At 43.2% G+C, this 72,089-nt stretch overlaps 1 protein-coding gene across 1 annotated transcript; it reads right to left on the bottom strand.

The window, feature by feature from the left end:
* Positions 1 to 30,133: 30,133 nt before the first annotated feature.
* On the bottom strand, positions 30,134 to 71,273 carry LOC125924938 (peptidyl-prolyl cis-trans isomerase A-like). Its single transcript, XM_049633748.1, is given in 3 exon segments — positions 30,134 to 30,498; positions 30,501 to 30,746; positions 71,165 to 71,273. Coding segments are annotated over 3 exon segments (636 nt in total). The 3' UTR covers positions 30,134 to 30,217.
* Between the last annotated feature and the right edge of the window lie 816 nt (positions 71,274 to 72,089).

The following is a 72,089-nucleotide window of genomic DNA, read 5'->3' as shown; positions in this document are numbered from 1 at the left end:
CGATCTTGTCTTCTGCTGTTTACCTCTTCTTTCTGCAAAATTTCCATGAAAGTAATCTCTAGAAAATTCTGTACACCAGGCACATGCAACTGTTTGCACATCAAAGTGTCTTGCTTGTGTAAAGTAAGACTAGCCAAGTATTTCCCAAATTAGTATACCACAGAACATGAGTCCAACAAGGGGTCCCATGACACATGGTCCCATGGATAACGTCAGATCTTACATCCAATTTTTCCCTGTGTAGAGTCCCAGTGGACCTTAGAGACCCTAGAAGACCTTCCCTAAGAAACTTGTCTAACTTCGTGAGACGTAGCATTCTCTCTGTTTAAAAAAATGTCCCTAGCCCCCCTTTCTTTCCTAGAACATCTCAAGGTTCCAGTGCTTAGTAAAACACACGTTGGGAGATGCCGGGTTGGAGATTTCTGATCTACTGATCTCTTTTAAGAGAGCAGCCAGTGGCCTCTCGGGAGGAGCCTAAGTAAACACTGTGGGTTCCTAACCCGTATCTGGGGGATTTGTATTACTTTTGACATCTGTGCTTAGGGTGCTGGCATAGATTACTTAGAAAAGGTGAAGCAAAGTGTCTCTAAGAAGCTGTCTGAGTCCTGTGTCTGCCCACCCTGAGGAAAATGTTTATAAAGGGCAATTATATATCACGGCGGTCTTGAGATGCAGGAACTTTCCTACTTACAACATTTCAGTGGCGGGTTTCAGGCTGCGGAAAAGGTTACGTTTGTGGTCTTGCCTTGCAGAGATCCTCGGAGAGTAAGAATCGGTACCTTTTAGGAAAGAGACTTTGGGTAACTCAGAGCAGGCAGTCTGTGTGTCTTCTCTCTTTATTTTTTCACTTTGTTAGGTCATCCGGATCGGCCTTCTTCTTAGTTTTTTAAGACCTCTCTCAGCTTCTCCAGGCCATTGCAGTGGGGGTGGCAGTGGTGACACAGGCCAGGTCTGAGGAGGAAAAAGGCAAGTCCAGCTGTGGCTCTTCCCCGAGGCAGTACGCTCACGGTCGCCAAACCCGCTGTTCATCCCACGGGGTGTCAGGGACAAAGATCCCTTTTGGGCATGTGTAGTAGCCTCTAGTCTTCCCCCAAACCGGGCCTCTGTTGAGATGACCCTCTGAGATTGGATTCGAAACTGTTTTGTGGCAAGAAGATGGGAGGGAGAAGCTGAGCACAGTGAAGGCACAGGGCACAGAGGATCTGCTTCCGAGAGGGGCCCCGGAAACTACCAACTCGGACTTTGAGACGAGCTCCGGGCCTCCGGAGGTTCCCATAAGACCTTGCCTTCGTGGAACTTCTATTGTGGTGGTGAGGAGGCGGTCAATGGACACACAAAAAGCAAATCGATGAGTAAGAGAATTTCCAGTGGTTACAAGTGTTGGTAACACGGTACTTCACAACGCTGTGAAGAAGCAAAATACAAAGAAAAGCAAGAAAAGGAAAGGAGGAGTGGGAGGGGGGTGGCTGATAGGTGATGGCGGACAGTCCCCTGAAGCTGAATGACAAGGTGGGGCTCCCATGGAAAGATCCAGGGGCAGCGCCCTCCATGCAGAAGGCGCATTAACAGCTGCCCTAACTTGGAGATGAGCGCAGCTGGTTCAAGAACAAAAAGATGTCCAGCGTGGACATTCATGGAATTTTTGGAATGGCTGAGCGGTAGGACATTTCCCCCCCCAAATGGAGTCTGAAGCCATTGAGAATTTTAGACAAGGTTATCATGCAATGTTATTTATGGCTTGCAAGGCTGGTTCTGGCTGTTTGGAGACAGGAAACGGGGGAAGGGCAGGCCGCGGGGTGGGGGTGGGGTGTGTGGAAGCAGGAGCAGTGAGACCAGGTTGATAAAGTGGCCCAGGCTGGAGAAGGGGTGTCCTAGATTATGACATCTTGGTGTCATAATCCCAAATAGGTGATGTAGTATTTGTCACGCAAGTCGTCAATAAACGTTAGCTAGCTATCATCGTAATTATTATCTGATGTCTCTTTAGCTCTATGTCCCACGGAGTTCCAAGTTGCTTTCCTAGCCCTTGGGTCAAAAAGGATAAGGTGCTGCCCAGTTTCTGGACGGTGGCTCTTTTCTAGGTCCATGGGACTGGCAGTGTCCAGCCGAAAGGGTCAGGGATGCTACGAGGGAGGAAAGGGTGGGTCAGAGAAGGCCTGGAGACCTTAGTGTCCACCTGTCCACTCATCGTGCACACAGACCTAACCTAGAAGAAGAGCAGGGAACACACGGGAACCAGCGGACCCGTGTGGGACATGTTCTCTCACAGGCTATTATTGGCTCTGCTGTGGATGCGTATAATTGTCTATAAATAAACACCTTCCAGGGCTGCTGCTGTACGAGAAATCACTTTAATCTCCACTAAATCTTGAATCCTTTTGCATTTTAAATGAAAGCCTGTATTTTTAAAACACCTCTTTTATTTAGCTCGAAATCACATGGGCAAAATCAGCTGTGTTCCCCCTTGATTTTTCTGCAATTGGTGGGGTCCAAGACTTCCTTTAATCATAGATGTTATTCTCCCACTGGGAGAATCACTGTCATCCCTGATGACCATGGACCTTCGCTCTTGTGCCCCCTTTCACGTCCCTCTCCCTGTTTATCTTCCTATAGAGAAAGATGAGGAAAAAAATAGATTCCTCTAACCAACGGGGCATTGGTCCCGTTCTTCTAACCAATGGTCCTTTCCTCCAAGAACATTTTAGCCCTATTTCCACCCCAAAATATATCTCTTCCTTTGGCATAGGATTGTTTCCAGCCTGGTTACTTTTAGGAAGCAGCAGACACGGGAAAAACTGAATACTGAGTGGAAGTCGCCTCTTTCGTAAGACATTTACATTTGTAAGAGAAATCTCTTTCCTCAGGGTGTCTCCCTCTGTGTATCAGAAAGTGAGGCATGACTAAATCTCTAGAAACTTTTTAAAACTTTGTTCTCCTTTACTTACTTACTTACTTACTTATTTATTTAGAGTGCTCAAGTGGGGGAGAGGCAGAGAGAGAGAGAGAGAGAGAGAGAGAGAGAGAATCCCAAGCAGGCTGCACTATCCGCATAGAGCCCGACTCAGGGGTCAATCTCACGAACCGTAAGATTATGAACTGAGCCAAAATGAAGAGTTGGACACTTAATCAATTGAGCCACCCAAGCAGCACTAAATCTCTAGAAACATGGGGATGGCAATGACCTAAATCTGCACAAAAACTTTCCCTGATAGCCTCTCATCCCTGACTTCCCAAACCACCCACCCCTCCGTGCCCACAAAACATCTTCTTTTGCCTTTAGCTGAAAATGGTATTTAAGGTGGTAGCTTGGGCCATCTGGGGAGTTACTCAGTTTTCCTGGGGCCCTCCCATGTATACAGGAAGTATACATGTCTTCTTTGGGGAGCAAGAATTCCTGTCCCCTCAAAGGTCTTTCTACCTGGACTCAGAATCAAATTGACAGGTGGCAGACTAACCGGAGACAATCAAATTTAATAGACGTACGTCCAGGGAATCCACACAGACGTGGAAATTCCAAAGACAGTCAGGCAACATGGGGTCTATATGTCATTCTGAACTAAGGAGAAGGGGGCAGGGACCTGGCACTAAAAGGGAAATTGTGGGGTCTAAATGTCGTGTCTTTCCTGATTGGATGGGGGTCCCCAAATGTGGGGCGACGGTGGGGTGAAAGCTGGTGACAGGAACCAGTGAAAGGAGCTACCAGAGGCAGGATAAAGGAGACAGAAGTGTATTGAATTCACCGCAAGGGACAGGCGGGCGGGACTACAGAGGAAAGGCTATCTGCAATGAGGCAGTGGTTGGGGGCTCTTTTTAAAGGGGGAAGACGAGAAGGTATGGCGATGAGTAGAATTTTCCCCTGTTTTGGCAACCGTGCCTGGTTGGAAGAAGCCCATGGGTTGGTTAGGGCCTCTGGATATCTTGGGGTGGGTCGCCCAATGGGGCTGTCTGTTTTCAGCCAGGGGGCGGCTAGGGGACCCCTTTGGCCTTGACCAAGTTTCCATTGCTCCAGTCTGTTGTCTAAAAGTGGTCTCTTCACAGCGATCAGAAGAGCAGGCGTTTGGTAATCAGAGGCCTGTCCTACCATACAGATGGGTGGCTCAGACAGAATTGATCTCTGTTAGTAGTTCTTATGCGGACAAAGACCCCCCAGTTTAGATTCTTCTGTGTGGTTAAGGGAGGGACCAAAAGTCTCTCTGGAGCCCACGGGGTCTCAAGTGCCTTCACCTCGAAATAATCCACATGCGAAAGTGGCACATTCAGGGGCCAGGCGGGTGGCGCGGTCAGGAACCCCTTCATCTTTAGACGTCTGTTTTTTTTTTCCAGTGGCTTTTTTAAAAAGAAAAATGTCAGCAACAGAAGGCCAATCCACTCATCAACTACCAGAAGAGGTTCCCTGCAGGGATACTGGATGGGTCTCAAAATGTGTTCGGTTATGCGAATATTTCTACTGGAATCTCAAAACTGGATTTCATGCAGCCTCCATGGCATGCATTGTCGCCACACACATCCCTACAACTCTGATGAAGGAGCAGAGCGCACGAAGTGCTTCGCTGGTTTATCCACACAGGATTTGAAACGGATCTGTCTGTGGGTTGTGCTGTTGCTATGTTGATGTAAGGTAGAGAAGCTGTGAGGTGTAGCGGACGGAAGGAAGGATCGGGAGGCAGAAGACGCCACCGTCAGCTCTGGATCTGACGCACCGCGGGGCCTCGGGCAGGTGAGATTAACTCCCTGATTTCACCCTTTTTTATTTGAGACGACTGAAGCGTGATGTCTAAGTCTCCATCTGATGCTGAGGCTGCAGGACTCTGGGCTTGCACAGTTGGCTTATTGGAGGGCTGGTCATAAAGGGCCTCAACTTCTGTGGTCCATTAGGACGTGTGCCTCTGGAATTTGGCCTTTTGTTTCGTAAGAACACTCAGAGCATTTTGAAGAGGAACAAGAAGGTCACTTTAACCCTTCTCCAAACCGAGTAGGTCAGGTGACTGGATTAGGATAATTCGGGCAAGGCCAGGGAGAAAATAATGGGCATTTATGAATTACATCAGAGAAAGGAGTCCCAAAGGGGCTGCTGGGCACTCTTTGGAGAGTGGGACGGCTAGGACAGGAGTTAGTAAGCATCTGCCTCTCTCCAGGGAGACGTGTTTTCCCAGCCCCACCCAGCGGAGGTAGAAGCCATGGGGCAGGAAAGGGGGGCGGTGGCAGGGGTGGGTGGGCAGAAGCTGGTATTCCTGAGGCTTTCTTAAAGACGAGCTAATGTAGCCTCCTACTGGCTCTGGAATCCCCAGTTCCCTCCCTGTGGTGCCGAGCCGACCATCAGGGACGCTCTGTGAGGCCCCCTGACTGCGGGCACGGGGAGATAGATCACGGTAATCAAACCACACACGTAACCGTTTGACTTGCTGATGGGGCATGTCTGGCGACCTGGCCATTGCCAGCTGCCCGTCAGGTCTGTCACCACCTGTAACCTCTCCGTGACTCTGTGAAAACCTATCTCTAGACTGATTTTACAGATGACAGGGAGAGTGAGTGGCTTGGTACTTGGCCCAGCCTCACCCATCGGGGACCATGGTCTGAACCCGCGTCTGCCTAAACCCAAGCCCGCGTTCTGTCCACTGAGCGGCCCGGCTTCTGGAGTCAGTGCTTCTGCCCAGAGGTGCCTCCCCTTACAACCTGTCTATGTGCCTTTCCCCTGGAAATAGTTTCCCTTCTTTATCAGCGTCCCAAGGACCCTCCTGGGAGCTCTTGATGAGCACCGTAGTGTCTTCATTAAGAGTAGAAAGATCTACAGGATTCTATTGTAGCAGAATGAGGGGGAGACCCTTGGACTGAGAATCAGGAGCGGGTACCTGTGGATCAACGATTTTGAAGGACAGTGTGACGTCTGATTCCAGAGCGTCTTGTTGGACTTTGCTGAACTAGAATTGAAGAAGCAGAGTGAAGCTTAATCTAAGCAACATGTCCGTGCGGTTGGGGAAAGCTTATGGGTCAGCCTCCATGTGGCTAAGGAATGTCACTGACTCTAGGAAGAAGCCTAGAATTCATGGAATACACCCACTTTTATTTTTTATGGGGAGGGAAGCGGAGGCTAGCGTTGAGCCAAACCGCAGCCTGAGCTGACGTGTGCGGAAAGCGCAACCTGCGCTCCAGGTTTCAAATACCTAGTGAGAGAACAAATGCAAAATTTCTCATTGATAATTATTAACCGATCGCCGAATCATCGTACCGCAGATGTATTGGGTTAAATGACATATATTTAAAATGAATTTCACCTGTTTCTTTTTACTTTTGCCACGTGGCTGCTAGAAAGTTTTAAATTACAGACATGGCTTGCATGATATTTTGGACTGGATTGCTTCAGAAGAAGAGAACAAGTTGCCTTGAGGCACAGAACCAATGAAAGTTGGGGCCAGAAACCAGGGGTCCTGACGTGGGCTCTCAGTAAGAGGTGGTTTTCTTTCCCTTATTTCCACTCTTGAACACTATTTCATGGGTGGGAGTGGAAATGTAATTTTCTCCAATTCTATAGGTTCTGGGTGACAATTTGAGCTAAATGGCATCTGTGTGGATTTATTTCAGTCCTGTTTTCGTGCCCTTGGGGATTAACGTTCCAGTGACAGCCTCCTTTCCCAGCTCAGTTTGTGCTTAGCTGTTCCCATCGACTTGACTATCCTCCTGATGAACTTTAGACTCCTGCGGTAGCCAATTTCTTATGATTTCCCAACACTGTTCTTTCGTGCCACAGGGCAATGGCAGTCATTAAGGAGCTTTAATCAACAGGGCGACACAGTCACATTTGCATTTTTGAGAGGTGGCTCTAGCCACCTATGGTGGATCCTTTGGAAGGGCAGCAAAGCAGCTCCACACGGGGAGAACAGTTCAGCGGACCAGTGAGTTACTCCGCGGGACAGGAGATGGTGGTCTGAGCAAAGACAGTAGCAGTAAATGGAGAGCTCACATTTTTTTAAGCTTTATCTTTGAGACACAGAGAGGGGCGGGGGATAGAAGATCTGAAGCGGGCTCCACGCTGACAGCAGCAAGTGGGATGCGGGGCTGGAACTTGTGAACCGTGAGATCGTGACCCGAGGCTGCAGTTGGACGTTGGACTTCCAACCGACTGAGCCACACAGGCGCCCCGGAGAACTGACATTTTTAAGAGTAGAAATTGATAGCTCCCGCCAGAGAGGGGGTGGGGGTGGGCAAAATAGATCAAGGGGATTAAGAGATGCAAACTTCGAGTTGTAAAATAAATAAGTCACAGAGGTGGAAAGTACAGTACGAGGAATACAGCCGATAATATTGTAATAATGTTGCATGGTGACTATGCTTATCGTGGCAAGCCTTGGGTAATGTCTAGAGTCTTCAGATCAATAGGTCGTACGTATGCCTGAAACTGACACAGCATTGTATGTTAACTGTATTTCAATATTAAAAAAATTTTTTTAATTGATAGTTGGTGACTGAGTACATGTAAGGGACTCAAAGATCATCCTGGCATCCAGGTTGATGGCATCTTCCTTCACTAAGATGGGATATACAGGGGAGAAACGTGTTAGGGTAGAAAATAGTACATTCATTTAGCCCGAGTTTCATGCGCACGAACAACATCGAAGAGGTGCTTCTAAGAGGCACAGAGCTGGCAGATGTATACATAAGCCATAACCCAGCAGCAAGGTTTTGGTCACATGTAAGTTTGTCAGTATCCAGGGTGTTTATGGTGGCAATCAGCATATTTGTGATTCACACACGTGGGAGACGTATCGGGGACTGAGGTTTGAGAGAAGAGCAGAATAACAGGAAATCGTGAAAACGGCAGAGAAGGGTTAGCCAGAAAGCTTGGAGAAACCACTGGAGGGATGTGGTGGCAGGGAAGCCAATGGAAAAAGTTGTTTCAAGCGGGAGGCCCAGGTCCATGTAAAGGAAGGCAAAGAATGAAAGCGGTCATTGGATTCATGGCAAGGAGGTCAGTGGGGACCTTGGTTAGGACAGTGTAAACGGAGGGTGGTCTAGATGCTCGATTTCAATGGACTGGGGAATTTCAGCGAGGTGAGCAAGTGGTGAGATAGTAAATATAGGTTAGTTGGCTATACCCTCAGCAGTTGGAGGATTATATGGAGTAAAATGAAATTATTTGAGAGTTGGGAGAAAATGCCCACAGCATCCTATATTGGCCTCTGTCATTGAACTTGCCTCATTGTATTTGTGTCCATTTCTGCAGCGTTTATCTGTGAACTTCTTAAGAACAGGACACTGTTTTGTCCTTCTGAGCATCCCCAGGCCCCTGACATACCACTGACGTATTCTGTAACAAGATTGTTAACAGTTTAACAAGATTTTGTTAAAGGCTGCTTAATAATGGAATGAACAGGAGGGAAATATCTAGGGTGTTCTTATGCCAGGATATGCCTTTTAGTTTAAAAGAAATAGCTATCAAAAAACAAAGGAGGTTGCCCAAGATTTTCTTTGCTGGAATCTGATGTCTTTATAGCAAGAGCAATGAGTTTTCATTTCTGGATGTTCAGGGCCTAGCACAATGCCCAGGGCATAGCAGGTGCTGCCTAAAGGCTTCTCACTGTAAATAGCAGTCAAATGACAGAACAGACGATGAGGGGAGAGTATATGTGTAGCCTGAATCAGACCTGGGGAAGAGAAGATTCAGAGGCTCACAGTCGCTTTGTGCAAACATTGGAGGGCCAGTCAGGGATGGTGAAGCATAGGTACCTTTTCCATGGCCCCAAGGAATGGGTCTAGAACAAAGAGAGGAAGTCAGCAAAGTATCAGCCAGCAACTGAATTCGATTATGACTGCTCTTGTCTAGGTAGCCTGCCGATTGATCACCAATGTTCGGATTCCTAATGTATAAGTAAGTGTATGTTTAGTCCATAAAATTTATTTTCTTTGACTTCATTTCTTTATGTTTCTATAATAAAACTTTTCATGTCATTTGTGTTCTGTTGACAAAAATGCTTTATAAGATTAAAGTGTAAAATAGAGTTCTATTCAAAGTATACAAAATTAGAGTATATTTCCATGAAACGTAGGCTAAATGCAAGCTAAAATGTAAATTACATTTCCATAAGATGAAAACATTTGAGAAGTTAAAATTATTTTGCATATGTTTCTGAAATGTGGTTTTTTTAACAAAAATATTCCTTATTGCTTTTAATAATTAAAATGGAGGGGAGCCTGGGTGGCTCAGTCGGCTCGGCGTCTGACCCTTGATCTCGGCTGAGGTCATGACCCCAGGGCCGTGGGACTGAGTCTTGCATTGGGCTCTGCACTGAGTTTGGAGCCTGCTTGGGGCTGTCTCTCCTTCTGCCCCTCTCTCCCACTCAGGCTCTCTCTCTCTCTCTCAAAGAAAAATTAAAACATTAAAAAAAAAATTAGGTTAAAATGGAAAATATAATTAAAATTAGTATCGAAACTTTTTGGCAAAATTATTCAAGTAAAATTATTGACTTTGATTTTTAAAGTGATTTTTAATGAAAACATTTTTAATGTGATTACCTTCTTTTATATATGGGTATGAAAATAGAATATTCACATTTCTTGCTTTCAGTGCCCGTCGAGTTGCCCATGTAAAGTATTAGGCTAACACTGCACTCTGTTACATCTAAGCTTAAGAATATACAATTTTAAGCAGAGAGGTGCACTGTTTAATATCGCAAGGTGTTTCTCGGCTGATGTGTGCCATGATTCTGAATCCTCGGCCAATTCTGAGTACCTCTAAAACCATAAATTGGAGGACAAAGAGATTCCGTCAAAATGGAGGTTGGCTTTCCTGGGAAACTGATGCCGGCTGATAACCAAGGACTATTGCATTCGTGAGGGCAACATTGAGTTGCTTATTTTTTCTTTTGCCTTCCTGAACGCTTTCGCCGCTCGGGTCCTTCTTGCAAAGATGCATCCGCCTCCATTCACACATCTTCCTAACATTTGCTCTTGGCCATCGTTCATTTCAAGAATATATGGTAAGAGAAACGTTCCCTTGAGGCCTGAGCCATGTTAGACACGGGAGCTGATGTGTAGGTTTATGGGTTGTGCTGTGTAATCGCCGAGTATCAGATCCCAAGAGACAAGGGTGTGTGTACACGCTTTAATACATTTCCTTTTTGGGGTGCCTGGGTGGCTCAGTCGGTTGGGCATCCGACTTTGGCTCAGGTCATGATCTCACCACTTGTGAGTTCGAGCCCTGCGTCGGGCTCTGTGCTGTCAGCACAGAGCCTGGAACCTGCCACGGATTCTGTATCTCCCTCTCGCTCTGCCCCTCCCTTGCTCGTGCTCTGTCTCTCTCTGTCTCTCAAAAATGAATTAGGGAAAAAAAACGTTAAAAAATTGTTTATTGATTTTTTTTTTTTTTTTTTTTGCTTCTTGTGAAGTGGTACTCATGAAATTTATTTGAAATAATTTGGACAGCGCATGCAAGCATGAGAAAGAGCGTAACAGTCTGACTCCCGCTTCCCCCGACGACCTCTGTGTCCACTTAGCTGTGCGTCCGTCCTTCCAGGCTTCTATTTTCTCTGTGTAAATGAACGTATGCCATCATGGTTATGCAGCTCACGCTCCTTAATAACCTACTCATTTTGCTGAACAAGGGCCCGTAATGATTTCTTGCATCATTAGTTTTTCCTAGATCATCCATCTAATAGCTACCTGGCTTTCCATCGCATTGATATGCTTTCGTTTATTTCGCTGGTCTTGCGTTTCTGACCATTTCTTTTCCCACCGGTTTTTGGCAGTCACATCCAAGGCCATTTTGATCGTACACGCTGATATGTCTTCACATGCTTAATTATTTATTTAGAAATAGGATTTAGGGAGGGCCATAAATATTATGACTATATATATTTTACATATTGCCTTATTACCTTCCAAACGGACATAACTTTTCAACAATTCTCTGTTAGAGCGGCCACCCTGCATCTCTCCATTGCTGTGATTATTGCCTTTAATGATAAAATTACTTAGCATCTTAAAAAGGAAATTACCGCTAATTAAGTTGAAGCCATGTTAATATTGAGTAGCGTGTGGCTCAGGGGAAACACTAATTTTTCTCATCACTTTATCTGATCCCCATGGAACTGGGAAAAGAAATCACCACTCTCATTTTTGTTCCCCGTCAAAATTTCATGTCCAGACTCGTCCTCTCCTTACACCCCGAGCGAGGTTTATCTCCACCAAAATGTGATAACATGCTGTCTGGCATGCCTCTGTCCGGGCTTCCTGGCACTTAGACCTGTTTGGGCAGTGCCATAAATGTGCGATCGGTTTAAATAAGAGGTATGATCATCCCTAAATTATATGAAATATACCAGCAAATTCTCGGAACTGCCTTTAGCATACGTATTTTTAAAAAGTCAGTTTTTGTACCTAGAACCTTGATGTTCTTTTCCAAATTCCTTTTGCTATGATCAAAATCAGTGTTGACCGAGGTGCCGGGCTGAGCTCTAAGATGCTTCCAGGAGGACTTTGCCTGGTAACGTACATACGGAAAGGGGAGAGAAAAGTTTACTTCGGCTCTGAAGGTTGGCAGGGAAACAGAATGCCACCTGCTCCAATTCCCCTTCTGACAAACAGTTCGGCAACAAGAGCGGGGTTTTTGCCATGCGTTCCAAGCACCCTCCGTGCTCTATCTCACATTTTCTCACATAACCACCTGAAAAAGCGGGTCTGTTATTATTTCCATTTTACAGATGAGGAGAAGGAGACACAGCGAGATTCATTATCTTGCCTGCATCACGGAGCTCCCAGGGGCAGAGCCAGGTGTGAACTCAAGAAGCTCGATTCCACAGCCCATAGCCCCGACCACTTTGCTCTTTGCCCTGGTGGTGGAAAGTGAACTGTGTTTTGAGGCAGCCAGGAAGACTCAAGTTTGATCCCAGCTCATGGTCTGTCTCCTTTATCTGCCCTCCAAGCTGTGCTGTGTTCTAGAACGTATAGATTGGTAGTGTGGAAAGAGAAAAGAAGGAGGACATAGAAAATGGTCCAAGAAACAGATGATTAGCAAGTTTTATTTTATTTTGTTTTATTTTATTTTATTTTTGTCATAAGGGATAGTACCTCAAATATCCCTCAACTCAGTCTCATTTTGCTTTTGTGAAACATTCTTTGCCCCGTTACCTTTTTAAAATAACGCCCATTTATTTATTTTGAGGGGGAGAGAGACAGAGAGAGCAGGCATGAGCAGAGGAGGGGCAGAGAGGGAGAGAGAGAGGGAGAGAGAAAATCCTAAGCGAGTTCTGTGCTGTCGGCACCGAGCTGTGAGATCTTGACCTGAGCTGAGACCGAGAGTTGGACACTTAACGGACTGAGCCACCGAGGTGCCCCTCGATTATCTTTTAGTAAAAGAAAATAATAGCTACGTGCATCAGCTTTACATAAACCATCCTGGTCCATTATCACATATAGTCTCACTGCAATTCTATGACAAGGACAGCAATGTTCTTGTCATCTCCAGTTTATGGAGAAGAGAACGGAAGAGGTCAGGAGGACCAGGGGACCTGTCTAGCATGAGAGCCACTGCACGTGACTGAATCTGTGTCTTGAAAACAGGTCATCTGACACCAGCGGGAGAATGTTTCCACCACAGCTTCCTTCCACTTCTCACATGACGTATTTTCCACCCTTTCCCTCACTCCTCTGACTTCTCTCTTCTGGGTCACAGTGGTTGTCAATAACCCTGTGGAGGTGGCCACCACTGGATGTACTCCTGCAGATGCGACTTCCTGGTACCACATGTCCTGGACTGTTCCTTTCATGGTGCTTGGGAGAATGGATTTGAGTCTACGTTCCACCCCGGATGTGTTGGGTGACATCAAATTGCTTTATTTCTCCAGTCCTGCATTTTCTCGTTTGAAAAAGAGAGGGCTGTACCAGGCCTTCTATATTCTGCTTTTCCTGAGGTCCATAGCCCAGTGTCGGTCTGTAAGTGGCCACGTTAAACTGCAAAGGCAGTTAGTTATATTCTACGTAGCTTATAGACTCAAATGCGTAAAACTTCCACTTGAAAATGCTATTGCCAAGCCTAAGCAGCCGTGCTAAGCTTGCTGCCCTAAATTCTCTTTGCTCTGTGGAGGCCAAAAGGAGGAACCCAGAGTCCTCTGATCTCTTGTAAACATGAACTTGTGGACAGGTTCTTGAGGGTTGCTCTCTACCGTGTGGTCTCAGGTTTGTTCCTTTTGAGGTTCTGACCGTGGCTTGAGTTTCTCAAGATCAAAACCTTGGCTTTATGCACAGACCGGTGATAGGCTTTATTAGTAAATGGGTAGAACGAAAGGAGACCCTTTTTATAAAGAAAAATTAGTTCCTCCATTAGAGAGAATTGTTAAAAATCCAGAGCTTAGGAAGGCAATTGAAAACACTGCCTGTGCCTGGAATATGTGGCGTCTAGAAATAATTTTATTGAGGAAACCGAGAAGGAAGTTGAATATTTTAACTAGTATTCTTTCGTCTCGCCATCTCAAAAGGAGCAACGGAAGAACGGAACTCAAGCACAGGAAGACCGTGTTAAAGCAGAAAGACCGCTCCTTAGGAAAAATGTTAACATCTTGGAGGAACATTCAGGCAGATGTGAAAGGGAAATGAGTTATTAAGGGCTGTGATAAGCAGATGTAAAAGGCAAAAGTGGCTTCATCAAGGTGTAATGGCTGTAAAAGAGGGCATTAGAAAAGAAGCCATTTTAGTTGTATTAGATCCAGAAAATGTGACAGGTGTACAAAGAAATAGAACACAGGGAAAGAGGCAAGATCTAGGAAGGCAGCCTGGAATGAATGTGGCAGCCTGCTGGGAATTAGTGAGGGCGACCATGTAAAGAATTCACACCAGGAAACATTCCCTGAAGACTGGGAGAGACACGGAAGCGAGGCAAAAAACGTGGACAGATGAGAAAAATCAACAGAATACGCTAAAATGAACTTTTGGATCAATGTCACGGCGACATGGCTATTACAGGTGGGCTGGTAGCTATCGTCTAAACCGGTAGAAAACACACTCGGTGTATTTCTGGATTTAGGACTCTACGGCCACCAACCAGAGCTAACTCCCTGCCTTTAAGCTATTAAGCTAATCACATGATAGTATGGATCATCTTTATTTTGATTAACTCATTGTCAACTGATGAGTAACATTAATTATATCTTCAGAAAGCCTTTGCCGTGTAGTGCAACATTTATCACCAGTGTGATATCACGTCCATAGTCCCCGGGATTAGGTGGGATATGTGAGGACTGTTTTTGAATCCTACATACCACAGCACATACTGAAGGGAATCTAAGCAGAACAGTGATAGATTAAATCTAGCCTGGGCTAGATATAGACTGATAGGTTACCCCCTCCCAGGTGGATTGATTTAATTTAGGAAATGATCATGGACAAGATTTGTTGTGTTAGAGGCGTCCCGCAGACCCGGAAATTATTAATTTCCTATCTCTCAGAGTGGGAAACCCTAGGAGATAACATTTAAAGGGTGGTGTTGGACGAATGCATATTTTGGCCAGAAAGCAGAGGGAAAAAATTCAAAGGAAAGAAGAAAGGAATTCAATTCTTGTAAGTAGCAGGACTCCACTGTTGGAGAAGGAAAGGGGGCCAAGCCATGAAGCAACGAAGAAGTTAGAATGCTCAGTGGAGCATTCGTGTGCGCCTGGGCAGAAAGAGAGAGGAAAGAAATGCCAGAGGCACAATTTGCTGCTGTAAAAGAGGACACAGCGGAGAGAAATGCTACTCAAGACCAGGATCGTTCAGGCTGAGCAAAGGGTGACATGAGGGGGGCCATGGCAGAGGTAGTGGTCCTCATGAGGTCCCTGGAAAAAACATTTTTGAAGCATCAACAGCAGCCTCGGTTCTGAAGTGGGCAGAAGGTGGTTTTTAAATGGAAACAGATATTTGGATGAGGAGAAATGTAGGACGCCGATTTCTTAAGACCTAAGTCCATAGCACGTAGTGAGAACTGTCACCTCAGGATTTAAAACGCTTGCTCACCAAGATGATGTAGAGGCTGCCATACATGCTATCAGTTCCATGGGGGGTGTCCAAACATCAAAATATCAACGTGGTCAAGGGATTCAAGGGCGTCTGAAGAGGTTCTGAATTAAGAGGAACTTCTGGAGCGCCTGGGTGGCTCAGGTGGTTAAGTGACTTCAGCTCAGGTCATGATCTCGCAGTCTGTGAGTTCGAGCCCCTAGTCGGGCTCTGTGCTGACAGCTGGGAGCCTGGAGCCTGCTTTGGATTCTGGGTCTCCCCCTCTTTCTGCCCCTCCCCCACTTATGCGCGCACGCTCTCTCTCTCTCTCTCTCTCTCAGAAACAAATAAACATTAAAAAAAAGGAAGAACTTCCACCAGTGGATATTACTATATTTTGCTAGAAGGCAGGAATTTTATAAATGCAGCCCTTTAAGAAGGTGGGTTATGTAGATTGGTGGGATTTTAAATCCCCCCCTCTTCGTTATGGAATATAGGCCATTAACACTTGATGGAATATTTCTCCTAAATGAGTCTGAGTTCAAGATCATAGACTCTGGGCAGCTTAAATAGACTGGTTAGCCTCACAGGGAACCTGACACTCGTGTTTTTCAGAGTCTCTGAAATTAAGTAACCCGAATAAAATTAAGTGATACAGAGGCTAGAGATTTATGCTTTCTCAATTTTGTGGGTGTACTGTAGGTGCCGAAATAATATTTTCATCTTTGTTAAGTCTTTGGATTCCTTATGAAGGAGTGCTCATCAGAGATTTAGGGTTGGACTTCATACCAGTTTTGAGACCCTGACAGAAATACACTCGTTACAATAAGAGAGCCCACGTTGTAGACGCTAAGGGAATCCCTCCCTCACCAGGCATCAAGAATCCTAAGAGAGATTGTGAGGAATAAGAAATTAGAAAGTATTTCGATTTATTTAGATTTTGCTCAGAATTTTTTGGACTTTGAATTTTCTCTGAGCATGACAATATTTTGTTTTAGGAATTAATTCCTTTGCATTGTGACATGCGAGGACACTTGACCTTTGAACATTGGTTTCTTCCTGTAGAGCTGGAGAATCATTCAGGTGGCCATTTGATCTTTATTGCAGAACCTCTGATGAGCTCTCATGGAGAAGGAGACTGGACATAATTTGGTAGAATAGGGGATGAATTTTTCAGTTTTAGGTACAACATGGCCTTGGAGTTCATTTAAGTAATATCTGTCTGACACATGTTAGGGCTGCCTGCCCTATCGCAGAGGCAGAATGGTTACAGCTAACCTGTAAGACACCCCGAGGTGTGATGGTTGATATTGAAGGAGTGGCTTGATGAAGAAGGAAGCAAGAATTACTTGATAGATTTCCGATCTTCTCTCGGAAGGGGTTGACTGTACCTTGGGGATCCTGGGTTAATGGTTAAGCACTACGAGTTAAGATTTTTAAAAAAAAGCATTTTGAAATGTTGGAGGGAGACCTCCTTTACCCTGGCCTTTTGCTTTCTCTGAAAGGATCCCCATTACAATCATGTTCCCCGCCTCTCGCTCCACCTGTCATCGCTCCCTATCTCCACCCAAATCAGAAGAGGGCTAAGCTATCTGATGGATGAATTTGGGAGAAAGAATTTGGAATGCATGGCTTATCTCTTCTGGGATCTGTATGCCTTTCCCTTAGGGAAGCCTTCTGACCTTCTCTCTCTACGAATAGTTACCTTAGTGGAACAGATCCCACCCTCCCGCTGCAAGGAGAGTCTGCAGGTTTAGGAACTAAGTTCATTTCAGAGGGGTGTAACTAAGCACATTTGACTACTCGTCTTCAAATGTAGCTGTAATCCACGATGAGGCCAACATGGTTATCCTTAGGTATTGCCTGCTTTGAAGTTGCTTTCGATGCATTGACTGAAACCCAACGAGTACAAAAGCACTAACCAAGGAGCAGAGGTCTGGGTGCTAAATCTAGCCTTGCCTCTGGCATGCTGCAGGTTGCTGGGGAGATCGCGTCTTTTCCGGGGCCTGATTTGTCTTAGATGTACAATGAAGACGTGGGACAAGATGGTCCCCAGGGATCTTCTAGCTTTCATATACTATGGCGTTAATGGGAGAACGCCAGCACGGGGCATGCCGGAGAATGCCAGCACTGCCCCCGCAAGGTGGGGTGGGGGGCAGTTCCTATTTGCTGTCTGAGTTGCCTTATCAGTCGACTTTGAACCTCGTAGTTGTTGTCCGTGCATTGTTGATAGCTTGCTTTGGGGAACTGGCTTCCCAAACCGTGGTGCCATTTCATCACCAAATATGTAGCCAAATGATCACTGCTATTAGGGTCAGCCTAGCTGGAGTTAGTGAAATGCAAAATAGAACAGAGCCTTTTTTGGTCTCCCTAACCATCTCATGTTTAGATATTTCTGATAATTAAGAGTTTGATAAAGGAGACTTTTTTTTTTTTTTCCCCCAGAGAAAGAATAAAAACGCTGCCAAAACCTCCAAGTGGGTTTTCGAATTTGGCTGGATTTAAGAAGGATGTCTACAAGTTTAAATTATCTCTTTTCCCTTACGAATTATTTTAGGGCTGATATTCCTGCCTCCAGTCCTCATGATTTTGTGTTTTTCTCTTTGGCTCTCTCTTCCAGCCATCCTCTCTCTAGAGTCACTGTCTGTCTGTCACTTAATCCCCTTTATATTTCCAATCACCATAGCACTTGGTACCTTGGCAATCTGCTTTTTATTCCAGCATGATGCAGAGTGAGCGGATTTGGGAAGTTGGAAGCTGGAGGTAGAAAAGCCAGGATTTTGAAGATTTTTTTTTTTTTTTTTTTGCATGTGATTTTTCTATGGAATGCAGTCGGCCAAGTCCACATAGACATAGAACCTCAGGTGCTTTGCATATTCTGTTCCCTGGCTTTGGAACTCCCACCTCCACTTTCCCTTTTCTCCCCCCTCTTGTGTCTCCAGTAAATACTCTTCCTGTTTTCATCACCTATCTAAAACCCATCGTTCATCAAGTCCCAGCCAAGATGTCACTTCTGCAGGAGGCTTTCCTGGACCTCGGTCTGTCTGCTTCCACAGCTCCTTCGTGGTGGTCACGTTTGCTGTCACCTCTCACTGCTCTCGACACTGAGGCCCCTGGAGGCTGGGATTATGCCTGCCCGGCTCACCACTGTATCGCACGTTCTAACAAGGTACTCGGGACAAAGTAGATGACGCGTAGTTATTTACTCTGCAATTTATTGAACAAACTAACGAAGGGAGGTGTATGTTGAAGGCACACTCACCTCTCCTGACGTTTCCTTCCACGTGAAGAGATTTTTCGTGATGGTGACAAGGCAAGTCGTGACCCTTCTGTCACTCCTCTTTATGGGAAGAAGAGTGGCTTCTTGAATGTGGGACAAGGAAGAGCATGTATACACAGCTCAGCCTCCCTCCTAGGAGCCCCGTGTCCACAGCACACAGAATTACTGCTCTGTTCCTCCCCCGCTCTGCATTTCAAAAGGGTATGTGGTTGGCCTGCCTTTCGAATTAGGAAGCCCTTTCTTGCCAGCCTAAATTCAGTTTTCATCGGTTACAAGGCTGCCGGAAATCCCTACCTGTCTTCTTGTTTGTCTAATGTTTTAACTGGCTCGGATCATGAGTGGAGCAGAGAAAGGATTATTTACCGGATCCCTCCAATCACAACAGAAGGCATGAGATTTTTAGCTCGCAAAGGGAACGTGGATTTTTAGAAAGTTAGAAGCGGTGCTGTAGTTAAGGCGAGGCCTTTGAAAAATATTGTGCCAGGAGCTAACGTGATTGGTTGCAGCAACCTGGCGAACAGTTGTTGGGGATCTGCTCAGTGCAAAGGGTGGCACTTGACGGGGGGAGGGGGGGATATGGGGACGGATGAGAGCTATTCCAGGCCTGCTGAAAGCTCACAGTCTATCAGTGAAGACAGACACATACATAAATAACGTTAATTCAAAAGCAAACTGTGATAAGTGCTGTCATGGGGGAATAAACAACACCCGCGGAGTTTGAGAGAGAGAGAGAGACAGAGAGAGAGAGAGAGAGAGAGAGAGAGAGAGAGAGACTAACTTAAAATAAGCCTGGCTGGCTCAGTCCGTGAAACGTCTGACTATACGGCCGGCTCGGGTCATGATCTCGCAGTCTGTGAGCTCAAGCCCCGCGTCGGGCTCTGTGCTGACAGCTCGGAGCCTGGAGCCTGCTTCGGATTCTGTGTCTCCCTGTCTCTCCCTCCCTCCGCCGCTCACTCTGTGTCTCCCTCTCTCTCTCTCTCAAAAATGAATGAACATTAAAAAAATAATAAAATCAAAATAAAGGTAGTGGGAACGTTTGTGACAGAGAATGGAATTTGAGCTGAGCCTTGAAGAAACATGTTGGAATGTGTCGGAACATGTTTAACCTGGGGCCTAGATCAGGGACGGGGGATCCCTGGATTCCGTGGCACGGAGCAGGGAAAGGCTTTGAACTGTGGTTAGTGAGGGGTCACACCTAGACGGAAGGTGCCACAGTGAAAAATACTCCCTAAAGATCCTCTGTGTGTTGAAAGGCAAGCAAATTGCATGGGGTAAATTGGTGGGCACGTTGTAACAATCTGGGTTGGAGAGTTTTTTGCCTTGTAAAGTTCTCTGAAATGTTCCCTCATAACCATATCTCACTCTCCTATCCTTCCACCTGGACTAAAATAGAGTGTCCTATGGGGAGCCCCAGACAGGTGGCCTTTGCACAGGTGCATGGATTTTCCTCCGAATAATCCATCTAAATAGGATGTAGCTCCGCTTAGAAGCAGATGTGTGTGTATGTGTGTGTGCATGTGTACCTGCTCCATCTATCCGGATGGGGAAGGTGTATTTCTCTGGTTCACCATCACCCGTGACCCTTGTCACAGGTACCAAAGTATAAGAGAGAGACCAAGCATGGGATCTCTAAGAGATCAGAACTACCCCCAATCCCCAAGATTCAGGCCTCCGATGCACCTGTTGTCCTGAGCCGTCCAACTGCTCTTATCTATCATGCTGGGCATTGGTTTTACTAGCCAGCATCTAGCGTTTTCCCCTTTGAACAGTGTCCTGACTTTCCCAGTGATGTTTCTTCTCTCCAGGGGCAGCGGTTCATTCAGGGACGGGGCTGGGGCCTCAGCCATCTCATTGGGAAACCATCCCGAAACTTGATGCGACTGCTATGAAAGTACTCTTCTCTAGGGTCGCTGAGCTGGTAGGATAGGAACTTAGAGCCTGCTCACGCAAGGAGGAAGCCCGGCTGGGAGAGCACAACGGAAAACAGAGCGTAACTACGGAGAGAGAAAGACGTCGAAGGACAGTATATGCACGCTTGTATTCAAACACGGAGCCAAATACATTCCTGGAATTTTAAGTGACATGACCTAACTCTTTCCTTTTTATGGCTCAAGCTGCTTTGAGTTAGAGCTCTATCAACTGTGACTGAAAGAGTGCCCATTCATTCACCCTGATGGAACAACACATCTGAGAACTCTCTTTCATGTCTTTTCATCTTACGATGTGCTTCTCTCTTTTCATTTTATGATCCTACTTTCATCTTTAGATGCCAGGCTGCCCCGGCTTGTTTCTGGACTTCCTATCCAGGCAAACAGTGACCCCGGGCCATGCGCCTTGCTCCGGGTCCTGGGAATCCGCTGAGGGCTGGAAGTGGACTTAGGTTGGCCTGCGAGCTTCTGCGTGTAGAGTCAAGGCAAACACAAACGACCAGTATCCGGGGTCCAAGTGGAATCAGACCAGACGGACAAACTTGCAGAGGCATCAGGTTCGAGTCCTTCAGTAACCCAGGCGCCGGGACAAGAACTAGACACATAAAGACAATTTAATCCAGGATGGCAAGGCTGAGGCTAGTGTCTGAGGGTTGGGGTCTGTTTTGGGAGCAGAAAATGGTGACTCAGTAGAATATTCCTGGGGGACTTCTCAACCAATTTCCTGGAGTGGTAATTAAGAGTCAATTTTGCAGAGATTTGAAAGCCAGACTGAGTAGTGAGAATTTATAGTAAAAGAAATGGATCTTCATGACTATAATTCTGGAGGCGATGTGCAAGGGACGAGTGACAAGGAAATCCATTAGAAAGCTCCCTCTGAGGGACGCCTGGGGGGCTCAGTTGGTTAGGCGACCGACTTCGGCTCAGGTCATGATCTCGCAGTTTGTGGGTTCGAGCCCCGTGTCGGGGTCTGTGCTGATGGCTCAGAGCCTGGAGCCTGCTTCGGATTCTGTGCCTCCCTGTCTCTCTACCCCTCCCCCGCTCATGCTCTCTGTCTCTCTGTCTCTCTGTCTCTCAATAATAAATAAATGTTAAAAAAAAAAAAAGAAAGAAAGCTCACTCTGATAGGGGATGACTCTGGCTTTGAGCCTGGGTGACTGGAGACAGCTGGCATCATACCTGAGGATAAGGGGGTCCACACGGGAAGCTGGTTTTGCAGGGTAAAGGGAGGAGATTTTGTTAGATTTTAGGTGTGGAATTGAATGTGCCAGTGAGGAACCCAAAGACTTGAGGATCCAGGCAGAGTTAGGGGTCATCCCCTGGAAAACAAAAAGCGAGGCCATGAGTGTAACTGATTGTTCTTAGGGAAAAGTGCCAAGAAAAACCTGCCCCTTGATTCACTTGCTTTATGGAAGAGGGGTGGTAATCCATCGAATCGACGGCACATAAACTTCAAAAAATATACAGTGACTTAGGAGGAAACAGCGAAGCCTACAACGGGCTCTAATTGGCTGCGTGGAAGGATCCCCTTTGGGGAAGGTATTCAGAGCTTTGTTCCAGTTCATCACGACAGCAAAGCCGGTCTCCTCCAGAAGACCACACACAAACTTGGGCTTTGGAAACAATCGGGGAAAATTAGAAAAAAGGCCAGTGCCACATAGAAAGCATCATTCACATTTTTATCTTTTATTTGCAACTTCGTGGCAGAGAGCCTTCCTGCAGGAATGGCGGCTGACAGATTGTATCAGGCTTGGAAGGAATGCGTGGACCACTTACTGATGTCAAGAAAAGAAATGTTGTGTTGCAGGCAGAAGAAACGACTGTCGGGGATTATTTATCATTGACCTTTCCCTCTCTCGTGTCCCTGGATTCTGTCTGTTATTAAGCCCTGACAGGGTTTTTTTTCTCTAATGTCCCTTGGAGCAGTTTGTCAACCCAAATGTATTATGAACCTACTGTGTGCCAAACTATACCAGACAATCTAGAGAGAGAGAGAGAGAATAAGAAATGGTTTCTAACTTCAGCTTACTCAGAGCCAGGCAAGAGAACCGAGAAAACACAACCCTCTTGCTGGTGCCTCCAGGAAACCAATGCTGTGTTAAAGGTAATGATGGACAGATGCTTCGCATTTTGGTTGACAGAAAGGATTTTTCTCCCAGGAAGTGATATTTCCTATGTGATTTGTGATATGACCAAAAATATGAGGAAGAATATTCTAGAAACATGGGAGAAGCGCATCCGGGTGGGGGAATAACATCGGATGATATTACTTTATTAACCCATTCAGTCATAACCAAAACTTATTAACGTCCCAGACATGGTACCAGGCACTGGGGATCGAGAGATAGATGAAACGCATACAGAGCAGTGACCGTTATTTTTAGAATCCGTTCTCTATGCCCGAGACATTAGTCTTACACATTTCTCTTTGTCTTTCTTGGATCCCAGTTTCTGTTGACACTTAAAAAACATATAGACCATTCTAGTATCTCTGATGGCTGACCTGAGCCCCTTTATAACATGAGCAAACCGTCTCACAACGAGAGCATTGTTTGGTAGGGCGTTTCATTCACTTTTTGCAACCTCAGTGTTTTCCGTCTAGGGAACTAATGATCTCTCTTTCCCAGGCAGGGGACGAGCTGGGATGGTCCCTGTAACTTCGGATACCCAGAGCAATTAGAAGGCTTCCAGCTACGCTGCCTGGAGAAATGTTCTGATTTCAGTGCTGTCACATATAATCCTGCCTCGGTCAAGACGAAGCGGTGTTTGAAATGACAACATAAGCCCTCTGCCCCATGTGGCGGATGTAAAAATAGACCCATTGCTGCCGGGAGTGCAATGGATATTACCTTTCAGGTTCTTGGATTTTCCGCTTTTCTTTTCCTAACTTCCTTCCCCACCCCAGCCTGAGAGCCTTCAATACACATAAATAAAGTCCAGTCCAGATGCTAAGAAACAGGCATGCTCTGGGCTGCCCTGGGGCCATGTGCCGTCACGGTCGTGACTCAGTTTATCATTTTCCAGTAGCCAGGCCAAGTAAGTCTGGGCCAGGAGACACCGTGAGGAAGTGCAGCTCATTCTGTCAGCCTCTTCCTTCCACAGGGGGTGAAACCGAGCATCGGACTGAATTTTAGAGCAGACTGACCAGATGTTGTGACATCGCATGGACACAGTCCCATGTGACTCCTCGGCCCCCCAGGCAGACAGAAGCACCTCCCGTCCATCAGTTGTCAGCCTCACAGCACCTTCCTGGTGTAGTGACAGGAACAGATGTGTCTTCTGACCTTCATCTTCCTTGTGCTCTGGTTCATTTTTTCTTCTAGTTGGAGAGGATTCATTTCTTTAAACTCAACCTTGAATCGGTTTTCAGGTTCTACTGATTCCTTCTGTGTCCTCTCTCTCCTATCCAGCCCTGCTTTCCCTCCTCACTCTCTCTACCAAACTCAATCATTTGTTGCCTCATATCAAGACGTGTTGCCCAACTGCTTCTAGATACTATCCGCTAATCCGTACTTCCCATGGCCTCTACTGGGTTTGTATCTCCCTTATTAAAAATGGCCGATGGCTCCCATAAATGCCACATATTCAGGATGATTCAGAATCCGCTGCTCTGCCTTTCTCCACTGACCCAGTGCTTCTGATTCCACGTTCTGTGCTTGTTATATCCATACTAGGGAAGACTGCCCTCTCTGTCCAAAGCCATTTGTCTGGTTGCCTCTGTCCTGTCTTTACGGTGCCCTTGAAACCAGCCCCGAGGGACGGCCAGACCAAATGCCCTCAGTGTTACGAAGAGACTTCCCCTTCATCAATCTGGCGGAGTCTGCTTGACTCCATATGTCATATATCATTGTCTTAAGCCTCCTAATATGACAGTGATGCCACAGGCATTTCCCTGGATCCAGAGCAGTTTCCTACAACCTGGAGGAACAAAGTAGCTTGAGTTTGGGGAGGGCAACAGGAATTCCAGTGACAACTATTTCAAGAGGCAAGAGAAAGTTAACTTTATTGAGTATCAGGACTCTCTGTGCCAGGAGCAAATCACACCTACAACCCATTTTCCACCTCCCCAGGACTCCGATTCAAATGGTTATTTGGGGGGGAAATCTGGCCGTAAGAAAAAGCAAGAGCGATCTTTAACAGGAAAATAAATGTGGAAAGATCTCGTGAAAAGATATCATAAAATCTAAAAATCTCTGCCTGATTTTGGGCAATGCTTATTTGCAAGATGCCTCACATATATTATCTCATTAAATCTTCATGATGACCCTACTGAGTACATGTTGTGTCCTTGTCAAAGACAAGGACACTGACGCTCAGCCCTTAACCAAATCCATTCAGGTTATGAATAAAGAAGCCGGGATTAAAGCAAGATTTAGGTAATTTCCATATTAGTATAACCTCCAGTGCCACCTTCGTGGCCACCAGGGACAGCCCCAGCCCATCATTCATTAAACTAATATAACAAATAGCTATTGAGCACCTCTGATGTCACCATGTCATGTGTAAGGGGTCAGGCATTCAGTGGTGAAGAAGACATTTTTTAGGCATCAAGAATGTTAATGTTCTCACTAGGTAATTGTAGGTAAGAAGAGATATACAGGCAATTAGAATACAGAATGACAATTACTGTGATGAGGTAAACAGCATGTCACATACAAGTGATGCTTTCTGGAAGAAATGGTGTCACAGTGGACACTTGAAGGACGAGTAAAAGGGAATAAAACAAAGGCCGAGTAAAGAAGATCTCAAATGAGCACAGACACATGAGAGTTACTGGAATACAAATATACAGACAGGAGCTAACAGACACCCGAGACTCAAAGAAGTGACCGAAGCAGGCAGTTTTTATACCTTTTAGAGAAACGATACATTTGTGAAGAATTGAAAGGACAGAGAAGTTTGGGCTTGGAGTAGCAAATTAGTGAAGAAGTAACAAGGTTTGTTTTCACAGTCTTCTTGGCCCTAAATCCCCTGTCTCTGGTGATAAGGGCGTCTGTCTCTCTCCTGATACCCAGAGGGCATCTTTCACATGGGAGACTCGTTTCCTGGTTTCAGGGGGACAAAGGAGGGACAGTTGTCCTTCTTACACTGGCTGTTTCTTAAGTTACTGTAATTCAAGATAATCAATATGCTAAAGTGGCATATTTGGGGGCAGCCTGCCCTGAACCCCCATTCACAGACAAGTGCTGATATGAGTAGAGTAGTTGTCCTGGAGAGAAGTGGAGATATTTGGAAGTTGTGGGAGGCAGATTTGATGACAATTGCCCCAGAGAGTTGCCTGAGAGCGTAGCCAGGCAGGATGCTTCCTTGCTCCTCTTGAGAAGCTTCTAGATGAGATCTCTAGGCCTGGGAGCTGGGGGAGGGCTGGACACTGTCCTCCATGAGATGCTCAGAACTCATTCTCCTGCCTACTTCTGCCCTTGTAGAAGTCCAAGCCTATCTTCTCCGCCATACTCTGAACTCCTATCCCCTTGCTGATTGGTGTGATATTTTACCCTCCCCTACCACTTCCCAACTCAATTCTTCGAAGCATTCCATTGTGTCCCCTGAGGTCCCCAATCCGTGAGCAGTGCATTCCTTATCTTTAACCTCATTTTGGAATATCCATGAATACTTTCCTCACCACTTCTCATGGCGTCTAGCAAGGTTCCCGAAACACAACGTGTGCTTAACAGATATTTGTTGAAGGTGACATTGGAAGCATCTAGACCTTTCTGACTTCTAGTGTCTTACTCAGACTGTAAGCTTGTAACTGAGGCAAGCAGGGGAGTGAATGTATCATCTATCAGGTGGGACGGTGGGGAGACAGAGTTCAACTCAATGTGGTGGGCAAGGGGGGGATGGCCGCATTTTGGGCATGATCCAGGTGAAGGACCTGGGGGTTCTCACATGTAAATGTCAAGGAGGTAGTTGGTATTTACTAGAATGTGGAATGGAGGTCTGGACTGAAGCAAGGATTTGGGAGTCGGCCATCCAGATGGTAACTGAAACTCATTAATCCCACCCGGGATTTTTCCTTTTGGTGCCAAAAAATGGTAACGCCCCCCTTCATGGACACAAACTTTCTGACCACAGCCAAATGGTCCGAACTGGGAGAGCAGCCCTCCGGGTTGAGAATACCAGTTATCTGTGTTATTGAAGGATGGTTTGGAATGTGTCAAATGGCTTCCGGAGAACATTTGGTGAAAATCAGTGTTAAAACAAGATTTGGGCTCAATGGCTATAAAAGAGAGTGGCTGCTTCTGTGGATGTTGTATGTATGGAGCTCCTTTTACGGACCAGGCACTTTACTACCTTATTTCACTTAGTCTTGGCAGATGCGAGGTTTTTACACGTGCTTATGGATTGGAATGTCCTTCTTCAGTCCAGGAAGAGCATCCAGATCTTTTTTAAAGTTTTAACGCAACAACGTAGAACCAAGTACCTAACACTTGAGATGTGCTCAAGAAATACCAGTTCACTCCCTTCTATTTCAGCCATCAGGGGTTTTTGACTTTAGAGTTACCCACGGGCCTTATACCATAGCAACTTCCAGGCAGATGAACTTGACTTTCTTCTAGAAAGTCACGTAGGCATGTACGTCTGTGTCTTTCTAATGCTCAGGCACGTGGCTTGCACCTCACGTTACCTAGTGAGATAGGTAAGCTCTGCTATTAACAGGTAAGCACGCATGGGCGGAGTCTAATTGGCATCAAAGCGATCATGTTGATTCGATAGGTCACAGTATGTGTAATAATAGAAGTGTCTGCAGGAACAATTAGTCTTTTTAACAGCTAAGCTGGACACTAAGGAAATCAGCACAAATATGGGAAAACTTGGGGTAGCACAATTCACATGCAAACACACACATTCTGTATACAGACTTTCCTTGACTTACTATGGGGCTGTGTTCCAACAAGCCCATCATAAGTTGAAAATATCCTAGGTCCCAAATGCATGTGATATGCCCAACCTACCAAATATCAGAGCCTAACTTAGACTAACTTAAACACGCTCAGAACACTTAGATTAGCCTACAGGTGGGCAAAATCATTCAACACAAAGCTTATTTGATAATAAGGTGTTGACTGTCTCATGTAATTTATCGAGCACTGTGCTGAAAGTGACAAACAAAACGGTTCTAAGTGTATCAGTTGTTTATAGTCATAATAGCTGGCTGATTGGGGGCTGTGGCTCCCTGAGGCTGGCCAGCATCACGAGAGAGGACTTTACTGCCCGTTGCTAGCCCGGAAAGGATCCAAATTCACATTTTGACGCATGGCTTCTGCTGAATGGCTATCTCTTTTGCACTATCATAAAGTTAAAAATCCTAAATAGAAACATCGTAAGTCAGAAACCGTCTGTAGAGACATGTACCCATCTGTCAATCTACCTGTCTCATACCAGCCGTCAGAGCATATCATTATTTGTTCTTCCACATCCTGCTGGAGACAGGGATTTTTAAAAAAAAAAATTTTAACGTTTCTTTATTTTTGAGAGAGAGAGACACACACACAGAGTGAGTGGGGGAGGGCCAGAGAGAGAGGGAGACGCAGAATCTGAAGCAGCCTCCAGGCTCTGCGCTGTCAGCACAGAGCCCGACGCGGGGCTCGCACCCACGAACCGGGAGATCGTGACCTGAGCCGCAGTCGGACTCTTAACCGACGGAGCCACCCAGGCGCCCCACGATCCTCATATCTTGATCCATCCCCCACCCCGTGCCAAGATTAGGTATATAATCTGAAGCCACGGTGACCCAGTCTTCAGCCACTCTCACCGGTGCACTAGCACACCAGGAAAACTTTTCTCCAAGCCTTTACTGCTGCTCTTGCTTCCCCCTAGACCCCCCCCCTCTGGAATATTCAGGGTTTGCTCCCTCAACACCTTGAGGTCTCTGTCCAGATGTCAGCCTGTCACTGAGTCCTTCCCCGATTAGCTTATTCAAAATAGCCACCCTCTGAAATAAGGGGTGAGGATTAAGGAGAGCATTTGTCATGATGAGCCCTGGATGGTGTATGGACTTTGAATTGAATCTCTATATTGTACACCTGAAACTCATACAGCACCGTCTGTTAACTATACTTGGACTAAAATTAAATGATGACAACAAAACAAAACAAAACAAAACGGCCACTGTGTCCCCAGAACTCCTCATTTGTAATTCTCTGCTTATTATGATATTGCAGCATATTATACTTGTTTTGGTATATTGTCTGTCTTCTCCTGAAAGGATGTGGATCTCGTGAGGGCAGGGTTTTTTGTCTGTCTTTATCTTTGTTACCTGCGTAGTTCCTGCAAAAGTGCCTGGCACATACAGAACTCAGTAAATATTTATTCAATGTGTGAATGAATGAATGAATGAATGGATGAACGAGTGACATGTTTCTTATCAGACTCTACTGTATTTCAGTGTCCTCAGTGGCCCTAGCATGCCCGACACTATGACCATAAGGAAAGTAGGTGGGAGGGGCGCCCGGGTGGCTCAGTCGGTTAAGCGTCCGACAAAAACTTGTCCCTGGTAAGCATTGGTAGTAAATGTTGGAAACAGAACCTGTACTCTGTTATGTCTCTTGCCAGAAGTTATGTCATCGGATGTGCTTCCTTCTCTCCAACGTACAGCCCACCTGTAGGAACAGTTAAATGAATCCCAAATTACAACATCTTCCAGACTGTGGCCCCTGTCACACATGCCGCAATGGGGGACAAAAGCCCTGTCCTCTCACATTGAGGTGGGCAGGGTTATAAAGACTTCCCAGCAGAGCGACGAGCAAGTGGAATTTTGCAGGTGGGGCCCGAATCAGGCAATTCAGCATTCCCTTACAATTTGCTATCTCTTTGCTATTAAGCAAGTTATGTTGCCCCTTTGAGTCTTGGCTCTCTCATCTATAAAATATAGTAATTTCAGCCCCACACGTTTGTAGGGCGCATGGAATTACATGACACTTGTACAATTCCCAGCACACTCCTTGGCCCAAGGCACATGTTCCCAGGTATTCGTGTTGTCTCCACAAGGACAAATAGAGTAAAGAGAGCTTGCACCAAGAAATTAGTTTTCCCTGGAAAGATGTGATTTGGTCGGATACATCCTTCACTTTAGGCCATGGGCTGCTTTGAGAGTAGTTTTCACAGGTGACTTCCAGAAATTCAAACTCGGAATAACTTCATTATGGGCCCATGCTACTGCCCTAAGGCCTGAAATAAAAACATCTAACGTCTTCTTTATCTGATGCTCACAAACCCTTTAAAGGGTAGACAGAGCCCAGATGTTCAGCAACTTTTATTGCTTACGCTGCCGTTTATACCACTCTGATGAGACTATTACAATCCAAACTTCCCCGTGCTTACCCCAGGAAAACAGAAGGTAATTATCATTTCTGTGAGTGTTCCGAGGGCTTTGAAACATTTTTCATCACCAAAGTATAAAAGGGAGGTAATTTTCATTTTATTTGTTTAGTTCTTGATTGTTTCTTCCTCTCTTTTGGCGGGGGGGAGGGGGGAATCACAAAAGAGAGTGTTGCATATCGAATTTGGCTTGGTATTAAAACACAGCTCTGTCCTCAGCTTGTTTTCAAAGTCCACCATGGAATTGTTTCCTGGACTGGGTGCTACAGTGGCCGGGTCTTAACTAAGGTTAAAGTAAATATTGGCTAATGAGATCTGGTTTCGTTGTTTAGTTTTTGTTTTTTAGCCATAAACCCAACTCTGCAATCCAGCTAGACTTGGAGAGGAGCAAGGAAAACACGGAACCCATAGGACTGCAGTGAGGCACAAAGATGACAAGATATTCCTAGCAGATGGGGGGTGAAGGGGTGCTCCCCCGCGCTACAGAAGGAATGATCTGGTAGTTAAGATAAAACACAAGTCAAACTTATTAGATTTGTCCACAGTCAGCAATGGTGATCTTCTTTTTTTTTTTTAATTTTTTTTTAATGTTTATTTATTTTTGAGACAGAGAGAGACAGAGCATGAATGGGGGAGGGCCAGAGAGAGGGAGACTCAGAATCCGAAATGGGCTCCAGGCTCTGAGCTGTCAGCACAGAGCCCGACGCGGGGCTTGAACTCACGGGCCGCGAGATCATGACCTGAGCCGAAGTCGGCCGCCCAACCGACTGAGCCACCCAGGCGCCCCAGCAATGGTGATCTTCTTACTGGTCTTGCCATTCCTGGATCCAGGGCACTCCATGGCTGTCACAATATTCATGCCCTCTGTCACCTGGCCAAAGACCACCTGCTTGCCATCCAACCGGTCCGTCTTGGCAGTGCAGATGACAAACTGGGAACCATTTGTGTGAGACCCAGCGTTTACCATGGACAAGGTGCCAGGACCCCTATGCTTCAGGATGAAATTCTCATCTCAGATTTCTCCCCAGAGGTGGGTTTACCACCAGTGCCATTATGACGTGTGAAGTTACCACTTGAGTATGTGAATCCTGGAATAATCCTGTGAAAGCAAGAAACTTTATAACCAGATTCTTTCTCCCCAGTGCTCAGAGCATGAATTTTTCTCTGCTGTCTTTGGAACTCTGCAAACAGCTCAAAGGAGACGTGGCTCAAGGGCTTGCCGTCCTCGGCGATGTCGAAGAACAGGGTGGGGTTGATCACGGCTGGGCAGCATGTGGATGGCTCTGGGGCAGCAGGGTGTGCAAGGCCAAGGTCTGGTTTTTTAAACTCTTGCTTCTGAGCAGAAGAAAATGCAAAGACTAAAATAAAGCAATCTGGAAAAGTCCAATGTGGATTCCAAATCTCCCACTCTGTCCATATCCCCAAGCTGCTGTTCTTGGAGGGGAGTCTGAGCAATGTTGGAGCTGCTTTAAGTGCAAAATACTGTGCTCTCAGCTTTGGCATGGACCCGATCTTCAATCTTTCCTTGGTGAGAATGAACTGCCTACATCTGGAGCACCTGCTTGTGTGTTAAAGTGAAGAACCGTGGTCCAACTCCAGGTAAGCTCTGCATCAGTGGCCCTGGGGATGTAGCCTAGGAATCCATTTTTTTTTTCTCCTTAAATAAGTTCCTCAAGGTATTCTTATTCATCCTGAAGTGCACAGATCGGTTAGATGTGTGTGCACACATCTGCCAGTTTCCCAACAACTGGATAGAAACTAGTTTGGTTCGGTTAGGAAAAGAACCCCCCTCCCCACCCCACCAATCACCAAAATTAAAAAAGAAAGATGTTTTGTAAAAAGCCTGCTCATCTCAAAACCTCCCTCGTCTCCTGCTTTTCATCTGTGTGGTGTTCTCTCTCGTGATTACAAAGCGTTCCAAATGGTTGCAGTCATTTTGAGCATGTTCCCTGAGATCATATCTCTTCCAAGCTCCGGGGAGAAGAGGAGGTCAGAAATAAGTTCCTGAGGTGGGAGCTCGCCTTGCAAGGACGCGGCTCTCTGTAACTCTGGCCTTGGCCTCCTTTCCTTTAAGCAACTCCTTCCCAGCTTGTTTGACTCTTTACCCACAACCCTTCAATGCTCCCAGCTGGAATTAGTCACTACGCCCTCTCCTAGCCAGTGAAGCTCCTTATCTAGTTTGCTTCACTTATTCCCGTCTCCCTTGCAATGAGTTAAATCAAAGGAAAAGTCATTTGCGTCGTGCTCTCTGAAGCATTTGCACATACGTGACCTCAGCACTCTTCACAATATACTCTAGTTGGGCATTGGGATGCTTGCTCCTTGGTTTACGAAAAGATGCCATGGCTTCAAAGATTAAGTGACTTTCCCAAGATTAGGAAACTAGTTAGAGGTAGAAACAGAACATCTTCTTATAACATTGTTGTGTGTGTGTGTGTGTGTGTGTGTGTGTGTGGAAATTATGGAGTCTTCTGCCTATTTCGTTAAACCACAAAATTGTTTAAATTAAGCAGCTATATGTACCAGAAGCATATTAGATACTTTGGAATATAAGAATATCAGCAGAGTATCTTCCATTAAGAAATTTACAGTCTTATTAGATCGTAAATCATAAAAAAAAACAACTTTCACCCTGGCTATGGTCTGAATGTTTATGAGCCCCCTCCCCACCTTAAATTCATAAGTTGAAATGCTAACGCCCAATGTGGTGGTATTATGAGGTGGAAACTTCAGGAAATGATGAAATCATGAGGGCAGGGGCCTCACGAACAAGATTAGTTCCCGTATAAAAGAGTCCCCAGAGAGCTCCCTTTCCCCTTCTGCCACACAAGGGCACAATGAGAAGTCTCCAATCAGAAAAGAGCCTTCACCCAACCACGCTGGCACTGATCTTGGACTTCAACCTCCATGATATTGTTTATAAGGCATATGGTGTATGGTATTTTGTTATAGTGGCCCAAACAGACTAAGACGACCCTGTAGTATAGGTATTTATCCTTTTCCCCCTCAAATTAAAAAAAAAAAGTTTACTTATTTATTTTGAGAGAGACAAAAACAGCACAAGCTGGGGAGGGGTAGGGAGAGAGGGAGACTCCCAAGCAGATTCCACGGTGCCAGCCCAGAGCCTGATGCGGGGCTCACACCCATGAAACCGTGAGGTCATGACCTGAGCCCAAACCAATAGTTGGATGCTTAACTGACTGAGCCACCCAGGTGCTTCCCTTCCCTCAAATTTTTTAAGCATCCGTATATTTGACACCACACCAAGAGCACGTAATTGAAAAACAAAATAACAGTACAGCACAACAAAGTAACTGCCACTAAGAATCTAAATGCAGAGGAAGAGAGATCGACCCACTAGATGAGCCACAGGGTGTGTTACATTGTGGCTAAGACCTTGTTCTTTGGACACATACTTCTTGGATATGTTTCTTGTCTTTACCACTTAATACCTCTGTGATCTTGGGTGAGAACTTCTATGTGTTACTCCTTGATGACTAAATAAGTATGTAAAGAACTTAAAACAGATCCCTGGAACAAAGTGCTCAATAGATGTCCGTAACAAGAGCAACAACGATAAAAAATAATGCAATGTTACAATTATTACTTAACTTTAAGTCTCTGGCCACATTTGGGAAGATATTAGCCGTTATCTCTTTAAAATATTTTTCTTCCTCGTATTTTTTCTCTTTTCCATCTGGAGCTTAGCCTTTTTGATCTTAACAGTCCTAAGGCTCCTTTTCTTTTTCAATCACTTTCCTTCTCTGTTGTTCAAACTCGATAATTTTTATTCATTTTACTGATGGTAGCATGAAGTTTACTGACTTTTTCTCTATCATCTCTAATTTGCTACTGAGCCCATTCAGTGAAAAGTATTATTTTTCAGCTGATCCTTTGTTATAACTTCTATTTATCTAATTACATGTTGTTTCTTTTATTTCAAAAGTGGTTACCCTTACTTTGTGGAGCATGGTTAAATTAACAGCTCGGAAGTCTTCTGTCTATAAGAATTCCAACATCTCCATCACCTCAGGGTTAATATCTACAGTTGACTTTTTTTTCCTTGCAAGATATTATAGTTTCTTCATTCTTCATGTTTATAATTTTGGATTGTATCTTGGACATTTTGAATATTGCAAGGGCCTAAATCTCATTTAAATCCTATAGGGAATATTTTTTATTTGTTTCAGCAAGGAATTGCCCTAGTTCAAGGTCACAAATTCCTACTGTCCTTTTCTCTGGGCTGCGGTTCCAAATGTAGGCTTAATTTTCAAAGCCTTTGAAGGACCACTTAGATTTGTCCCACGTGTGTATCATGGAGTGGCCAGTCTGGGAGCTGGGTGAGGATTTACCCCGTTGTTCAATTCTCAAAGTCTTTTGTATGCAGTTTAAGACCAAGCTCCATGAATGCACAGCTCGAAGGCGAGCCCAAGAGTTTAAGGGCTCATACCTTTTATGGCACCCCTTTATTTCCCTTTGGTTATTTTCCAGACACATTCTGGCTCCCCAAATCCATCCCATTCATTGATCCAGTCCACCCCAGTCCCACCTTTGTTTTCTGTCTAGGAAAGGACACTGTAGGTTCCCAGCTTTGCCATGTTCTTTCTCATACTGAGACATCAGGGGCCAAAGAACCAGGGTATATGGAATGGTAAGAAGGAACACCTCCCACCCCCTTAGTGCAATGGTTTCCTGGTCAGTAAGGCTTCCTCTGCCAGTCCCCCCACTACTAATGTCATGGGATTGCCTGGAGACTGGGTTGGGAGAGAAGGAAAAACAAAACCAAAACAAAACCAAGGGACTCTACTCTTCTCTCTGACCCATAGGAACCCTCTTTCCTATCTATTCCTTGGACCAGAAAGAGAAGGTTATCATTATTATCATTTTTAATCTTTGTACACGTCGAATTGTACCCTCACCCTCAATTCATATGTTGACATCCTAACACTTGCACGTCAGAACACGACTTTATTTGGAAATGGGATCATTGCAGATGTAAGTAGCTCAGCCACACTGGACTAGGACGATCCCCTAATCCAGTATGGCTGATGCCCTTATAAACAGGGAAGCTTGGATGTCAGTACATATAAAGGGAAGCTGATGGAAGGAGACAGCCATCTGCAAGCTAAAGAGAGGCTTGAAGTAAATCCTTCCCTCACGACCCTCAGGAGGAACTGGCAGTGCTTACACCTTGATTTTGAACTTCTATCCTCCGGAACTGTGAGATAATACATTTCTGTCTTTTTTTTTTAAGGCACCCAGGGTGTGGTACTGTGCTCTGATAGTTCTAGCAAACTAATACAGAGCTCACATCTGGTGCACACTTACGGGTTTCAGACTGTCTTTGAAACCAGGCTCAGAAATACTGGAGGAGGAAAAAGAGGAAAGTCATCACTGGTTTGGTGTTATTTCGAGTTCTGCTTTCCTTCCCCAATCTGCCTGCTACCGCTTTTATTTTATTTTTATAAATATTCTTCAGATCGCTACTCCATGCATTCTGTCCGGGGTTGTTCACTGCATGGAGCGGGAGGGACAGGACCGAGTGTGCTTACTCAGCCTTGGCCAGAACCGAAACTAACAGTTTTGGGTTTGCTGCTTCCCTCTCCTTGTTTTGATTTTACAGGGTTGATTTGAGGAAAAGGATCTTATGTTATTCCGTCACCTTGCCAAGATGTTGAAACAAGGAGCTCTCAATCTTCTTTCCTTCTAAGACCGATTTCCTCCAGGCTCAGTTTAGAGACGTTGACATCTTTTTGGTTGCAATTTAAATTTCTGAGTTCACTCTGTTCATTATTTTTCAGGGCTGAGGGCGTTTTGGACTCCGTGGCAAAAAAAAAAAAAAAAAAAAAAAAAAGTGAATTATTTCTCTTCACCTTTAATGATGAAGAAATGGGTACCCAGTGGCAAGGCATTCTTAGGAAACCTATTTCTGATTCATCTGAGTTTTATCCAATTCGATTCCATAGACCTTTATTGTTCTTTCTTTTTCTTCTCCCCCCCCCCCTTTTTAACTTTACAAACAACACTAAAAGGATGAGTTAGACAGGATTATTTTCCTCAAGGAATTTAGGCAAACTGCCCGTCAGAACCCTGATATACTCAATTTATAGAATAGGAATAATTATACCCACCATACAGATGTTGTGTGCAGATTTTGAAATATATGAAAGAAAAAAACATCTTGGAAACATAGTGTTATGCCAATGAAGGGTTATGATATTTTATTTGTCCTAAATGTGCCCTCTTTCTAGCTTTAAAGGAGCCTGAGGATAGGATGTTGGGTTTAGCTGAATAAAACTATGTTTCCTTTCTCCACACTGCTTCAGATTTTGTTTCCACCTCTTCTCAACTTAATGTTTCAAGGCAGAGCACTCCCCATACTTTGAGTCTGGAATGGTACAACAGTCTCTGCTGGCCTTTGCCCTTTGGGGGAGCATCCCAGCCATCATTAAGTCTTTTTGAAAGAACAAATACCAGCCATTATACACAATCTTCCACCAACAGCATGTTATAGTCCACGAACAGACTCCCTGGATCTTATAAAACAGGAGACTATGTCATATTCAGACTTAAGAGAAAAAGGTGAGGTATGAAAGTGCATAACCCCTTAGGCTGACATATAACTTGCCTTGGCTCTTGAAGCTACCCTCAGTCTCTAGTATCTTTATTCTCCCCATTTCTCAACCTGTCAAAATAGGACGCATTTATTCGACAAGTAATTTCTGAGCCATATTGTTTTGATTTGGCAGTGAAGAGAGTAGGGAAGCTTCATGTTTTCAAGGGGCTGGCATGCTGATGGGAGAGAGTGGAAAGAAGAAGGAAGGGAGGGAGGGAGGGAGGGAAGAAGTAGGGAGAGAGAGAGAGAGGGAGAGAAAGAGAGAGAAAGATATCAGATAATGATAAATGTTGGGAAGGGAATTGTAACGGAGAATAATGAACAGTGAAGTGTCAGGACAAGACTCTTGGAGACCCATGAAAGTCTAGACCAGGAGCACTCCAGGCAAAGGAAATAGCTATTTCAAAGGCCCTAAGGTACTCTTGACACATCGGAGGAATAGACAGTGGGTTAGGATGGTGATGACTTGGGGCACGTGGGCCACTATGAGGTCATAGGGATGGTCACCAACCAGATACAGACTTTGCAAGTCAATGCAAGGAGGAGTTTGGATTGTAGTCCAAGTGTGATGGAGGCATTAGTGGTTTTTTAAGCTGGGAGTAACAAGTTCTGATTTACTCTTTAAAATTTTCACCCTGTCAGTTATGGGCTTCTCCTTGAGGACCACTTTGAAATGTCTCTTCTGTCAAACATTCTTCCCTCAAATAACCGGGCAAAATCAGTTCCTCCTTCATCTTGGGCTTGAGTGCAGATCACCATCACATATAGTCATTTGGAGCTTGGTGACGAGTCCAGCTTAATTGAACCTGAGTATTTCTCTTCTGTAAATAGAAGGATGGTACCTAAAAGAAAATAAGTACACAGAAAAGGCTGTGGCACTTAGTAGGCTCTTGGTAATTTCTGGTGCACTACAAGCCATTAGCACTTTGAACCTAAAACTTAGCATTTATTTTAAGTTCTAGTTGGTTATTTGTATGTCTGGTTCATCCCAATGACTGACTTTCTTTAAGAAAGATATTTCTTACATTGGTACCCCCTTCATCCAGTAGAGTTATAGGAACGTCAAGAAATCACAAATTGCGGTGTGTTCACCAAAGTCCGTTTCTTTCTCATCCTGTATAAACAGCTAAACAAGATTTCCCAACCCTCCAGTTAAGTATGACCACGTGACTGAGTTCTAGCCAACTGGATGTACTTGGAAGTGATATAGACGATTGGCAATCCTCGCCCTTAAAAGCTTCCCGGGGGTGATTCTTCCAGTCCTTTTTCTTGTTTGCTGGCAGAGTGAAGAATTATGAGGCACTGGGGGAGGCTGGGTAGAAAGAAGCCAGGGACCCTGAACCACTGTAAATCCTACCTGCTGGAGGGAAAAAAGAAATCTTACTTTGATAAGCTATGAAGACACCAGAGCTTCTCTTACACTCTGCCGGTGTTACCCTAACTAGGGCGATGTACCATCACGTGTGTAGAACTTGTGTTTGCCTTCACATATTTTGTCTCCTTTACTCTTTTCTATCATGGAGGATGCAAGGCAAGGCAGTCTAATTTTTCCCATTTTATACAGGAACTCTGTGGGGAAGGTTGTGATTTCCCCCGATGGTTAAGGCGAGAACCAAGCCTTGACCTCTTTATTCTGCTTTAGGAGAAACAAATGCACAAATCTCATAGGTGAGGAGGAATGGATTAGAAAGGAGTAAACCAAGGTTATGAGAGACCAGTAAGGAGGCACTCATAGTTAGGGGTGGCAAGAGATGAGATTCTGGGAAGTGAAAGGGAAGGAGGGGAGGGGTGGAGTGAGAAGTAGATGGAAGTCCCAGGGCCCTTCGTGGTGCACCTTGCTTGGCTGTCACCTCCCTTCCTTATTAAAGCCCCCATTTTATCATGTTGGGAAACTAACCAGCTTCTTCCAAATTAATAAAGCACATCAGAATTCGAGGCGAATGGGATTCTATGGGAGCAAGAGTTGTGGTTAAGGAAAAATGGGTGATGCGAGAGACCCTTGGAAGGTATAGGAGAAATACAGTCGTTGTTGTTATTTTCAAGAGTGTTAAGTCATGCCACCCAGAGCAAAATTTTATTCACTTGGGTTATCTTTTCACCTATTTCAAGACTCAACATGTGAAGGGAATACATGCTTTGGGGTCTTCCACACTTGACTTTCGGCCTTCAGATGGCAACTGGCTGCGACATGACTTTCAAGTTCTTGTTTCTAGCCCAGGCTTCCTCCTAGGGCTCACATTCACCTATTTGTTTGCCGAAAACCGAGTCTTGTGAAACGGCTCCCTCTCTCAATTTAATCTATCACCAGTCCCTGTGGAATGTGCCTCTTAAACATCTCTTGAAATGACTTCTCACTTTAATTTTAAAATGGGTTCTAGCTCACGCTCCTTGCTGAAGTTATTTCCAATTTTTCACTAAAAATATCTATGAAAATGCATTTTAAAAAGATAAAATGTGTCAACAGCATCAAATTTTAAAGCCACTAAAAATTATGGGAATCCAAATCACTTTAAACAGATTACCAGAGATTAATATAATAGAAAAACATTTTTTAACAAGTGCCTCTGTCGTCCACAGAACCAAATCAAATTTACCATTCATTCTGGAAAAAAATCATAGAAAATTCTTTAGTTTCTGGTCTCTGTGTCCCTGAAATAAAAAGTCTAAACCAACAAAAAAGGAGCTCTGTCTTATGTGGAATATTCTGTCAAAAGCAGTCACCATGAAGCTTCTATTCCCAGTGTTTCTATTTTGTTCTTCTTTGTCTACAGTTAGCTCTCTCTAGTACATGTGGAACATGTCATACTTGTACGTAATAACTGGATCTTGGGTAAATTATGGACTCCAGGAGGGCAGAGGTTATGTCTGTTGTGTTCTTCATGGTGTTTTCAATACCTCAAGAGAGCCTAGGAGACAGTAATGTGCTCCACATTGCTTTGTTCTTACACTACACCCATCCCCATGCAAACAAACAAACAAATACTAAAAAACAACTATGGCTGAAAAACAAAAAGACAATTGTCCATAATACACAGTATTTGGATATGCAGTATTTGGAAGGCGAAACGCTTCATGGAAAGACTCATGAATGGGAACAGAAAAAGAGATCTGTCAGCAGGTTATTTTGTGATTTTTGCCCCCACGGTAGTCCATCGGTTCAAAGGACAATGAACCACATAGTGAACATAGGAAAAACTGAAATCTCTGTTGAGCAGACCTACTGGTGGTTTTTGAGTTGCAATATCTCCATTCCTTCTTTGAGAATGGCATTTAACTGTCACCCAAGTGAACAGTGCCTGGAAGCCAGGGCTGGCAAACGCTTAGTGTATAGATACATAGTACGGCAACACAGTATAGACAAAGCTCATCGCACTTGAAAGTGAATAAAGTGGAAAGTAAACATGAAATCTACTGTAGAACTGGTGAAAAAAAAATCCTGAACACCCAGGAGATCTTTGCACCTACCAATATATATATCTATATTTTACAACAATTAGAGGAAAGTGTTGGGGAACTAAATGCTTTGAAAGAATGCAGGAAGTGATGACGTCTGTAAAACTGGAGCAGGAAGGCTTAAGCAGACAGCTAGTTGACATGCAAAGACAGCAGGCTGGGAAGACAAGAGAGCTAAGAGAGACCGGGAAGGGCTGAAAGACAGCAACAATTCACCAGCAGAGCTAAAACCCCTATTGGAGGTAGGAAAGGGGCTAAAGTGAGAATGGTACACAAAATGTGCCCGGCAAACTTGAGCAGTTCTACCAAAATGCAAGGGAAAGATGATTATTATTAAAGAAAAAAGTAAATAAAAGCTACGGAGGGGAAAATGTACGGACAATACTATGTGGCTCTCTAACATTACTTTTAATAGTACGCCTTTCAGATTTTAACCTCATAGTTCTATAAAAGTTGATTTTGTTAATATGGTTTTGTTAATATGATGCAAATTAATTTAGTGTAGGGACATATCTTAAAATAACTTATATGAGTTAAAGGAACATTTCAACATGAGTATCAATAACATATAGAACGTTGCGGAAGTGTACATAGTTAATAAAACTTAGTAACTGTTAATAAAAATTAAAGAAAACCTAACATCAAAGCCTGCCTTTACAGAAACACTTGCAGAAAACCCAAGAAATCACAAATTCAGTAGAGTTTGAACGTGACCATTAAAACAATTCTACAACCTTGAGTCGAATGACTTGAATAGGTATTTATGATGAATTTACAGATGTGCACATTGGTAAAAAAAAAATAATTGACTCTTTTTGAATACAATTTTACTCTGATCCAGAAAAAGTACTCAATGGGAGTGCTTTTGTTTAATTATTTACTGTACAAAAGTTTGTGGAGAACCTACTATTTGGTGACAATGTTCTGCGTTCTGGGGACTGTGCTGGTGAACAAAACAGCCTTTACCCTGTCACTGCTGTCTTTAGTCCAATGTGGCATGCCAGTAATCAATCGGACAATCACAAACAGCTGTAAAGGTTGTGATGGAGGTATAAGGGCCCGTTGGGCCTGAGGAGAGGAGCCTCGTCCAGTCCTGGGATCCCAAGGAATTATGGGGCTATGCTACAACAGGTCATCACCAACATGAAGGCCAAGGGGAGAGAGGTCCTGGTGAGTTGGAAAAACCGGGAGTTTCTTGTGCTCAGCTTTTAGAATTAAGGAATGAAACTGAGAAGAATCACAGAGAGGAGGAAGCTTGTAGAGACAGACCATTTGAAGACGTTGGGTAGAATCCTAGGAATATCTTGGTTCTTTAGACATAGTGTTCTGACAAACTCTTGAGTGTATTTGTACTTGGATCTTTGTGCTTTTTTGTGTTTTGTACTTTAAAGGACAGGTGTTCTTGTAACCCCCTTCTATGTGTCGGGTACTTTACACTTATGATGTCACTGAATTTCTCTACGAATTTCACGAGGTAGACACGATCAGCTTTATTTTCGTAAGACGGAAATTGTGGCACAGAGAAGTAGCTCAAGCTGCTTACATTCAAGCCGGAAGTGGCAACAGGGGAAATAAAATATAACTCTCCACATCTACCAGCCTGGATGGTGAGGATGAGGAGGAAGATGTTGATGATGGAGATGAAAAGAGGACCACCATCATCACCGTAAGAGCAACAAATACTCGCTGAGTGCCAGGCACTAGTGTTAGAAGGTTGCATTAATTTATTTTCACAATAGTCCTAGCATTGTCTTTGTTTCGTAGATGAGGATGTAGAAGTTTAGGGAGTTTTGGCAAATTCTGGGCATGAGTAAGAATCGTCAAACTGTGCTTGTTCCTTTGAGCACAACCTCCAGTGGTACTCAGGTTCTCTGTGTGGGCTGCCCTCCCTTCCCCATCCCCTTGTTGTCTGATTAACCTTCACACCTATCTTTCTTTCTTTCTTTCTTTCTTTCTTTCTCCATCCATCCATCCATCCATCCTACATCTATTTTTGAATGCATCTCAGGCATTGCCTGTGCCAGGGTTTTCCTTCAACCTTCTCATTCCCAGCCTCCATCTGATTAGACACCAGTACTCTGGGTTCCATTTGCAACCTGGGCATATCTTCCTGCTTTCCACCCTTGGTTTTATCTTTGTCTACGTTTCTACCTCTCCCAGTCTTCAGAGAACCCACTGAAGAGGAAGATGCGTCCTGTTTGGCTGTGCGTATCGACTACTTTTGTACACTCTTTTCACACTCTTTGACACATCCTGGGTTCTCCAAGCTCTAACAATTCACTGAGAGGGGAGCCGAGTGACTGGAAACGATGCGTGATTAAAGGAGGGCTGAAGACTGCGTCAAACTTAGAAAAGTTCGCTTCTGGTAGAGGTGCCTTCTGAGTCCAAATTAACCTGTGCTCCTCTGTAGAGACACTGTTTTGTGTTGTTCTTTCCCCCCCCCAGGGGGTTGAAGGACATTTTTCTTATGTATAGCTGGACATTAAAAAGACATACCAAGACAAATTGTGTTATGGGATTGGTATTATTTCACTAACATTGCCTGGTATGTAGTTTTCATTTGCAAGCTTCATATTTTTCTCTGAGCTGGGGAAGTTCTTTATCATTATTGTTATTTTCTCATTAAAGTTATAAACTTTCTTCTGCCTTTTGTGTAATCTGTGTCCTATGTTGGCTTCAATTGGCCACAATTGAATTTGGCCGCAATTTGTGACTTGTTCTCTCTTTTAGTCCCAACGAATGTGTACTGATCCCACTGTCCTTTTACTATGATAAATGTGCCTTTCACCTCCTGTAGTCTTTCCTGAAATGAAATTATTTTCTTTTCATGACTGCAAGCTCTCTTTCTATTTTTAATTTATTTTTCATTTTAAAAAATGTTTTATTTATTTTTGAGAGAGGAAGAGAGAGAGCGAGTGGGGGAGGGGCAGAGAGAGGGGGAGACGCAGAATCTGAAGCAGGCTCTGAGCTGTCAGCACAGAGCCTGACATAGGGCTCGAACTCACAGACCACGAGATTATGACCTGAGCCAAAGATGAACGCTTAACCAACTGAGACAACCAGGTGCCCCTAAGATCTCTTCTTAAAGATTCAAAGTCCTCTTGACTCTTGAAAAAAATTAATTTAAGCATGTGAAAGGTTCCTCTTTTTTCTCCTAGTTATCCATTTTCAGAATCTTTTGGACTGTGGTATTTTTCCTCAAGTCCCTGATTTTTCTTCATCTCCCACTCTGCCACTTGGGGCTGTCATATTTTCCATGAAGGGAATGATACAGAACTTCTCTCAGGATTGTGTGGGTCCCTGTTCGTAATTCCTAAGCATCTTGTTCTTTGAGATGTGGCAAATTATTGGCCATGTTGACACTGTCTTTAATCCAATCTAGTTTTTTCTTTATCTTGCAGCAAGTGCTCAATATTTTTGGCATGTGGACGTTACTATTTGTGAAATTCTACTGAAAATAAAGGTTTTTTTACTTTAAGTTTTACTGGTCATTGTACCATAATTCTGGAAGACTCCTGTATCCTGTTTACATAGAAGAATTTTGTGTTAATTTTAAAAGTGAATTTAAAAATGCCAGCCAACTTATTTATACTTTTCTTTATTCTTACAATTTCATAAAGCACGTATGTCGTTCATATAATCAGGAAAAATTTAATTTAAAAGTTACAGTATTCATTTACATTATTGACAAGGTCTCTGTTTTCATGTAATCTCCTGAGACACGTAAAGAGATGATCAGTACACAGGTAACACTGCGTGAGTCTAAGATGTATAATATATCATTTTGATACATTTATGTGCTGCAAAATGATCACCACAATTATATCTCAGTAAAGCCGAAAGACTAGTAGAAATCATATACTTGCGTTACCAGGGACATGGCGAGAGGTACAGAGAAAACCCACTTCTGCTGAACGCACCCTTTCTCTAGAAACTGGTGACTGTGCCCCTGTTATTTGTTCTTCCGGTGGTCCATGTTGGTTGCTTTATTTAATCGCAATTCTTTTTTTATAAAACCAGGAGTCCGTTCATGACAGCAAGGATGTCAGACATTTAAAAATATTTCCTGAGCTGGCTTCGGAGTCACCACGATCCCTTGTCCCTGTCCTGTTGCCTTGGAGCAGACGCACGTGTTCCATCTCTCTTTTCCCTCCAGACAGATTACATTCCATGATGCCTCTTGGTCCTTAGGCAAATAGCTCCCTCCCAGGGCTCCTTTAGTCCTCGAGCTGTCTTCAAGCATGTCTGAATATGCAAGTCTTTAGAGGAGCCTGCCATTTTCCATGTATGCCCTTCATCCACTAAATTCATTGAGACTCAAATAAGCTCAGTGTTGAGGCAGTCTTAGATATATGAGCCTTTTATAAAAAGGAAAAATCAACACTGAAAACTTTGGGATTATATACAGCTTGGATTTATCTGTGAAAGGTTAATCTCTATACTATCATTATTAGCAATAATTCTAATGCTGATCCCAACATCAGTTTTCAGATATTGAATATCTATTGCCCTTTGTTAGGAGATTTACCTACAGTATCACATTTAATATTTACTGCATTTTCATGAATTAGTACTAATGACCCTTACGTAACAAAAGAGGGATCTGAATAATTGGAGAGGTCAAGTGGCTTGCCACAGGTAACATAAAAACGAATGAATGGGGAAATTAATTCAGGGGATGAGAAATTCTCCATTCCAGATACCAGAATGAGGAGATGTCCAGAACTCGACTCAGAGAACAGGAACACTGGAGAGACTGGTCGATAAGGCCAAGTCTACAATCAAAGGTGCTGCCTTGGTTAGCATAGCTCAGGAAATGGTCACCAGATGGGCCAACAGAAGTTCCTACCCTTGGATGCATCTCCTCTCTCCTTGGCCCATAAAACAGCCCAATGAAGAACTTAGCAGTCTAGATGGCCTGCTCACCTCTCAAAGGTCCGTAGAGTCAGTTTATACTCACTAATTGTCTTTACTGGCTCTTCATTTCTGATCCAGAGGAAGCTGCCTTCCTTCATTTCACCAGGACAGATTTAGTTCTGAAGATTCTCACATCTCTTGGCTTCAACAGTGAAGGAAACACTTTCTGGAATGTTTTAATTTTCCTTTCACGGCGGAAACCAGACCAAGCGGAATAAAGTGAAAACAGGCCCAGCAAAGCAAACTTTTCTCATCCTCTCGGGAGAACGGGGCTGACTCAAAACATTTCTAGTTGTAATCTGAATTGAGAATTCTTTTAGTTAGGTGAAATGGAGATGAACGAGTCCACCTCTCTGGGGCAAGCGTAAGGGGAAGACTAAATCCAGGGATAGAAATCTTATGGTACCAACCTTGTTCAACATAAAGGAAAGCCTTACAGCAGCCAGAACTGCCCAGAGACAGAATGATCTATGGCAGGAAAGGGTCCATACATCAAAAAAGACAGGTTTCTAGTCACGATCTAACAATGTCCGGATAAGCATTTGGCAGGTATGTTGGAGACGGGGTTCCAACATCATGTGGGAGATTGGATTACAGTTTCTAAGTTCCTGTATCAGTTAGTAGTTGCTATGTAACAAACCATCTCAAAACTCAATGGCTTAAAACAGTAAGTCTGTATTATTTTTCACATTGTCTAGAGGACAGCTGAATCGTTCCTTCAGTCTTGGTTGGGCTCCCTCATGTGTCTGCAGTCAGCTGATCTGGGTGCAAGTGGCTTTGCCAACCTGGGCTGAAAACTATCATATGTTTGGGAGTGATTGGCTTTAGTCTGGTCGATGATGGTCCTGGCTAAGACAAACGTGTGCCTTCGATGAGGTCTTTAATACTCTAGCAGGCTAGCTAGGATTTGTTTATATAGTAGTAGGAGGGATCCAGTAGACCAAGAAACTCATGGCCTCTTGGGCCCTATTCTTAAAATTGGAATCTTCACTGCATCTCATCGAACAAAATAAGACACAAAGCCAGTCAAGAGTGAAGGGGTAGGGAAATGACTCTGCATCTTCAATAGGAGGAATTGCAAACTCTTACTGCAAGGGATGTGGATAACTGAAGAGTGAAAAATGCTGAAAAATTACACTGTTTGTAATCAACCACACTCCTCCTTCCATCCCACGGAGCCTGTGATTCCAGTAGGCTTGCAGGCCTACCTTATTCACTTACAAACACATATTGTGACTTTCATTTATCTTTTCTTCTATTAATATATACATAATCTGTTTTGTATCGAAAGGACTTATGGCTCCTAATTGTGATAGCCCATAGAGATCAGCTTTGGCTTCTTGAATAATTTATAAACAATGCTAGAATGTTGTCTGTCTTATGTTTCTAGAATTCTTAATGCAATGGCCAAAATAACAGTATCCACCACCACGGCCGTCATCACCATAACAACAACAACCCAATAACATCAGGATTTTCGACAGTATCCTGAGAGCTTATAAACACATGATTACATTGGGGTGCCTGGGTGGTTCAGTCAGTTGAATGTCTGACTCTCGATTTCGGTTCAGGTCATGATCTCACCGTTCATTGGATTGAGCCCCGCATTGGGCTCTGTGCTGACAGTGAAGGGCTTGCCTGGGATTCTCTGTCACCCTCTCTCTGTCCCTCTCCTGCTCCCTCTCTGTCTCTCTCTCTCAAAATGAATAAATAAACCTAAAAAAAAATAAACGCATTATTATATGTGACCTGCGCAACTAACTTTGGAGGCAGGCAGGGCATCTATTTAACAGGAAGGAAAGTGGGCTTCAAAAGCTTAAAGAACTGGCCCAGAGTCACCTGTTCATTGTTCCCCAAGATTGACGTCTTGGACTTTTTCACATTTCTTGGTCTTTTTTTTTTTTTTTTTCTGGGAAGATGTTACTGTTAAGCAGGGACACTTCCTGCCTCACAGGAAGTGAGGACATTTTTAAGTATTAAGAAATCAAGTCTTTCTTTACATTCTCAAGTTCATGTCCGTGTCCATGATAAGTAATCTACTCCTGAGGGTAGGAGACTGAGGTTGTTACAAATGGGACCATAGTATTAGTTTTCTGTTCTGCTTTCCTTGCCTTAAGTATTCTATTTAATGCATTTCAATAATACCTAATCTTCAGTGAGTATCTACTCTGAGCCTCACACAATTAACTCTAGGCCATCTAAGTAACATCAAACATTGTAACAGCTCCATGAAATGGGTGTTGGAATATTGTGAAAAATAAGGCTGAGAGACATCGAAGAACTTACAAGCTAACATGGTTTCTTAGGGCTGAACCCAGAATTTGGGCCTAAGTTTGACTCCAAATCTACTGCATACAAACCTTTCTTATTGTCTAAATTCCTGAAATAGCTAATAAAATCGTGCCTCCTGATGGTATTTTGATATCCTGCCATATTTATAACTTCATTAGTTCCTTAAAAGTTTGACAATAGCTAATAGCCAGTGTAAGAATCCCTCTTCCTCTAGTTAGTGATCCTGGAGAGCAGAATGGACAATTGACTTGCTCAAAGTGACAAAGATTTTGGTGCTGCAGATGGGCCTGAAAATCAGGTCTGTCTTGAATTTTGAGATGGTTTTTCCTTCGGATATCTTTCAAGGTTGTCTGATAGTAAGACTTCTGCCTTCTTTCTATCTGTTCATTTAAAGTTTTTAGACCCAATTGATTTTTTAAAAAAATTTTTAACATTTATTCATTATTGAAAGAGAGAGACAGAGCATGAGCAGGGTGGGGGGGGGGGGGGGCGACGCAGAGATAGAGGGAGACACAGAATCCAAAGCAGGCTCCAGGCTCCAAGCTGTTAGCACAGAGCCCGACGCAGGGCTCGAACTCACAAACTTTGAGATCATAACCTGAGCCGAAGTCAGACACCCAACCGACTGAGCCACCCAGGCGCCCCTACTCCCAATTGACTTTTAAATCAATTTTTTAATTAGAAAAATTGGGGGGGGGGCAAAAAACCCCCACCATTGTGTTGTACTTTCTAGTTTGATGATATATATCTCTTCTTTATACTTGACTGCAGGTGAGATCTTTCTTATAGGTCCGGAGGGCATTTTCAGTGGAATAATATGTGTGTTTCTCCATCCTTCTGGAAGACCAGAAAGAGTATTTAAAGCCTGTGCCTCTGGGAAACATTGTCAGGAGGAATGGAAGAATGGGAAATGTTAATTAATGAATTTGTGTTATATATTCACCCTTCTCCTCAGTCTTATTGATTGATGTAACATAAAGCCCAATACGGACGGTAAATAGAAGCAAAGTATCAATTGTCATGAATCTGGGCAAGTATATGATAACTATGACATTATATCAGAGAATTTCTCCAACTATAAATCAAGATCTTGTACACATTGGCATGTCTGGAGACGGGTGCGGACACAGGACCTACAGAACCTTCTCAATCCATATGTCAAAGTAGGTACATGGATGAGGGCTCTACAGCTACTGCCTCGTTCCATTCACAGGTAGAAAAATGAAGGTATCTAGGAAGATGCTCAAAATTCCCTTTATCACAATGGTCCTCAAACTTTAGCACCTGTAGGGTTCTTGGTACTCAGATTGCTGGTCCTACCCCAGAATGTCTCATTCGAGAGATCCGGGATGGAGCTAAAAATTTGCCTTATTTTTTATTTTTTTAAACTTTCTAACCAGTGCCCAGGTGATGTTGGTACCGCTGATGCAGATAACTGCATGCTGGGAACTGTTGCTCTAGAAGGAAGGTCAGCCATGGCACTGGGAATAAGATAACAATGGCAATGGCTGATATTTATGAAGTCCTTGCCACGTGCCCAGTGCTGTTCTACAGCTTTATATGAAATACTTAATTTTGACTTCCCAGCAGTCCAGGAATAGAGAGCCTAGCTTTATCTCCAGTTTGCAGATGAATTTAAATTTATGTGCCCAAGGTCATACACTGATAGGTGTAGGAGCTGGGAATTGAACCCAAAGACAGTGACTCACACACCAGAGGCTGAGACGCAGTGCCTATCCTCTTTGAGCTTCAAATGCCCCTGTCTGTAAAATGAAACTCCGAATTCTTAGGTGAGCTCACAGGAATTGCTAATGCATTGACTCAAATGTTTAATATCACTGATTTTCACACACGTTCCGAAAGGTACCTGAAGACCCACTGTTACTTATAAAGTTGTAGGACTCACTGGTTATAACAATCATTGTGGCTTTTTGGGAATCTTGATCCAGAATGTGAACCAGAGTTCTGATGCAGAAATAGAAGAACCTTGCTATTTGATGGGTGGTGGATGAATGATTATTACTATTTTTTGGCTCTCTACTAAGAGCATGCGATCTAATATAAACTTCCCCACAGCTCTGTGAGATTGGATGTTCCTTTTGCCCTCACTTTTCAAATGAGTAAATTGAGGTTTTGAGAAGCTAAATAACTAGTCAAGAGCAGTTAATCTGTGGTCGAGTCAGAAATGCACCAGGCTGGACCCCAAGCTTGATTTTGTAAGCAACACTCTCTGAGTTAGTTTCTCTCAACTGGCATACGTCAAAGTCAAATAAAATGTCTCCTTTTCCATTTCTTCCCCCCACTGAAAATGTTCTTATATTTTTGTACTTTCTACCCTTTGTGTCTACTGGGGCTGTGTGTGGCAAATCCAGGGAGGAATTGTTTTATTCTTTAATAATCAGGGAACTTCTTAACTGATTTGTCATTCTGAACACTGTAATCAAGTCTGCAATAAGGTCACATTTTTATCCAGTTCATATATCTACCTACAAGGCCTCAAGGGTTTCTCCAACCTCAGGTTTTATTAAGAGTGACTAAGACTTTGCCATCCACGGTCTGGGATGAAGGCTTAATATATCTTCCTAGTTGGTTCCTATCGGCAACTATACATGCCCCCTATGCTAAGGTTTCATTGGATGATGTGATGTAAATATAAGAGTTACTTGTCCTTAAGGAATTAGCAGAGGATTGATCTCTCAAGATAGTCACTTTGACATCTTCCAGGCACACGGTGTCGGTTCTTTGTGTTTCAATATCACTCTGCCCTTGCTGGTCTATTCTGGAAAATCATTTCTTCAGGAGATGCGTGGCCTTGTCTCCACTTGCCCTCTTGGACGATGCTCAGCTTTAATTGGCTCTGTGACTGGAGTGTCACTTCTTCCAATAACTCAAGGGAATGCCTGACTCTGGCTTGCGCTTTGATGCAGACTGGCTGGGTTTGAGGACTCAGAGGGGCAGGACCAGCCAAGAGGGTCTGTCGGGCTTTTGGGGGTTCCCACTCCTTGAGCTGTGTCCCTGATGCTGTTCCTAGGCAGCGAGCCAGAATAACCACAGGACTTAACTTGTTGGTTTCTTTCTCCAAGAGTTTACTATCCTGAGCTGCTATTGTCCAGTATATAGCTATTACTGCTTCAGATAGTTTGCTCAGTTTTTCTGCCATTGGAGGTGATGAGTCCATCTGATGCCTGTTATTCCATTATAGCTATAAGCAGAAGTTTACCCCGAATCAAGGACGTTGCAATTTTTAAAAAAAAATCAAACTGCTAGTTAGGGCTAAAGCGTTCACCAATCTTAAAGAAAGCAGGGGACTGATTACTATTTAACTTAAATGAAGGGAATTTGATTCCTTTGATGATTCAGAAAACGCTGCAGTGTTTTTCCTCAATGTTGCCTGATGAACGTTAATTATCATCGTATTGTAGCTATGAGGAAAACTGGCTAGGAATATTGTGTTTATGATAGTGTTGGGTAAGAAATGGAACTTCATATAGTCTAGCTGGTGCCCATCATTGATAAGAAATTAGTGCATTTGTGTTCTTATTATTATACCCTTAATCCAATTATACACTTGGCACTCAAAAGAATAAAACCACAGGAACGTTAGGATCTGCTGGCTCAATCTTAGGATTGATCTTAGGCAATCTTAGGATCTGCTGGCTCAATTTCTACAGGAATATCATCTATAGAAAAAGAGAAAATCCAGGAGGAAATGAATTTTTGTTCATTCCTGAACAAAATGAATTTTGTTCATTCCAATTTTTGTTTGTACCAGCTCCACACTACACATCCTTCTATGTATAATTTCTTTGCGGAAGACTAGGACCAGTTCAAAATACAGAAACGTGCTCAGGCAGAACTACATAGTAATAGGTGAAAGGTATACATTTTAATCCGTAATAATTACGTAGATCTTTGCAACATATGGAAATAGAATGAAATAATGAATTATTATTTGGTTACCATAACAAACACAAAAGGTATCAATTATTATTGACATTGGTGACACTCATTCTTAATTATATTTCTATGGGAAGAAAATTCCATGATTGTCACACTCAACCAACTTTGTTTTTAAATTGACAATCTGATTCTAAAATCCACATGGAAATGCAAAGGACGTAGGGAAGCCAAAATATCTCTGAAAAGAAAAACCAAGTTGGAGGACACACTCTACCTGGTTTCAGGGGGAACTACAATCATCAAGAGAATGTGGTTCTAACATCAAGACAGATGAATACATCCATAGAAGGAAGTAGAATGTCTAGAAAGGACCCCCCCTCCCCCACGCGACTGATTTTCAACAAAGATGCAAACACAATGCAATGGAGAAAGGATAGTCTTCTTCATGAATGGTACTCAAACAAGTAGATACCCACATGCAAGAATATGAACTTTGACCTATATTTTGTACCATTTATGAAAGATAACTCAGTATACATCACAGACCCCAATGTGAAACCGAACACTATGAACTTGCTAGAGGAAAACACAAGAGAAAATCTGTTATTTTGGAAAACTGTGGCAGATAAGTTTTTAAAATTGGTCTTTATAAAATTAAAAACTTCTATTTTTACCACTCATTAGCCAGAACTCGGTCACATGGCTACACAAAATTGCAGGAGATGTTAGGAAATAGAGTTTCAATTCGGGGATGTAATGTGCCGGATAAAAATGCTATCACAATCTAAGAAGAAATGAATGGATAGAGGCAAAACTGTCAGACTTGGTCAGAAATACTAAATACGAATCAAGAGTCAGGAAGATAAAGGTATGACGTTTTTTCTGTTTGAATTCTCAAACGCTCTGGTTGAAATATTAACATTCTTTCTGTTATTTAAAAATTCATTGTATATCTATGGGCGCCTGGGTGGCTCAGTCGGTTGAGCGTCCGACTTCAGCTCAGGTCACGATCTCGCAATCTCGCAAGTCCGTGAGTTCGAGCCCCGCGCCAGGCTCTGGGCTGATGGCTCAGAGCCTAGAGCCTGCTTCCGATTCTGTGTCTCCCTCTCTCTCTGCTCCTCCCCCATTCATGCTCTGTCTCTCTCTCTATCTCAAAAATAAATAAACGTTAAAAAAAAATTCATTGTATATCTAGCTTAAAGTTTAAAAAACAAAAAAAACCCTTATGTTAATAACCACCATGACAGCATTGGCTTCTTTTGTCATGTAACTTGAATACTGATCATCTTTACTTTTGAACTTTGAGTGCCATTCCTGCCTAAATAGCTTTGTACAGAAACTGGCACAGAGTTTTTGCTCAGTAGACTTTTTTTTTCTAATAAAAGCATGAGCAAATCTGACTGCTAAGAGTAAAGCATTGGTTCAAAGAGAATGTTTTAGGCATCTAGTCCGTGGCAGGCATTGCCTGATACATATTACCTACGGAAGCTCATTTAACCACACACAGCAACTCTTTAAGGTAGGTGCTATGGTCCCATTTTATAGATGAGAAAAGTGAGTTTGAGAGGGCTTTGCTTACTTGTCCAAGTTTGCCATGCTAATAAAAAGTGGTGGCCAGATATTACTGAAAGAACATTGACCCTGAAGAACCTAAGTACTAAGTAGGTGAACTTGGACAAGTCTTTTTTTTTAATCTCAACTTTATTTTCCTTGTCTGTAACATGAAAGGTAAGGATGTGCCGTGTATTAACTCTATCACCATGTGCCGGTCAAAAAAGTCTAAGGCTTTTAGCTTTTTCCATTCCATGTGACTTAGCCTAGAGCTGTCATGACAATTCTACATAAGGATCCTGATTTTATCCATCTGAGAAACCCCAATCCTCTGGTCTCCATCACCCATGGGTTTTACTGCATCATGTTTCTATGGCTACGTATTGCTTACCTTCTCTTTTGCAAAATTTGGGACCTTGTGCAAACAGTGCCCCTACCATCTGAGAAACCAAAGCCTTGAACAGAGACATGTTTCAAACATATACAGAGTAAAAATAAATTTCCCCATTTTAAGAAGTGACTGCAAGAAACACCTTGGAAACAATGCAATGGCAACAACCGGTCTGATTATATGTAAAGAAACACATATGCAGGCTCTTACCCTGTTGTTGGATATGCCAACAGGACCCTCTACCTCACGCCAGAAAAAAGGAAACAATAAATAAGGCAATGTATTGTGAAGCTGATGGCCTTGATAAAAAGCAGCATTGTGACAGTTATAAAAGGTTCTTTTATTTTTTTATTACCTTGGAAGGAGAGGAGGAAATATCCCTGGTTCCTCTTCTTTTTTGAAAGGCATTTGTACAATGCACTTGTGAGGTGTGGAGAACAGGGTTGGAGCAAGCCAGGACTCTACCTTTGACTCGGCCTGTTGTGGTTCTTGGAACTGTTACAATCAGATCTTTTTTTAAGGAGCCTCTGTGTTGGAGCATACATATAATGTCTTTCAGTTGGACAGGAATCAGAGTATCAGAAGAACAAGCACAAGACGTTTGGGAAGGCCAAGTGAGCTAGGATTTTCCTGTAAGAATATAGGAGGGAAGAAACCTGAAATGAAAGGAGAGAATTGCACAGAGAGAGGCTCTGGAGATCTCAAAGGATCCTCCTGACTTTAGCAGAGAACCAGTAAGTTCATCCTTGCAAAAACAAAACAAAACAAAACAAAACAAAACAAAAACCACAAAACAAAACAAAAGAAAACAAAACAAAAAACAAAACAAAACAAAACAAAACACCACGAGGCCTGAGAATCACTGGAAAAGAACAAGCTGAAAGCTCAAACCCAAAACTCACACAGAAATAATAGCTTATGTCCCTATCAGCCAGACTAAAAAAACATAACATATGGGATATCAGTGGACTGCTCAGAAGGATATCGATTCAGTGAGACGTCAGAAGTCAAACAAAATTACCCAGAGATTAAAGGATTAATGCAACTAACAACCTTACATCAAGATTGAAATAGTCAAATTGTTTCTAAGTAGTTTAATAAAGCACAAAGAAAATACCCCATCCCAGTCAAGGTAAAATTAATGATGTCTGTCATCCAGTCAAATATTTCCAGGCATGTAAAGCAGGAAACATAACCTATAATGAGAGTTATAAAGTCCAGCAGTGGAAACAAGCACAGAAGTAACACAGATGATATAACTCACTGACAAGGACATTGAGACATTTTCATAAAAATTTGACATGTTTAAAAAAATAGAGGAAAGCCTGAGGCAAGAGAAGTAATAGCAAAAATAAATTATTGGAACTACATCAGTGTAAAAGTTTTCTATACAATGAAGGAAATAATCAACAAGACAACCTACTGAATGGGAGAATATATTTGGAAATTACATATCCAATGAAGCATTTATATCCAAAATATATAAAGAACTGATACGACTCAACACCCACAAGACAAATAACCTAACTAAAAAATGGACAGAAGTTGGGGCGCCTGGGTGGCTCGGTCGGTTAAGCGTCTGACTTTGGCTCAGGTCATGATCTCACGGTCCGTGGGTTTGAGCCCCGCGTCGGGCTCTGTGCTGACGGCTCGGAGCCTGGAGCCTGTTTCCGATTCTGTGTCTCCCTCTCTCTCTGCCCCTCCCCTGTTCATGCTCTGTCTCTCTCTGTCTCAAAAATAAATAAACGTTAAAAAAAAAAATGGACAGAAGTCACGAACTGACATTTCTCCAGAGAAGACATCCAGATGGCCAACAGACACATGAAAAGATGCTTAACGCCACTCATCGTCAGGGAAACAGACTCGAAACTACAGTGAGATATCACCTCACACCTGTCAGAACGGCTAAAATGAAAAACGTAAGAAACAACAAGTGTTGGCGAAGATGTGTAGAAAAAGAAACCCTTTTGCACTATTGATGGGAAAGCAAACTGCTGGAGTTATTGTGGAAAACAGTCTGGAAGTTCCTCAAAAAGTTAAAAATAGACCTACCCTACAATCCAGGAATTGGACTACTAAATTATTCAGCCATAAAAAAACCAATGCTATCTTGCCATTTACAACAACATGGACGGAGCTGGCGAGTGTTATGCTAAGTGAAATAAGTCAGAGAAGGAGAAATAACGTATGACCTCACTCATATGTGATATTTAAGAAACAGATGAGAAAAGGGAAAAAAAAAAAAGATAAGGAGAGAGACAAACCAAGAAAGAGACTCTTAACTCTAGAGAACAACTGATGGTTACCAGAGAAGAGGTGGGTGGAGGGTGGGGGAAATAGGGGATGGGGATTAAAGAGTAAAAAAAAAAAAAGAGGTTAGAGAGGGAGGGAGCCAAAACATAAGAGACTCTTAAAAACCTAGAACAAACTGAGGGTTGATGGAGGGGTGGGGTGGGGTGATGGGTATTGAGGAGAGCACCAGTTGGGATGAGCACTGGGTGTTGTATGGAAACCAATTTGACAATAAATCTCATATTTAAAAAAAATAATAAAATTAAAAAAATAAACATAAAAAATATGTACATACCTCTACTCTGAAACATGGCTCACTTAACCGCATTGGCAATTTTATTATGTGCAGTTAAGTTGTGAGTGTATTTTTTTGTGTGTTGAAGTGGAAATCCCCTTGGAAATTCTGCAGACTGGACTTGAGTTTGGAAAGGATAGATGAAGATCAGAAGTTTCTGTGTGTAAATAAATGTACGTGTGTGTATAAAAATGAGATATACATACACATATATAAACACATATGCATATGTATGTGTATATAAATAAATAAAATTGGATTGAGTCAGAAAAGTATAAATATGTCAAACGTAAAATGTATTAGAGAAGGAGTTTGTTTTTATGACTCAGAGGGGAGGTGTAATACAGAGGTATTTTTAAGACCAAAAAAAAAAAAAAAAAAAAAAAGAATACAAAGATATAAAACACATGTAAATCAGACATCTAGGCATGAAAAATACACTGGATGGGATTAACAACATATGTGACATTGAGAAATAAAAGACTTCTGAACTTCAATACATAGCAATAAAAACTATCTACAGTGAAAAACACAGGGGAAAAGGGCCTAACAATATTAAAGGTGCAAAAGTAAACCATGGGATAAATTCAGGCAGTCTATGCACATGCAATTGATGTACAGAAGAAGAGAGAGGTAGGGCAGAAAAAAGTATTTATACTAAAATTGAAAAGATACATTTCAACAAAAAATTACAGATTGATATCCCTTATGAACATAAATGTACATACTTTTAGCAATTTTTTTTTAGCAAATCCAATTTAAGAATATTTGAAATGGGTAATGTACCATGGCTGAGTAGGAGTTGGTCTTAGCAATGCAAGGCTGGTTTAACATTTGCAAATCTATGTAATTCACCATACTAAGAGACAAAAAAAAAAAAAAAAGATCATAGGTCATCTCAACAGATGCATAAAAGCCTTTAACAAAATGAATAGCATATGTGAAAACAAATGATCAAATCTTACTTCTCCCCATATACAAAAGAATAACCCCACATAGGTCATATACCTCAATGAAAGGGCTAAGATTATAAAAAATCTGGAAGACAATAGGGTAATATCTTAGTAACTTGAGAGTAGGAAAACTACCTTATAAAGGACACAAAATAATGAGCTAATAACAATCTGTACATTGAACATCTCATCAAAATTAAAAATAATTCTTTAAAGGCACTGCTAGGACAGCCAGAATGTACCGGATTTGGAAGAAAGGATGGGTTACAAAGGGGAAGGGGGGGGGGCCTTTGGGTGTGGTGAATATAATCATTTCCTTAACTATGGTCTTCTGGGTGTGTAGATGTGACCAAACTCATTCAATTACGCATTCAAAAATACATTCACTTTAGAGTACATCAGGTATGATCCAATCAAGTGCCAGTGAAATGGAAGAAAAATCAGTAGAACTTGCTCAATCTCAAAAGAAAGGGACAAATTATTGAGGGAGGGGGGGATGAATGAATCAGCAAGGAACTGAGGGGAATACCAAATCGTTTGCCCTACAAAAAACAGGAGTTGCAGAAGAAGAGAGTAGAACTGTATGAAGGCATTATGATGGACAATTTTCCATACCTGGAGAAAAATGTTCGCTTAGAAATGCAAAAGCTCTGTGAACCCCAGGCAAGAAACCTTACAAAGATAACTATACCTACATACTTCACAGTCCAACTGTTGAACTCCCAAGGTCAAGAACAGGAATATAAAGCAATCAGGAAAAAATGAAATGAGCACACTACATACGGGAATAGTCACAGGATAATCTCCTGCCTTCTCCTCAGGGGGAAAAAAAAATCAAAGCCTGTAGAAGATGAGCCCCCATCTTTAAAATGATGGAAAAAAAGAGTTAGAAACCCAGAATTCTATATCCAGTAAAAATATCTTTCGAAAAAACTGAAAGTGAAATAAATACATTCTTGTAAAATTAAAGTTGAAAGAACCCATTGGCATTTGACCTGCCCTATAAGTGATGGGAAAGTGTTGTTCACACAGCGGTCAATTGATGTTGGGTGCAGAGTCAGATCATGGGAAAGAACGTTAAGGTCACCAGAAATAACACACGACTGGGGAAATACAAAGCACTATTTTTCACTCTTATGTTTTCCCTGAGGGATAACTAACCTTGAAAGCAAAAATAGTTGCCTTACCAGGTGAGGTTTATAACATATATAAAAGATAGAACAACAATAACACAAGGGTGGGAGAAGCAGGAAAAATAATTAGGGTGTTTTAGGTTATTGCATTTATAGAAGAACAAGAACCATGGATGGCGTGTATGAAGTAGGATTTGTGAAGGGTCTGCTATGTAGTATGTGGTGGTACAATATCGACTCAATAGATTTTTTGAGATATAATTGACATATTACATTAGTTTCCAGTGTGCAACATGAGTCAATGTCTGTGTATATTGCAAAATGATCCCCACAATAAGTTTCCTTAACATCCATCACCACATTTCTCAAGGGTTGTTTAGAAAAATAAGAATATGTTACAGAGACCATATACGTCTCTCAAAACCTGAAAGGTTTACTAACTGAGCTTTGCAGAAAAGCTTGCCAGCCCTTGATCTAGCCGTGTCAACTCTAGAAATGTGTTCCACTGGAAATGTGTTTCTAGCCGTGTTCCACTCTAGAAATGTGACTTGCTATAGTCCATCCCGCCATTAGTGAAAAATAAAAATGCTGGACAAAATTCAAGAGTGGTTACTTCATGATTCTTAAAAGAAAACAGAAGTGGGCAAATTATGGTAGAAAGTCAAAACGTACAGAAGTGACCCACTTTGGGAAACGTTTTCCAGTGTATTTTGTTTATGTCTGGTTTTACCTCAAGAGGAACGGCCTCTTGTGAGATTTACGGAAGTGGCAGGTAAGACTTTCGGAAGACTTATCTGATGGTGTCCAGAGTTTCTCTCTGCCTGGGGGAGCCAGGGAGAGGAGAGGTGAGGTGGGTTACAAGAAGAAAACAAGAAAGGTAAGTCACTATTTTTATCTAGGGTGAGTGTTTTTTTTTTTATAGTAGTTTTTTCTTGCATAAATACTTCTCAATTTGACGGATGCCTTTGATCAATTTCCAGAGTCCTGATATAGTTGTTTTGGTCAGTGTGATCTGGTTTTAATGCTGATTTTTGCAGATAGGATTTGCTAAGCACTTTACTCAGTGATTCCAGAAGTAATATCAACATTTAACAGTAAAAACAAAACAAAACAAAACGAAATGACTTTGGGGGAGGAATTAAAATAAAGATATCCTGACTTGCCACCAAAAAAGAAGAGAAGGGACTAAAGATAGCATTAGCATGGAACTGTGATGAATTGTTCTGGAAAGAGAAACAGCGTGAGATAATTTTTAAACAGGAACACAGGGAAAATGAGCGCCTGAGAAAAATGTCATTACCCAACCTGAAGAAAGGAAAAGGCCCAGCAAACCAAACGCTTAATGACTGATTTTCGGGTCTGAGAAATGAAAGTAATTAACATACAGGAAACGCATCGTTGGATGCCGACACATTGATCTTTGTGATCCCCCTGAGTTCTCTCAGATCTGTTGATTGCTTTTGTGCATCACCAATTCCTGATTAAAAAGGGACCCATGGTTCAAATGAAAATTGCCCAGCTAAAAAGTATGCACATTACTTTTGTCCGTTTTTCTCATGCTCGTTCCTCTTTAGCAATTTTGTCACAAATGGTGGAAATGTAAAGACGGAAGCTGGGGATACAGCAGAAGAAAGCAGGGCAGAACTCCTTGCCTTGGCGGATTTGGGATCCTAGTGCCGTGAGGTGGAACAAACTGTGATCAGTAGGTAAATGGCAAAATGTGACAGGATATCAGCTCTATGGCCACACATTAAACAGGATATGGAAGAGGGACAATGGAGAAGAATGTTACAAATTTAAATGGGGTGACTATGGCAGTCCCCACCGAGGGATAATGTCTGAGCGAAGGCTTGAAGAAGCGTGCCCGGGAAGGAAAGATCTGCACGCAAAAGGAAAGATCGGTGCACAGGAGGAAGATTCTTGGCCATGTTCAGCACTGGTACAGTGAGCGAGGCGGGGGTAGAGTGAGAAAGGGGAAGAGGAGGGAATGACAGAAGGGCTAGATCACGTGGGGCTTTGCCCGCTGTTGCAAGGCCTTTGGTTTTTGCAAGGTGTGCGATGGCGGGCCCCTGGGCAGAGAAGTCACCGGGTCTGTTGTGATTCAGAACGCAGAGGAAGACCGCTGTGTGCCTCTGGTATTCCTATTTTCTTCTGGTTAGCACAACACGTGACATTTTGGCACAAGTATTTATATTCTCCTATCTCTCCCCACTAGCGCCAACGGTCAGTCCACAGGAGGCACTCTTGAATGAATCCGTTCTATTGGATACGACAGGCGCAATCTAACCAGCTGATTTGCGTTAAGGAGATATTTACATTTATGCTAGGACTAATTTCAGAAACATAGGGCAGTTCACAACCAAAAATCTGTGTTTCAAGGGTTTCAGAGTCATGATAAACTTTGAGAAACTTTATTGAGAGGCCAGGGAGGTACTAGGGGAGAAACGGATACTGCAAAATCCCAGGCTAAGCACTTCTTTTCTTCTCTAAGCTTGTTATTACTTGATAGTATATATGCATTTGTTTGTCATTTTTTATCCCCCATCAGGATGAACTCGGCGTGAAAGCAGAGACTTTAGTCTTTGACATTGCCATGTTCACATTTCCTAAACTCATATTTAGATGTTCGATAAATATTTGTTCAACGAGTGAATGGCCACTTTAAGTGAACACTAAGCTTGACTATGAACATCATTTTCAGGATGCAGACTTTTTTTCTTTCTGATAAAAGGAACTCTAATGAATTTTTCAAAAAAAAAAAAAAAGAAAGAAAAGACTTCTTCCACTTGTCATTAATCCAGTCGAGAAATTTACCCCACTTAATCTCAACAAAGTCAGACCTTGGGACCATTGGTGAAATTAACAGCCACTGTCTTCAGGAACTGATGCTCAAAATTTCAAACGTGGCCTTCAGGCAATTATTACTTACATTGATTCAACATTAAAAGCCAGTAGAATGGCCATTGTTAGTATAAATTGTATTAATTTTTAATTCTATAGAATATTAACTTTTAATACATACTAACTTTGAATTCTACAGAAAAAAATAAGGAAACAAATTGAATCTAGAGCTATGTAATAATGGGCAAGACCTTAAACCTTTAGCTTTCATTATCTGGAAGGATAAATATTGACCTAATAGTTCACTGGTGTCCTTTCCTCATTTGACAATCTTCGATTATCATTTTTAGATTACATATTTTTAAACTATAGGCAATGGATGATTGTTTTCTGGTGGACGGTTAGTCTTCTGGCCCCATATACCCAGTTTATTTGCACTTTTGCTACTGACCTTTGAGGTTTTAATCCAAAGGAATTGGTGATATAAGAATTCTGGGCAATGTTGCAGCCCAGTGGAAGTCCTGTGGGAGCCACCTTATCATGCTTTATATACGTGTATATATATGTCCTGATAAACATGCATAAATGTGTGTATATGTATATACAATCCATTCTGTTGGCCGGGATATATGTCTCCATTCATGATAAGGGAGTTCTCTCAATTCGACCACTGGAGTAGAATTTTATTATTTTTTCCCATCAGAGTATTGTTATTTTGAGAACAGTATTCTAACTTTACTATAAGAGAACAAGCACTCCTTTTTTCGGTCCACATGCATAAGGTAAACAAAGCTGACTCTTCCTCCCCAACCCCCCCCCCCCGCCCCCCACCGTGTCCTCCCGCCCACATTCCAAGTGCGTGGCCTTGACTGGGCTATGCTGTGAATACATTCAACTCCTCCAACCACAGACTTAGTTTCCAGGCGTAGAGAAATGATCTAGGTTAGACCGTTCACTGTCATCGGGACCCAGTTCTCTGCCTTTTGTGGGCGTGCTCAGGGAAGTGGATGGTTGCTTGTGCTGGATGGACGCCGCAATGATGATAAACCTCAACTCACTGGAGTCACCAGGTGGGACCCAGGAATGAGTTCCACCTGGAGGACCCAGAGCAAAGAAGCAGAGCCTCGTGATATATCCTGACCCAGGATCCCGACTCAGCTGAAGCTACATCTATTCCTAGACATCTTAGCTTACATAAGCATCTACTCCCCTTCTTACTTCTCACGGTCCGTGAGTTCGAGCCCCGCGTCGGGCTCTGTGCTGACGGCTCAGAGCCTGGAGCCCGTTTCAGATTCTGTGTCTCCCTCTCTCTCTGACCCTCCCCTGTTCATGCTCTGTCTCTCTCTGTCTCAAAAATAAATAAACGTTAAAAAAAATTAAAACAAAAAAAATAAAGGTGATGTCTATCATTTCTGGCCAACAGGCATTCTTTTGAATATGTAATTTTGCTGATGGTTTGTTTGGTGTTCTTGTATGTCTACAATATACATCTTAAGAACCTATCATGTGTTTGCCTTCATTATATGTCATCAACTTCCAGGGCTAGGAATGTGCAAATATGAGACATGGTCACCTTCAACAGCCTCCTCCCTCCTGTGGACAATATGAGGAGAAGGAGAAGAAATTACCATTACGTCAGGTAGACAGTGTTGAGTATCCCATGATACATGCAGATAACTTTTGGAGAAATAAATAGGAAGAAACAATTGTTTCTGGCTTAGTCAGGGGATGGCTTTAAAAGTAAAAAAAAAATCATTAGGGGAGAACACTTACCTTCTTGGGAAAAGGTTTGTATGTCATGTACTCATAATTTCTTGTCTCAGTTGGAATGCCTGGGTGGCTCTGTTGGTTAAGCATCTGACTCTTGATTTTGGCTCAGGTTCTGATCTCACAGTTTGTGAGTTCAAGCCCCGTTTGGGCTTGACAACATGGGCTGTCTGTTGACAGCATGGAGTCTGCTTGGGATTCTCTCTGTCCTTCTCTCCCTCTCTCCCTCTCTCCCTGCCCCTCCCCTCCTCTGCTTGCTCACTCTCTCCTTCTCTCTGTCAAAATAAATAAACACTAAAAAATTTAAAAAAAATTCTTGTCTCAGTTATTTACATCTCATTTAATTATAAAGAGGGTCTGAGATCCCAATTTTATAGATGAGGAAACAGAAGCCATGAGTGTTTGAATGATATTTCATGGGTAATTCATGTCGGAATCAGGATTCAAACCCACGTCTAAGCCGAGAAGAGATGCTCTTTATGATTTTTTCTTGAACATTAAGGAGGAGGTGGGAATTCAGAGGGGAAAAGGCAGTCTAGAGAAAATGATCTTGAAATTTCCTTACACTCGAGGGGTCCTTAATCAGCACCTGTGCAATCTGGGCAGCCTCTGCACCACCAATACCCAGCTCTGGGGTTAAGGTAGGTGAATTACAGGAGGTGACAGTGGGCTCTGAATGACTGTCTTACTCACTGAAGTCCTGAGACTCTTCACAGTATAAGCACGTTGGTAATTTGCAGAGTACTTCCAGCCCCAGCAAAGTGTGCGAGCAATGCAGATGCTTTCTTGAGTGGAAAGATGCACAGCCCTTCCATTTTATCTTGAGATTACCTTCTGGATTGCCATTTCAACTCATGCATGACCTAAAACACAGACAGTTTATACCTGAAGACCTCTGATCTGATTTTGATATCTGAAGCTTACTTTTCCCATTGTAAATGTACAAAAAAGAACATACGGGTTTTAGAAAGGCAATGGTCATATAAAAGCCAACTTTAGAGTTGCATCTCCCTCGGTTGTCATCTATTTCCTCGATACGATCAATGTGTAAAGGGCCTTCTATGTCCTTTACACCTTACTGAGGGCTATGGTTTTAGGAACAAGAATCATAAGACTGTACAGTCAGGGTTAACACACATGAAGAAAAGTGAGCTAGCATTAAAATCCATCATCTGTCAAGCACTGGGCTGAGTTTGCAAACATTCCATCAGTAGACTCTCTGAACAATCCTCTGAGATAATGCTTTTAGCCCATGTTACAGGCAAGACTCAGAGGGATAAGCAATCCATGTAAAATTACAATTTATAAAGAAAGGCTAGCATAGTCTGAGGGCTTAACATGTGCCGGGTGCTCTGCTAAGCACTTCTAGGGCTTGACATAACCCTCCTTACGCTCACAGAATCTCCTCCTTGCAGATGGGAAGGTAGGCTCTGAAGTTAAGGGCTGCCCCAACCGCACAGGGAAAAAAGTGGTTTATCCCCAAGTTTCCACTTTCTATCAAATATTTTGCAAGTCCCCCTTGCACAATCACGAGATGAATAGAACATGAATAATCATGAATTCATAGATAATGTAATCTAGCTACTCAAATGATTTTAAGAAAAGCGAATAGAGGTGCACCTGGGTGGCTTAGTCGATTAAGCATCTGACGTTAGCTGAAGTCATGATCTCCCAGTTTGTGAGTTCGAACCTCTCTGCAGTCAGCATGGAACCCGCTTTGGATCCTTGGATCCCCCTCTCTCTCTGCCCCTCCCCTGCTTGCTCTCTGTCTCTCAAAAATAAAAATTAAAAAAAAAAGTCAACAGAAACATCTGAATGTAATATATAAAAGAAATAAAATTAATTTAAGATAAAATAAAATCTATAATTCAATAAATAATATCATATGATTTCACTAATATGTGGAATTTGAGAAACTCACCAGATGAACATTGGGGAAGGGAAGGAAAATTAAGATAAAAAGAGAGAGGGAGGCAAACCATAAGAGACTCTTAAATACAGAGAACAAACTGAGGGTTGCTGGAGGGGGTGGTGGGTGATGGGGTGGGTTGAATAGGTCACGGGCATTAGGGAGGGTGCTTGTTGGGATGAGCACTGGGTTTCCTATGTAGGAGATGAATCACTGGGTTCTACTCCTGAAGCCAAGACTACACTGTCTGTTATGTAACTTGAACTAAAAACAAACAAACAAATAAACAAACCTATTACTGCATTATAAATGTTTTATTATGTACATAACTATTCATTATTATTTATTATATATATTTTATTACATAGACTTACTGACACATGAATGCTTTGGAAGACAGCACTTGTCAAATGTCGCAAGTATTATAGACTCACCAAGAATGTGACATCGGCAACTATCGGCGATCTCAGCGTGTGCTATCGGCAACTCAAACCTCACAAAGTTATTACTCTTGGCGATTTTCTTAAAGGGCAGCAACCCTTGGTAACAAGAGCTTAAAAATAACAAATTATGATCTTTTCTCAGTCTACACGGTAGTTGCATTCTCGGGCAATTATCTTATTTGAAAACCATGAAAAGCACACTCTGACTGTGTGTAATCCTTGTAAGCAATTTCTTCATGCCTGCACCGCAGTCATTACATACATACGTTTATCCCATAAATCATACGGGATATAAAACACTAAAAACGTTCTTTGAGTCAGGGACCGTCCCCGATGACACAGAACATCCAGCATCCTCAGCTCCCAGGACTGATCACCATGCCCAATTCCTGGGACAAACGAAAATGCGTCCTATACATTTTCAGGATGCACTTTGAGGAGTTGTATTGATGCCCTTGAGAACCACGGCCATCCAGTTTTCAAGCATGGCATAGGACTGTCCTATGAATGCAGACCCATAGCAGCTGAGAGCTAGAAGAACAGGCAGAATGCTTCTCAATCGAGCCCGTATTTCCCAAGCATCAGGCATCCCTGGGTCCCCTTCGGGGTGTTGGCTATATACACGTAATACTATTATTCAGTGTTTTTATTTTTACTAGGCTCCCTTTTTACTATAAACACCAATTGCCGTCTTAAATGGAAAATAAGAATCGCTTGCCATACATAAAATGGCAACTTAAAAATAACGTGATGAGTGAAAAAAAAACACGAAATGACAAACGGGAGACAATGTTAGGAAATTCCAGCTAGATTCTGTTTCCGGCCAAAGAGTCTCAGCTGGACAGTCTTCTCTCTTGGCTAACTACCACAGTCAGCCTAAATCTGTCTCCTCACAATTTCTGCACTCCTGTCCTTGATCTGATTTCCAGAAGAACAGAGGAAGACATCTATTCCCTCTACTTTACGGTGACTCAGCTGCCATTATTCTCCTCTCTCCTTATTTAAGGACTTATTCTTTTTATAAAGAGGAGAGTATCGTGCGGTACCTGTTACTCAGTACTAATGTCAACATCTAATAAATACTTTTTCCTAATCTTTTATACAATACTCCAAGGTGCACCTCAACGCTCCCATTTTACAGATGAGGAAATTGAGCTCTGGTTAAGTTGCACTGAACTAATTTGCCCAAAGTCTCACCGCTGGTTAGTGGCCAAGCGAGGATTCCAACTCAGAGCTCATTACAAAGCTCAGAGAACTGTTGCAATTTCCTGTGTTGATGGACCATGGAATTAAAAGCCATAGTGAGACAGTTTCCTGATCATGCAGAGATAAGGATTGAAGGTGATTTAAACTCCTCTAATTACCTAGACGTAAGCTAGCCTTGACCGAGTGGTATATTAATCTAAAGAGCTTTCTTTAAGCCTTGTCCCATTACTTAAGAGGGTAACCGAGAAGACCCACACTAACCCAACCTGACTGCTCGGTTGTTTCCCACTTCCTGTGGAATTTCCCACAAGGGCGCCTCCAAAAGGGAGCTGGAGTCTGGAAGTGAGTCAGGATGAACGTTAGAAGTCGGTGTGATTACTACCCAAAGTCCCTACGATGGTGGCTGGATACTCCTACGGGCTGCATGAGTCACGTGATGGTTAAATTCTGTATCAACTGCGCCACAAGATGCCATATGTCTGACTAAACGTTACTCCTCTGTGTGTCTGTGAGTATGCTTCTGGAAGAGGTTAGCTTCGGAATTGGTGGACCCAGTAGGGCAGCGGGCCCTCCCTAGTGTGGGTGGGCACCATCCAGTCCATTAAAAACCTGACTAGAGCTCTCAGGCTATCACCACTGGCTCTCCTGGGGCTGCAGCCTGCAGAAAGCAGATCACGAGCCATCTCCGTGTCCATAATTGTGTGCGTCAATAGCTTATAATAAATAAATCTCTGTCTCCATCTACGTATCTCTCTCTGCATTCATATCTCTCCTCCTGTGGATTCTGTTTCTTGGAGAACTCTAATACAAGCCAGACTTTACATCATGGAATAGAGAAGGTGCAGGTGATGGAACACGCTGAATTCTCTCGCGACGGCCTCTACTGCACGCACCAATTCCCCCTGAAATGGAAACGGCCTTTCTTCCCTCACTCTTCCCAAGTACTGCTCCCTGCCTTTGGACACTTTCATTTCAATCTTGGTACATCACCGGGCCTCCCCTCTTCCTGAGAAGATACAAGTCACAAACCGTGTATCTTATCTCTGTCTGCGTCTGTATTTTTCCTCCTGCTCGTTTACCACAGCAGACGGTTGGCTCTTCACCATGGAAAACTCATCAGCTCTGTGCATTGTGAATTTCATCCCCCTCTCAGGGGCCCTGCTTCAATGCGTTGACTCCACTCTCCTTCCCTGTCCTCACATCCCCCGCCTCTGCTGGCCCCTTCCCGCCCCCTTTCCGCAGCCATTTGCACAGGCCGGTCTCCTCTCCTCTCCACATCCTCTGCCCTCTCCCTGGGCTACTCCATCCAACGCATGGCTTTCATCATCAACTATTTCATAATTACACCGAGGCCTTTATTTCCAAGCCAGACCCTTCTCAACTCCTGGCCCATATAAATAATCGCCCGGGGGACATCTGTAATTGGGTACCCCACAGGCATCTCCGCCATCATGCTCCTCTCGGTGTCGCTCATCCTGACACGCAAAGCAATGCCTAGAAGGCAACCTCAACTGTTCCCCTACCCCTGCTCCACCACCTGAATCAATCCATCATCACGCTGCAGTGACTCCTAGTGTCTCTCAAAGAGCCCTGTCCTGCATTCTCCACTGCCACTACCTTAGCACCTCTCCTTGGCCTGGAGCACCACGGCAGTGCTCTCATGAGCTCCCAGTGCAGCCTCTGTGCTGGAACAAGCATGACCAGTAGAGAAAAACCAGGATATTATTGTCTGCGTGTAACCTCCGGGATAAAATCCTAATTAGTAAGCAAGACAAAGGAAGTCTTTTCCTTCCTTCCCTGGGATGTCTCTATCCTCTAAAGCTTCTCTTTGTGACAACTGAATTCCCATCCCTCCTCCCAGTGCCTTCCCTCCTCTCAAAAACCTTGCAGTCTCCATCAACCCTTCTCTTCTCTTGCCTATCTAGTGTGCACTTCTCTGCCAGATAAACAGGCTTTCAAAAAGGCATAACTCTTTCCTACCACAAGAAATCAATATGTCGTTGAAGAAGGAGAACCAATTGCCCTCTGTCCTCCGTGCCGCAGGAATACTGATCTGATGTTTGTATCTCAAGTGTGTCATCACCGGCTTGCTATTTGTCACTTTGCTTAGTGATTTGTGCCTTGTTTACTCCTCATGACAGCCAATGAGACGGACTAGTATTCTTATTCACATCCCGTGACTTGTCTAAAGTCACATGGCTCATCAGTAGAAAGAGAAGGATTCAAACAAATGTATTTGTGCTCCAAAAACTGCACTCATAATAAGTATATTGTGCTGCAGCCTCTAAAAGATGAGATGGGAACGAGAGGAAAAACATATAGTTATATATATTACATATTATATGTTATATACACTATGGTGCATAATGTATAATGCATATGATGTAACATTTTAGAGTCTTGGAATTATACATTTGTATATAATATAGATCTATATCAGATGATAATATGTTTATTAAGCATTTACCATGAAATAGGTACTATACTAAGCATTTAACATGTTATCTCATTTAATTTTAACACGTTAGGTGTCATTGTAGTATTATTATACATGATGAAATGAAAGCTGAGTAAACTGAATAGATTTTTCACCTTAAAAAATTTTTTTTTAATGTTTATTTATTTTTGAGACACAGAGAGCCAGAGCATGAATGGGGGAGGGTCAGAGAGAGGGAGGCACAGAATCTGAAGCGGGCTTCAGGCTCTGAGCTGTCAGCACAGAGCCCGCCGCGGGGCTCGAACTCACAGACTGCGAGATCATGACGCGAGCCAAAGTCGGATGCTCAACTGACTGAGCCACCCAGGCACCCCAATTTTTTACTTTTTTGAAAATGTTTATTTATTTTGAGAGAGAGAGAGAGCATGAGCTGGGGAGGCCAGGGAGGGGGGGGGGAGAGAGAGAGAGAGAGAGAGAGAGAGAGAGAGAGAGAACCCCAAGCCTTCTCTGTGCTGTCAGTGCAAAGCCCGATGCAAGGCTCAGTCTCAGGAGGCGTGAAGTCATGACCTGAGCCGAAGTCAAGAGTCGGAGACTCAATTGACTGAGCCACCCAGGTGTCCCTGATAGATTTTTAAAAATTTGTTTCTGTCCAAGATTTTGGGGTCACGGCAGGAAATGTATTTGAACCCTGGAGTGTCTAGTAACAATGACAATGATTAATCACCATGCAATATAGAGACTATGTCACCCATTAGTCTGCTAGGAATCAAAATCCCAGAGAAGAGGTTTTATGCACGAAGTAGAGTGATCACGGTGCCCCCTAAGGTTGAGCTGCATGGTATGGGTTTGCTTTGGTGTGAAGGTGGAGGATCCCCCACAGTGCCCAAGGCTGGTCCCTGAAGCACTTAGGCAAGAAGGACCACGTGGATGGTGGTATCGTTTGGCAGCTAAGAAGCTGGGCTCTGGAACCAGAACCAGAGCTGAATGTCAGTGGAGTCTCAACTCTATGACTTGGGGCAAGTCCTTTTAGGTCTTTACCAGTTTTGTCAGTCTTCAAATAGAGACAATAATAATCCTTATGTGCCAAGATTGTTTCGTAGATTGATTCTTATCATGCAGGAAAAATACTCACTAATTTCTGGAACATGTGAAGTGCCCAGTAAGTGTTAGTTAGGATTGCTTCACAATGTAGCGTGGGATTAGGCTTTATAGCACTGATCTATGGATTAGACTTCTTTGTCTTGCTATCATGAACTCCTTTATGCCAAAAGAAAAAAAAAAGAACATATTCTCCTCTTCCTAAAATATCACCATGTATCTCTCCATTTGTTCACTTCAACATGCCAGGCATTCCTCAAGGGTCTAAAAATGAATAATGCGTATGATTTATCCCCTCCGATGACTTTCAGAATGACAGAGGTAGGAAGTCACATATACAAGTAAGCATATGACACTATAAAAATTGTTACAATCAGGTGCCCCATATGGCAATTTCCTACTCATCTTGCAAAACAGGTAAGTGTGGCTATCACCTCCCATCTAAAGCCTTCTTTGATTTGCCCATAAAAAAACCACATTTTTTCCCCATCTTCCACTGTTACCATTACCTCACGTACTCACTAGAACTATAATATTTTGAAATATTCTATCTTACATAAAGGGACATTTGAAGACTGTGACCTAGCATTTGCTTGTTTTTTACCCTTTATTTAAGGACCTTAAGGTTTCGTATGGCGCCTAGAATACAGAAGACACTCAGATGTGGAATGATGGATGGATGGAGAGAGGGGAGGGAAGGTGGGATGGAGTGAGGGATAGAAAAAGGGAGGGAAGGAGGGGGAAGGGGAGGTGGATAGATGGATGCATAAATGACTTCAAGAGAAACAAACAGAAGGAAGACATAAATTTTGGTTGAGAGTAAGACAGAGAAGGGGGACTTCATAGTCCTGTTAGAGTTCTATTTAAAGGCTGAGTAATATTTCAGCACATACACAGAGTCTATATGTCATGGTGGGAAGATGGTGGGGGTAAAGCATTCTAGGCAGAGGGAAGGTGTACCATAAAAACATAGAGCTTTGGAATTTAATGGTGTGTTGATTGAATAGTAAGCAGATCGTAGGAGACAGAATTGGGACCAGAAGCTGGAGGAGGAGAGCAGAGAGATAGAGATAGAACAAGGCTCATACCTTGAAGGGCCTTGGAAACCATGCTAATGAACGTGGACCTTCCAACCATAGCGCGCTTGGCTCGCTAAATAGGCAAGCTTGCCTCTCTTGCTAAAAGGCTTAACCACGATGCGGGACATTATTTCCTCACTTTCAGCTAAGTACCAGTACTTGATTAAAACTGAGAGCAGGCAGACGCCTCCAATGGTGTGTTCTGGGAGCCTAAATCACAGGGTTTCGGCATCTCTGAATTTAAAGGGAAATTGAATCGCTTCAAAACTCACTCAGGCTAAAACTACTTTTAGAATTTCCAAGAGGAACAATTGAAAACACACATCTGTCTCCTGACAATGCTTAGGCTTTCAGATTCTTCCTGCCTTTATTCTGCTGAATGAGACAGAATGGAATGAATAATAATATCTGACGTGCCCTTACGCTGCATTTGTAGAACACTCTCACAAAATTCACTTGATCTTCATCAAAGCCCTGTGAACTAAGCACTATGATCTCCATTCAGCAGCGAGCAAACAGGCACAGAAATAGTAAGGTAGGCAAGTTCGATTCTCTCGCCTCTCTTTTTCTCTGACCTTCCCAGCTAGGGCAGGTTCTGGGGATCGTCACAGCTGATCTTCCGGTGCCGCGTGTGTCACAAAAGAGGCAGAAGGTAAAGGGGGGATGGGATACATATTGGAAATCTGCTCTGTCTGACTCCTGTTGTGATTACCCTCGTGGTCCCCATCACCACTTCTGGAGGTAAGTGTAGTTGTGTCTACCTTGTGACGAAGGACACTGATGCTCTGAGAGGTTGATAAGCGTGTTCAAGTCGGCCCAGCTGCAAAATGGTGGGGTCATATTTGAACTCAATCTATGGCCTCCAACATACACACACACACACACACACACACACACACACACTCCCTTCGACCTCTTCACACTGCCATCTTGCTAAGAGTAGGGGCTCACAGCCCAGACTGCCACGTTTGAATACTGGTTGGCCTTGTGACCTTGGGACTGGCTTTAGGACTATGAGAATCTGTGCTTCAGGTTCTCATCTCTAAAACGGAGATCATAGTAGCATTTGTCTCTAGGAGTTGCTCTGCAAATGAACCGTGACGATACCTGCCAAGTGCTTCAACGGTTCCAAGCGCAGAAGCAGCATAGGCAGCAGTAGCCTATGGTTGTCAAACCTCTTATGGGTCTTGGAGTTAATTCCCTTCTCCAGACCCATACTAGATGCCTCGACCCCATAGAAATTAGTTCCTTTGGTGCTAGGGCATTTCTGTCAACTAGACTTGACATGATGCTCTCTGGAACGAGTTGGCCTGGAAGCCTGCCTGGTTCCCAAGCAGGTTTCCCTACGAGTCTCACTGTGTCAGCCCAATCTAAAGGCTGGAATTTGCCATCTGGACCTTACTTGCTTGTCCTCCTGTGCCCCCTGAACCCCAAGTATTTGTATTAGAGCTCTAGAAACACAATTAGCTTTTGCTCGATCGCTGTCAGAGGATGACACCCTGATGCCATGTCCCTTGCATGCTGGCAAATATTCCTCTATCTGTATCCGTCTCCTTGGGACAGTAAGTCCTGCCCTGTATAGCACATATATTACTGAAGATTGGCTCTGTTTCCTCCTGGCTCGCTTCTGCTTCCTGTTGGAATTTTTGCGTTGAGCATTTACTTGACGTCAGGAGCTACGCGAGGTCAAAGAGAAACAACTCCAACCAACCCAGCAGAGTTTCTGCCCTCAGAGACAGTAACAGATTTTAAGCAATCAGTTACACAAATAATTACTAATTGTGGCTGAGCAAATTTCTTGACACAGCGATAGAGAATTCTTTGAACAAACCTAACTGGAAGACTCCCACCTACTTCTGAGAATTCGGGGGAGGCTTCTTGAAGGGGTGAAAGAGCGAGTGGTCTACAATCCCCAGGACACAGCCTTTTTATTATTCCCACTTTATTTATTCAAGTGCTTCTAGGTGATTTGGAAGGAATAAAGAAAAAAAACGTAGTCGTCTCTAACAGTTTCACAGAGCTGTGATAGACT

This window comes from Panthera uncia, chromosome F2 (genome assembly GCF_023721935.1).
Source record: "Panthera uncia isolate 11264 chromosome F2, Puncia_PCG_1.0, whole genome shotgun sequence".
Taxonomy (NCBI): domain Eukaryota; kingdom Metazoa; phylum Chordata; class Mammalia; order Carnivora; family Felidae; genus Panthera; species Panthera uncia.
Note: the sequence above shows the minus strand (reverse complement) of the source record. Positions and strands in the feature narration are given on the sequence as shown.